The sequence below is a fragment of the Vombatus ursinus genome, unplaced genomic scaffold (assembly GCF_900497805.2).
Source record: "Vombatus ursinus unplaced genomic scaffold, bare-nosed wombat genome assembly UNPS02014789.1, whole genome shotgun sequence".
Lineage (NCBI taxonomy): Eukaryota > Metazoa > Chordata > Mammalia > Diprotodontia > Vombatidae > Vombatus > Vombatus ursinus.
This window is the reverse complement of record NW_020954567.1, coordinates 7,479,203-7,551,291: the sequence shown is the minus strand read 5'-3', so window position 1 is coordinate 7,551,291 and position 72,089 is coordinate 7,479,203. Positions and strand designations below refer to the sequence as shown.

At 38.6% G+C, this 72,089-nt stretch overlaps 2 protein-coding genes across 3 annotated transcripts; both read right to left on the bottom strand.

Moving 5' to 3' along the window:
• Positions 1 to 16,588: 16,588 nt before the first annotated feature.
• Positions 16,589 to 22,219, bottom strand: LOC114047549 (lymphotactin-like). Of its 2 annotated transcripts, none has more exons than XM_027868374.1 (3): positions 22,146 to 22,219; positions 18,133 to 18,244; positions 16,589 to 16,842 (listed from the first exon to the last, which is right to left on the bottom strand). In XM_027868374.1, exons 1-3 carry the CDS (start codon positions 22,204 to 22,206, stop codon positions 16,668 to 16,670), a joined length of 348 nt encoding a protein of 115 aa, XP_027724175.1. In that variant the 5' UTR covers positions 22,207 to 22,219; the 3' UTR covers positions 16,589 to 16,667. The 2 variants fall into 2 exon arrangements, with proteins under 2 accessions (XP_027724175.1, XP_027724176.1); XM_027868375.1 differs by lacking the exon at positions 22,146 to 22,219 and adding an exon at positions 20,013 to 20,048.
• A 5,387-nt stretch (positions 22,220 to 27,606) lies between these two features.
• On the bottom strand, positions 27,607 to 32,842 carry LOC114047648 (cytokine SCM-1 beta-like). Its single transcript, XM_027868540.1, has 3 exons — positions 32,587 to 32,842; positions 29,512 to 29,626; positions 27,607 to 28,257 (listed from the first exon to the last, which is right to left on the bottom strand). Exons 1-3 carry the CDS (start codon positions 32,645 to 32,647, stop codon positions 28,077 to 28,079), a joined length of 357 nt encoding a protein of 118 aa, XP_027724341.1. The 5' UTR covers positions 32,648 to 32,842; the 3' UTR covers positions 27,607 to 28,076.
• Positions 32,843 to 72,089: the final 39,247 nt, after the last annotated feature.

Sequence of the window (72,089 nt, the reverse complement as noted above, 5' to 3'; positions counted from 1 at the left end):
ATGGATTGTCAACCAATGGGATTCTGTATTTTGTGAAGACCCTCCTGGAGGACCAAGGGCAAGATCTATCAACCAATAAAATTCTGTATTTTTGGTCTGCACCACCTCAATTGATGAAGCACTATAAAAGTAAGGCCCTTGGGGAAGGGGGTATCTCAGATCATGAGAAAGATCTGAGGTTCACTTCATGAGACAGGGCCATGGACTCTTCAATTAAATGCTATTGGCTCAGAGCTCTGCCTCAGTGGTTTTTCTTGTGGATTGAACAGGAATACCTACAACCTTGTCTATATAATCAAGCTTAATATTTTTTCCTTAATTGAATTGAATCCAGAAACCTTCCTTTTAGAGGAACAGGGGAAAGGACAAAATTTCAGCAGGTTCACAAGCACTGAAACTAAGGTTGAATCATCCTCCAGGCCAAGAGCCTAGGTGAGTACTCACTGACATAGCAAGAGTCCAGAGAGAAGGAAGGAGTTGTTACAAGGTCAGAGCTCCCATGTGAAGATTAAAGGGAATGAGTTAGGTTCTTAGCTACCTAGCAGACTTGCCAAATCGAATCTGTATCAGCTAGAAGCAGAGGACTGGATCTGGCATCCAGCCCAGACAGAATGGGACTGGCTAAATCCAGATAAGATGTAGAGATCGGTCAGCCAAGCAAAGGTAGTTCCTTGTACACTCTCATAGGTGATACAGGTTTAATGTGTGCAATTAAAACTTTCCATTTGCTTATTTTAACCTCATGAGTAAGTTCCCCTATACCACTTGGTAGGAAAATCTTTCAAAAAGTCTAAGGAGAACTGTGCATTGTTTTGAGATAACAGGGTGAGGGGTGGGGAAGGAGAAGCCTATATTATTATTACATTAGCAAAGAAACCAGGCAGAGGATGTGTGGTGCCTATGGGAATCCTGAAGGTGACTCCTGGGATGCCTGTTTCAGGGCTTGCATAGCCAAGGGAACGAACGTGGAGCTCATGGGCATGGCCAGCCACTGACACCAAAGCCAAACGTGGTCTTTCTACCACAAATATCCCCTTGTGCCACCCTAGCTGTAAAGGGAGTTTGGCAAAGCCCGACCACTTGGTTTTGTTAAAAGGAAAGGAGAATCAAATGTCCTTACAGAGATTATCCAGCATGCCCAAGCTCCCACAAGTTGTTACTGTTTGATGGACAAAGCCAAATCCACTGACTTTACAGTCACTAGTGTGATCCCAAAGGGTGACTATCTCAGTGCTTTGTTCTCAGCTCTGTTGTGCACTGACTAAGCTTCATTTGCCTCAAAAGATTTTGCCAGTCTTACTGTTCAAGTCATTTTTGTTAATGAGACCAAAGGCATAGATTCAGTCCCTAGAAGGGCCAGTTAGCTTCCTGGAGATAAAAGCGCTCTAGATTCCCTGCCGATAAAGGGGTCAAGAAGTCTATTTTAATAGACCACAGGCTGCCCATTTTGATGGTGGTGATTTGCATTGTACAATCTAGTTTCTTAGCCTAATTTATATATAAAGATATATAGATAGATATATATATGTATGTATGTATGTATGTATGTATATACATACACATATATGTATATATACATGTATATGTATACATGTATATATATATATATATAAAGAGAGAGAGAGAGAATGTAGCTAATCATTAATTCAAGGAATTTTAGGGGTAAAAGGGGCCTTGAAGGTCATCTGACCTAATCCCTTCATTTTGTAGGCAAGGAAACTGAAGTCTCAAGCTTCAGTTTTCTCATCTGTAACCCAAAGACCTGATTTAGAGGTTTCCATCTCAAAATTGATGCTGCTATATACCACTGCTTAACTTGCCCAAGGCTATACAGTTAGTTAGTGGATACAATTAAACTAGAACCAAATCTTCTATCTGGCGTCCTTTCCCCTGTCCTATTCTTCCCCTTCTAATATACAACCATAGCCCCTGGTGGGGATTGGTCAATGCAACAGAAGGGCTATGGTGATAGGTCACATTATGTGGCCCTGGGCAACTCATGTAACCTCTTCCATTCTCAGTTTCTTCATCTGTAAAATGGAGCTAGTACACTCATTGCCTACTTCACCTTGGAGGAAAGCTCTTTGGAATCCTTCAATCAATACAGAAATATGAACTGTTATTCTTGCTGTTCATTCATCATGCTTGGACATTCATCAGCTATCTCTGATAAACTGAAGCTGAATTTTTTCTACCACTGGTTTACCCAGATCCCTGCCTTTACCCAAGCACCCCTCCCACCTTTCTAATCTTTCTCCCTACCACATAGTCTGCAATCCAGTGACATAGACTTCCTTGCTCTTCTTCCATCCTCAGCTCCATCTCCTGGTTTCCGTGGCTTCCTTCACATTAAAGAGAAAAATCCCACTATCTGCAAGATGTCTTTTGCACTCCTTTTTTTTGTTGTTTTGGTTAGACAATGGAGTTAAGTGACTTGCCCAGAGTCACACAGCTAGTAAATGTTATGTGTCTGAGGCTGGATTTGAACTCTCATCTTCCTGAATCCAGGGCCGATGCTCTATCCACTGCACCACCTAGCTGCCCCTGTCCTTCTTAATCTTAGTGTCTTTTCTCTGAGTTGGTCAAAACTTACTCTAGCTATAGTAGTAGGCATGTTGTTTCCCCAGTTAAACTGTGAACTCCTTGAGAGCAGGGACTGTCTTTTGCTTTTCTTTGTAACCCCAGTGCTTCACATAATGCCTGGCACATAGTGGGCACTTAATAGTTGTTGGTTAATATTGTCCTTCGTTGTCCAAGAGGACCGAAATGACATCACTGCGTTGGAGTCAAGGTAGAGTGTGTCCAACTGTGGCTGATCAGACCCGTCCAAGCTCTGCCACAAGTTGGGCACACATAGTCCATTCAAACATTTGAACTGGAATATAATAAATAAAGTATTGAATAAATGTTTGTTGACTGTTAACCACAGACCTCTTTTTTTCTGCTAGAATAACTTTTTACAGGCTATTCTGAATAAATAAGAGGATTCCTAATCCTTATTAATCATAATTCTAAGATGTGCATAGATAACCTAAAAAATGAAATCACAGATTGTCTTCTGACTCATACAGTCCTCGCTGAAAGGTGAGTGCAATCTAATTAGCCCCTGTAAATGCAATTACTTTGTTTCTTTTGAAAGCCAACAGGAGAGACAAGGTATAAGGGATATTTGCATAGCACTTTTAGATTTGTAAAGCACTTAACTGACATTGTCTCTTTTGATCATCACAATAACCCTATGAGGTAAATGCTACCATTATTATTTGACAGATGAGGAAACTGAGACAGATAGAGGTTAATGAACATAACGGTCACAGAACCAGTAAGAATGTGAGGCAAGATATGAACCCCAGTCCAGTACTCTATCCATATCACTAGAATTCTAGGTAGATGGTGGCTACCCAAACATGACCATGGCCCTGTTGGTAGTTGGCTGTGATCTTGCTGGCTTAGTCCTGAGAGAAATTATTCTTAGGAGGCAATCAGGGTTAAGTGACTTGCCTGGGTCACATAGCTACTAAATGTCAAGTGTCTGAGGCTGGATTTGAACTCAGGTCCTCCTGACTCCAGGGCTGGTGCTCTATCCACTGTGTCACTAGCTGCCCCTAGAGAAATGATGATTAAATAACAAATTGTTAATATTGGGGAAATCCAAGTTTTTTCCTTTCCTATTTCCTCATTTGGAGCTTAGTTTTGTAAAGGGCAGGGCTGATGATGAGATGAAATCTTGGGCAAGACTTACCCAAGATCTGATCAAAAGGTAAAGAGATTCTAATCTAGGTGAATTCTGGCCCATTGTTTTCTAGTCAGACAGGTCTGAGTGGAGTCTCTGTGTGCAAACCTGAGTGATCAGAATCATGTCCCTCAGCCTCTCATTAGAATAAAGCCACCTCTCATTATAATATTCATTCTCTCATTAATTGTTAACCAATCAGTGTTAATTACCACCTGTTGGGAACACTCACTCTTCCAAGGGCATATAAGCATCAAGAGGTTTCCAAGAAGGGTCTTTGGTTTATGAGAGAAGGCCATCTATTTTTTTTAATTAATTACTCATTAGCCATAAATAATAGAATGATTGATTACCCAGAAATTATATCTCCCAAACTTTTCATATGTCACAGTCCAGCACGTTTCTCCTCGTTTGGGTCTTCTGTCCACAGAACTAATGATGTCTTTTACTCACTTGGCCTCAGGATTAGCACAAATTTTCTTTCCCTGGCAGTTGGTAAGACTGGGGAAAGAGAAGATAGTGAAGTGGTTAGTTATCTCATTCTGTTAGGCCAAGGGCTTTGATCAGGATGGCCACAAGGAGTTTCTTACAGATTTGTTCTGGGGAAGAACTGGCCAATGGCATTATGGGTTAGATACCTGAGATTCAGAGAAGTAAAAGGACTTGCTCACGTTGTTGACTTAAAAGACTGACAGGGTTGGATTTTGAACCTAGACCTTCCAAACCCAAGTTGAGTGTGTCTTTCACCACATCACACTGTCTGTCTTGTTGGCAGGCCATAAAATGCATGAGAGCAGCAACCAAGCTCAGTTTTTTTGGTATATCTGGTAGTTTTTAGAATTTTTCCTAAGAATCAAATTATCATCTAACAAGTATGGATTCTACCTTTTTCCCTAATTGGGATAACTCAGGAACACAAATCTAGAGCAGTGAGGGACTTAAGAGGATATGTAGTTCAACCCTACCCCATTACACAGGTGAGAAAACTGAAGTTCAGGAGGTTAAATGATTAGCCCAAAGTCATAGAAGTAGTACGTATATGAAGCAGGATTTGAACCTAGCTGTACTACCTCCTATGAGGGAGTATATGGCATAGTATATAAAGCCAGCCTGAAGCAAAGGAATGCTATGTTCACACCCTGCATTTGGCACACTGTTTCTATGGAACTATGAGCAAATCATTTAACTTTTCAGCACTCTAGACAGCCCTCTAAGACTTAGAGTCTTATAAGTCTTAGAGCATGGATTGACCTGAATCAGTGAAGGAAGTTTCCTAATTTGGAAGTCCTGTATACCAATCATACCACAGGTATAGACCCTATCCCTACCCTACAGTGTCTTGCCTATAACAAGTTCTCAATGAATATTTCTGAAATAAATGAATGAATGTTAGGTCAAGTCCTAAAAATCTTTAATGCTTCTGTCAACCTAACATATTCTGTGTTACTTCTCAATGCCTAAGTTTCAACCTCTTGATCAAATTTGGTCAGGGGCCAACCCTCATCTAACTTTCTAGTGAACATATGTGTATATATATATATATATAAAAATATATATAGATATATAGATATATACAGAGAGAGAGAGAGAGAGATGTGTGTGTGTTGCAAAATTTGATGCCTGTGTAGATGAAAAAAAGGATTGATTGACAGTATGGATATTACAGGTAATATCAAGGCATATTTCCCAAAAAATAACTATGCCAGAAAGTCCAAGCCATAACACATTTCCTTGTACCAAGAGTTCTCACTTAAACTGAACAATGTGCTTAAATTCTGACCAGGGCCTCTCACCTATGAGTCTCATCCTGAGCATAGAATCACAGGGTCACAAATTTTAAATAAGAAGACACCTTAGAGATCAACTAATCTAACCCCCATCATTTTACAAGTCAGGAAACTGAGTCCCAAATAGGGGAAGTGACTTGGTCAAAGACTGAAAGTAGTCAAAGACATGTAACTGGTAAATCCCAGAGCTCAGTAATCTTTCCCACACACTACATTGGTGACATTATTAGATCTCTAATCCACTTTCTTGACTGATCTCATTACAAATGATAATACATCTATTAAACAGCTAAAGTCTGAGGATTTTATAGCTTATATATTTTCTCAACGCTGACAGTGGGAACATGGTTGATATGAACCAGTGAGGATAAATTCCTGTGTCTAACTACAGAGAGATTGGCATAGTGGTGAGGCAAGGAGTTTATCAAGATAAGGGGTTCATTTCTGAGGACCCATTTCTCCTGAGGGGGGCAGCATTTCTTCATCTGGCCAGAAGCTTGTGGTTGCATTAACTCACATCACTGGATCCTCTTTTTGGCTAACTTGACTGCTAGGGACCAGCTTCTCAGGCTCACACAAAAGCTCTTCTTCGTGACTTCACTTCCCACACCTAGTTTCAAAAGGAAAAAGAAATTCTGAATCTCCTATAATTAACTTATCAAAATAGAAGGAATGACTATCACTTGAATTGATGCCAATGGGGTCAAACAATTAATCAAAAAACATTAGGTACCTATTATGTGCCCAGAAATGGGGTGGGAACTACAGATACAAAAACAAAAATGAAATAAGTCCAGCTTTCAAAGAATTTACATTCTATATAGTGGAGGATTAATATTAGGGATAAAAACATGCTCATTTCCATCACCATGACTGCTAAGGAGAAAATAATTGCTTCTGGGTCATTCTGACTCAAAGTTCAAGTATCCACCCAGGACCTGACTTCTGACTGTAAATAGAGTGTGCTATCCACAACACCATACTGCCTGTCTACTAAATCTCAATCCCCTTGAAAGTGAGGTCTATGTCTAGTCTCTCTTATATAGGTTCCATAGTATTTACAAAGTGGAAACTAACTCTTAGGCTCATAAAATTAGAAGTGGATGGGATATTCTAGTCTAATCTTTTCATTTTTAAGAGAAGGAAACTGAGGTCCAGAGGGGTTTGGTGAGTTGCCTAAAATCAAACAGGTATTTACCTGTGGTGCCTATAGTACAGCTGAAAATTGGACCCAGGCTATCTGACTCCAAATCCAGTATTCTTTATTCCATAAGAGAGGAGAGACACATTTTCAATGATACAATATGAGAGGACCTAGGCAAGAAAAGAAATGATCAAGGAGAACTTAGGTTGAAGGTCGATGTGTTTCACTTAGAGATCAAGCTTACTCTGTTGAAAGAGATTTAGGGACATAAGAATAGTGTGGTCTAAACCAAACCTGATCAATGTTAGGAGCTGCCTTATTCCTTTCATGCCAGAGGCACCCACCTTTGGCCTTGAAATGATAAAACCAGTTACAAAATGAATTAATTTGTCACTATGGCTAATGATGGCATGATTGGTATAAGTATCACTGATATTGGAAGGCAATTCATTTATACCATGAGTTCTTAACCTTTGTGTTTTTGTGTATACATATGTGTGTATTTTTTTTAAAGTTCTCAAAAGAATTGTAAAATACTCACAACCACATGAAAATGTGCTCCAAATCACTAATAATAAGAGAAATACAAATCAAAACAACCTTGAGGTTTCAGCTCACACCTTGCAAACTGGCAAAAATAACCCAAAAAGCCAACATCCAATGTTGGAGGGAAGTGGAAGGTTAGGCACACTGATGCATTCTTGGTGGAGCTATGAAATGGTTTAAATATTCTGGAAAACAATTTGGAATTATGCAAATAAAATAACTAAAATGTCCATAACTTTTGAATCAGAGACTCCATTACTAGGCTTATACCACAAGGAAGCCTCCTTAAGAAAAAAGTCCCTGTATACCCCAAAATTGTAGCAGTGCTTTTTGTGATAGCTAAGAATTGGAAACAATCAATTGGGACTATTACTGGATCAGTTGCTGCTCTGGGATGAATTTTAACACATTTACTGATTGTGGAATGTCTCTTAATCCTATACATATTTATGAGTTGATCTTGGATACCAATCCTTACATTTTGATTAAAAACATTCTGAGAAGAGATCTCTTGCCTTCACCAACTGCTTAAGAGGTCCATGACACATACAAACACAGAGAAAAAAGTGCTTTCTAGTTGATGCCCAGATCTGAATTATTCTTTGGGACTCCAGGGAGGCAGGAAATAATGTTCATTTCTCAGTCTTTATTAGCACCTATCTCCTAGGGCTGTTGTGTGGATAAAATGAGATAATATGTGTAAACACCTTGCTAAACAGGTCAGATCCACCCAACTCCACTGCTCAGTTCCTGAATGACTAGCAGCATGCTGTCCCTCCTTATTGAGCCTCAGTTTTTTCCACCTATAAAATGGGGGAGACAATCACTGCCATCTTATTTTACTCCCAGGGAGATTATGATATTAGGATATTGTCTGGACTCCTAGTTCCACTGTCACTGAGAATAGAATGCACTTCCATCTTGTGATCAGAGAGACCAAATGTAATGTTACATGCCAACCACTCTATAGCAGGAGCTCTTGAGGTGCAGATGCATGTCTATGGGAGCATTACATACCTATCTCCATGTACAACTTTGTTTCTAGAAATCTATGCATTAGAACATAAAGGACCAACATGTTTAATAGAACTTATCATAAGCACAAGCATTTTAAGAATTCCCAGAGTCTATCCATTCATAATGCCATTTCAATACTTTAAAAGAGCCATATTTCCATCTGCATGAGAACTCCTTCTTTAGATGCAAATCACAAGTCCTCCAAGCCTTACTAGATGGAGACATTAGGGGACGTGACCCCAAAATTCTTGTCACCTAATGGTCAAACATTCAGCGAGAGCTAGGGTGCCATGGAAAGAGCTCAAGACATGGAGTCATGAGAGACCTAAGTTCCTTCCGGACAATGACCACATCTTCCTCCTCTCTGCATCCCTAGAGTCCAGCATAAAGCCTTGCACATAGTAGGCACTTAACAGATGCTAGTCCAGGTGAGTTGAACTCATATTCCACTTCTGATGTGTGACTATAGGCAAATCACTTAACCTGTCTGAACCTCATAGCCTCACTTCTAAAGATAGACATATTGATGCCTATGTAGATATATAGATTATATATATATATATATACATATATATATTATATATATATGTATATATATTACCTACCACAGGATTGTTAAGACATGCAGAAGTTTAAGTGATTTTCCCAGTCACACTGCTAATAAGCTAGGCAATATTTGAACTCACAACTTCCTGACCCCAAGTCCCACATTCACCTAGTTATCTAGGGAATAAACGTGAAATTGTTTTTTCCAGCAGTACAGATGAATTGACAGCAATCTGTCTATGCTCTCTAGCTTAGTCTCCTCATTTGTGACTAGTACTGACATCTGTAAGAAGTGACGTATGTTGCTAGTTCCTTAATGACTCTTTCCATTGTACCTAGCCCCCTGTGGGTAAGGGTTATTATTCCCATTTCATAAACTGGGGACTTGAGATATTATACGTAAGTTCCTTAGAATAAGTGATTTATCTCTAACAAGTCAGATCACACCTAGATGATATTACTGTTTTCCTGCCTCCCTTTATGTGATCCCATCCTTCAAACCCTAGCAATTAATCTTACAACTTTCTTTCACCAGTATATGCAATGAGGCCAGAAGAACAGAAAAAGGCTAACAGGAGTATCATGGCTGCTCTTGAGCTGAGGGTATTTGGGGGAAAGAATGAAGAGTGAAGACACCTTTGAGACAATGGTCAGTGAATGTCACAAAATAGGGCTTTCAAGGTTAGAAAGAAAATCTTAGCAGGAGCTACTAATTAATAATTTTTTTAAAATTTCTTTTCAGTTGCTCATATCTTCCTGACCCCATATCCTGTGACCATACCCCTACATTGTTAGTGGTTTATGCTTCTATGAAATAAATGTGTGTTTTAAAAGGCTGAAGCTTTTTCATCTCTAGACTCTAGAGTCTAAAAATAATGCCACAACCACAGTTCGAAAAGAGATGTCAGTATCTTTGATGAGGGCAGCATTTCCCAGCACCCATCTGATAAGGGAGGATGGAATCAGATTGATGAGTAGTGAATGGGAAATAGAAACAGGATGCATGGTTATTCTACCTCAGAAGGCAGCCCTCACTACTAGAACTAGAAACATGCTCCCTATGTGATCAAGGCTTTCTGTCAATTTCACAAGGTATCATCAGGTTTTTAAAAAAGGGATTGGGATCCCACACTCCCTGAGAACAAGTTACCATTGGTGACATAGGACAGAGACTTCCTAAGAAGAGAAAAGAAAGTTGCATGAGAGCTTCTTTAATTCTGTGAAACTAAAATCTATGGAGGGTGAGTGACTTGACACAGACACATAACTAGTTAATGGCAAAGGTAAGATTCTGATAAAGATTCTGATTCTCTTTAATTTTAGTCCCGTGCATTCTATCATGGGAAGATCACTGGACATAAACCTAGGAAATTTGACTTTGAATCCCATTTCTGACACTTCCTAGCTGTGAAAAGACAAAGTAAATCATTTAATCCCCCTCACTTTCCTTGTCTGTAAAAAGGGGATAATAAAAATTCATATTCATATAGAGCCTCTCATAGTATGTTACCATGGCATGGTGAATAGAGAGCTAGATGAAAAGCCAGGGAAAATTGAATTCAATTCCCATCTCTGATATATACTAGTCATGTGACTCTGACCTCTCAATGCTCTAGGTAAATCTCTAAAACTAAGTTTCAAAGAAGATGCAGACCTTCACTGGGAGGAGTTTCCTCTCCTAAGAGTACCCTGTACCATTGAAATCATAGGTCCAGTTCCAATGCCATTCGCATAATACTGACAGGTTTCCAAAAGTTTTTCTTCACAACTCCCTCCTAGGTACATAAGACAGAACTAAATAACCCATGTGTGTGTCCCCTACCTCTCATGAGGTAAGTGCATAAAACTGAGAGTGTTATATACATGTGAGTTGCTGTTAATCCCAGCAATGAGAAAACTGAGACTCAGGAGAACCTTGGCTTGGGATCGTTGGATTTACAGCTGGATAGGGCCTCAAGGATCATATATCTCAAGCCCTTATTTTGCAAATGAGGAAAAGAATCAGGAGATTTCTCACGATCACCTAGAAAATAGCAAAGCTAGAATTCAAACAAGTGTCTTCTCATGTCATTTCTGATGTACTTCTGCCACATTGCTTCTCTGCATTTCAGTAAGATTTTAGATTTAGAGTTTGGGACTGCAAAGGTCATCGAATTAAAGAATTCCTTTAACATACCAGACAAGTGGCCCATCCAGCCTCTGTTTGAGGACTCCCAAAGAAGTAGAACTCACTGCCTCTTGAACCAGTCCATTCTCCTTCAGCACAATTCCAATTGTTAGTTGTTGTTATTATTGTTTCTCTCAACATCAGGACTAAATGTTTCTCTTTGCAACTTCAACCCATAGCTATTTATTTTATTATCTGTGGCTAAATAGAGGTTAAATCCTTATTCTTATGTAATAGTCCTTCATGTACCCCAGGTGAAGTAGTCACTTTGTTAGAATCAGTACCAGGTCCTTTAATTAATGCTTATGTATTATAGACTCCAGGCCCATCACCATCTTGGTAGCTGTCTTTGGGATGCTCTCCAGTATATTTAATGTCTTTCCCTTAACATGATACCCAGAAGTGAATGCAGTACTCCAGGTTTGTCCTTCAGTTGTTTCAGTTGTGTCCAATTTTTCATGATGCCATTTGGGTTCTGTTTGTTTTTTTGGCAAAGATACTGGAATGTCTTGCCCTTTTCTTCTCCAGATCATTTTACAGATGAGGAACTGAGGCAGAGATGTAGTGACTTGCCCAGGGTCACACAGCTAATAAGTGTCTGAGTCCCAACTGAAACTCAGGAAGATGAGTCTTTCTGACTCCAGTCCCAGCACTCTATCCACTGTGCCATGTAGCTGCCCATATATTCAGGAGAGGGAGAGAGAGAGAGAGAGAGAGAGAGAGAGAGAGAGAGAGAGAGAGAGCCTATTATGTACTATTGTACTATGCATTGTGCTAAGTGCTAGATACAAAAAAGACAAAAGAAAGTCTCTGCCTTCAAAGATCTTATAATCTAATGAGGGAAGCAACATGCAAACAAATATATATGAAGTAAGCTATATACAGGAAAAATAATTATACTGTATAACAGGAAATAATTAACAGAGTGAAGGCACTGGGATTAAGAGGGGTTGGAGTGGCTTCCTTTAGGTAGTGGGATTTTAGTTGGAGGAAAAATAACATTCCAGGCATGGAGGACAGCCAGAGAGATTGCCCAGAACCAAGAGATGGAGCATCTTGTTCATGAAACAGCCAGGAAGCCAGTGTCACTGGTTTAAAGAGTATATGTTGGGGAGTAAGCCATAAGAAAACCAGAAAGGTAGGAGGTGGCTAGGTTGTGAAGGTCTTTAAATGCCAAACAGAACATTTTGTATTTTCTCATGAAGGTAACAGGAAGCCGCTGGAATTTACAGTAGGGGGTAAAATGATCAGACTTGTGTTTTAGGAAAATCACTACTGGATGAATGGAGAATGTATTGAAATAAGGAAAGACCTGAGGCAGCCAAATTCACCAGCAGGCTCTTGGATTAATTGAGGCATGAAGTAATGAAGACCCGCACTAAAGTAGTGGCATCATCAGAGGAAAGGAGTATATTCCAGAGATGTTGCAAAGATGTATATACAGAGAGAAAGCTATATCTATATAGACATATATATTACACGTGTTAAATACAATATTTCATATGTACATGCATGCGTATATACATACACATACATGCATATATATATATATATCATCCTTATCCTGATTCCTTTAGATTACAAACTACTAGAGAACAGGAATGATATCCTGTTTTCTCTTTGCATCTCTAGCATTGGCCATTGTAGTATGGTAGCTAGCATGATAAATTGTAGTCAAGGAGACTTGGGTTTGAATGACACCTCTGACACTTTGTAGCTCTGTGACCTTGGTCAAGTCATTTAATCTTCTAAGCCTTAGGTTTCTCAACTGAAAATGATAGTAATTAATACCCTACTAAAGGAGTTTACATTTTTTTCTGTGTCCTGGGCCCATTTGGCAATCTAGAGCCCTTCTCAGAATAATTTTTAAAGTAATTGAAGGAAATGTTCAATTTCAAATACAGGTTAGTGAAAAGTAAATGTCATTTTTTCCTATCCAAGTTCACAGGCCTCCTGAAATCTATCCACTACCTTATGGAGATCTTTGAAGGCTAGAATTACTTATGACTTGTATGAGGTAATTTACATAAAGGACTATAATTTACATTAAAGTGCCATCTAAAGTAAGTTACTATCAAATAAAAGGCACTTAATAAACATATATTACATTGACTTGTGTTCCCATGTCCAATATGTCAAGAGTTCTTCCTAAGAACAATAAAATAAATGTGCAACAAAATATCTTTGCATAGGTGTATACACTACTCAGTTCACCTTGATGACCTTTGCCCAAGCGATCAACATTGACACACATTAAATATGTGTGCACTCATATCTATAAGCACATCTAGATGTATGTGCCCACCATATTTGATCCTCTCTGAAAGTGAATGCAGCTCACATTGGCTTGTTTATGGAATGGAAGACTAGAATCAGTTCTTAAGAAGAGAGAGACCATTTGTCCTTGACATAAGGGAAGAAAAAGAAGTAAGAAGACTAGAAAACAAAGGGAAGGTGACACATCTTTCCCTTTTCCTTCTACAGGCAGCTATGAGCATTGTGATTCACTTGAAAATCATTTCATTACTCCCTCTCTAACATATCATAAGTGCCGCAGCCCCGAGTCTTTTTTTTCCTACACACTTATTGTAGTGATGATGCTAATACATGAGAGGCACTGTGGGGTAGTGAATAGAGGGCGAACATTAATCTTAAGAAGCCCTGGGTTTGAGCCCTGTCAATGACAAGTACTAGCAGTTCACATCAATTTACATTCCATTCTAATGAGGGGGTCATTGTCCTAGATGATCTTTCAAGTCCTTCCCAAATATGAAACCCATAATCACAAATTGGGAGATCAAAAAGAACAAAATATCACCTCCCTCCCCAGCCTCAAGAATATCTATTCTTATCTAAAATCTCAACTGGAAAAAGAAAAGAAAGGGAGAACTCTAAGAACTATATCCTAGCTTTCAGACCACAGAAAATAGGTGGGGAAGTTCTCCTTCTTTAGCTGTTGACCCTTATTCAGAGTTTCCAGCTCAGCAGCAGACCACCTGTTGTTCAGAACAAGCCTGGTATCCTGCAACTAAAAACTCGAAACAAAATGGATGCCTATTAATTGGGTAATGGCTGATTGGGAAAATCGCTGTGATATATAAAGATGGTAGAAAATTATTGTTACATGAGAAATGGACATGAGGAATTCAGAGAAACATGGGAAGACTTTCATAAACGGATACAGAATGAAGTAAGCAGAACCAGGGAAACAATAAACACAACCACTACAATAAAAACAACCAACCCTGATCACCAAAGAATAGAAGATGAAGTACCCCTTCCTCCTTTTGGATTAGAGGGAGAGAACCATGGGTGCAGAATGTCATATACATTGTCAGAGGCAGTCATTTTGACAGTTGTTTTGTTTAACTTTATATTTATTGCAATGAACAACTCATAGGATGAGCAATGAGCATTGGGGTAGGAATGAGGTATGTCTAGTAAAAACTATAAGGTTAGAAAAATTATATAAATAAAATCTAATCTTTAAAAAAAATCACATACCTATTACTACTGAAAAAAACAGCAGGTAATTCTATACATGTCAAAGTAATGACATGGCACCTTTTAATACTTATACAAGCTCTTTATCAAAAACTTTTTCTGCATCTAATGCCATAATCAAGTGATTTTTATGGTTTTGTTATTAATGTAGTCTATTATGCTCCTAATTTTCCCAAAACTGAACCAACCTTACATCCCTGGTATATGTTATACCTGGTAATAGTGTATAGTCTTTAGATGTGCTGCTGCACTCTGCTAATATTATATTTTAAATGTTTGCATCTATATTCATTAGGAGTATTAAGCTATAATGTTCTTTCTCTGATACGTCTCTCCTTGGTTTAGATCTCAAGATCATATTTGAATGACAAAAAGAATTAGATAGACAATCTTCTTTTCCTATGTGAACAATTTGCATAATATTGGAATTAATAGTTTTCAAATAATGGAATTCACTTGTAAATCTTGTCAGGTCCCCTGATGATAAGGGTTAGTCAGACTATTTTAACAGTCAACAGGCAGCATATTTTGGTGATAGCTAATTACATTGCATAAACTAGTTTCTTATCTTTGAAAAAATAATGAGGCTAATCATAGATTCATGGAATTGTAGAGCTGAAGAAGACCTTAAAGATAATCTGGTCTAATCCCTATTATAGAGGTGAAGAAATTGAAACCCTGAGCTTCATTTTCCCATTCTGTAAAATGAGACGTTGGATTACATGACTTTAACGTTTTCCATCTAAAAGTCTATGATCCTATGTGATATAGATTAACTTGTTGGAGGTCATACCCCTAGATAGTGATTGACTTTGCACCCCTCTTCCCCTTTCTGCAGGAAGCTTGGACACTGTCCGTGAGATGCTCTAATCTCATAGACGAGTTTTGCCTTTTCTCACCCCCAAACCAGGCATCCAGGTCTCTTTCAGGCTACCTCCACAAAATGAACTGACCTGTGGCCAACCCCCTTCTCTAACCACCTTTTTGTGTCTTTTTCTCCCATCAGAATATAAGTCCCTTGCTTGGAAAGACTTCCTTACTTCTTGTTAATGTATCCTCAGTGCTTAGCACGGGGTCTTGCATATAGCAAGTGTTTAATAAATTCACTTTCTATATGGTTACATAGCTATCTTAGACTAGAACCAGCTCTCCTGACTTTTAGTTCAATGTTCTTTCCCCTCTTACTCTTTCATTTCCAATATGCAGCCATAGACATGAGCAGGGATTTGTTTGTATAGCATATGAACAAGATCTGTAGATATTGCTATGGAGCCCTGAGCAACTTGTTTAACCTCACCCATTCCATTTCCTAACCTGGAAAATGGGACTAATGCTTGCATTACCTATCTGATTAAAGAGGGATAAAGAAAACTCATTGTAAACCTTAAAGCAGTGTAGAAATGTGAGCTGATAGCCTTGCTTCTCATTTATCATATTATGAAACTGATTTGTGATATAATGAACAGCAGCCTCCTTTTTTTTCTGCCACTGGTTCAACCAGTTTCTTGTTTTCTCTTCAAGATAAACCTCTTTTTCTGACAGCATAAACTTGTCCAGGTTATTCTGAATAAACAAAAAGATTATTCTGAATAATAAATATTTTCTAACCAAAATTCTAAGATAAACATCAATAACCTGAAAAATCTGAGTAGAGTGTCTTCAGGGTCATAGAAAGGTGAATACAATCTGATAAGTTTGTATGAATACAGACACTTTATTTCCTTTGAGGGCCAGCAGGAGACACAAGATGCTAGTAAGAATCACTGATATTTTTATAGCATTTTTAGGTTTGCAAAGCGCTTAACATACATTCTCTCTTTTGGTTTTTGTAATAATCCTACGAGATAAATTCTATAGATATTATTCCCATTTGCCAGATGAGAAAACAGAGGCTTAGCAAAGTTAAGTGACCTGACCAGGGTTAAACAGTTAATAGGATTCTGAGGCAAAATTTGAACCCAGATCTTTCTCACTCCAAGTCAATCATGCTATTGGATCCAGGGGTGGGGAACCTATGGCCTCGAGGCCACATGTGGCCTTCTAGGTCCTTGGATATGTCCTTTTGACTGAGTCCAAGTTTTATAGAACAAATCCTTTTATTAAGGGAATTTGTTCTGTGAAGTTTGATTCAGTCAAAGGGCTGTCCCTGAGGACTTAGTGGGTCACATGTGGCCTCAAGGATGCGGGTTCTCCACCCCTGCTTGAATCCAATCCATCACACACCTAGAAAGATGGTGTCAGCCCAAACTTGAGAATGGCCTTGTTAGTAGGTGGTTGTGAGGCTGTTGGCCTGGTTGCTTTCCTTGTGGTGGTTCTTCTGTCCACAGAATTCATGACATTTTTTACCCAATTGGCCTCAGGATCAGCACAGATTTTAAACCCCTTGCAGGTGATAAAACTGAAATGGAAGGAAAAGAAAGAAATTGCTGGTCTTCTTGTCATTCTATCAGGACAAGGGCTCAGCTCAGAATGGACCCAAGGAGCTTCTCTTGGATTACTTTTGAGGAAGAATGGACCAACCTTCCCTGGGGGTGGGGGGGGGTGGAGGACCTGAGGTTCAGAGAGGTCACAGAACTTACTCACCTTGTTGAGTTTAACGGGTGGCCAAGTTGGATGTTGAACCTAAATCTTCTAAGTCAAAGACTAGTGTGCCTTCCACTATACCACACTGCCTCTCATGGGGGCAGGTCATAAGATGCATGAGTATAGGGGCCAAGTTGATGTGTAATATATATGTATATGTGTATCACATGTAATATATATTACATATATGTAATATGTACTTTTGTTTACCCTTAAATGCTTTGCCCATAATAGGTTCTTAATAAGTATTTATAGAATGGATAAATAGTAAAGTGTTAAGAACCATGAATGAGTTGCTGTGTAGCCACCTAACAATCTTTGCCTTACTTTTCAATGTCTATAAGGATTTATACTTCATTCTTTGATGAAGGGAGAGTTCCTTCATCTAACTCTTAATCCCAGTTAAAATGACTATTAGAAATACCTATTGGTCAATATGATACCTTTGAACATGAGAAAAGGATTATTTGGCAATAAGTGCATTAAAGATAATATCGAAGTACATTGCCTCACTAGATCTGCCAACATCCAAAGGCCTCACATAAAAAGGGCCATGTACTTGAATTGCGGTGTGGGACTCCCAGCCCTGAGTTCATTCCTGAGCTCTAAGGTTCACAGGGTCACTGATTTGAAATCAGGAGGTAACTTAGCGACAAGCTTGTCAAACCCTCATCATTTTACAAATCAGAAAACTAAGAACCAAAAAAGGGGAAGAGATTTGCTCAAGGCCTGGGTTTGCAGGGCATTAAACTGGGATGTGGGAATTGAATTCAAATGGTCAGACTGAAAGTCCAGCAACCATTTCCTCGTGCTATGTTGCTAACTTTATAAGCTATAAAGGGCATTTTCTTAGCTGAGCTGATTAGAGAAGTTAGTACAATATTCCTATCAGGCAGCAAACCTGAGAATCTCTTAAAGTTTTCATAGTTGTTTTTTTTTTTTTTTATCTCTCTACAGTAAGGATACAGTTAGTTAACATGAACCAAGAAGGACAAATTCCCACTATGCACTTGGAGGGAGATTGATTTAAGGAATGGAAGAAAGGGACCATTCAAAATAAGGCATTTTGTGGACTCACTACAAACAGATACTTATATAAACTCACATCACTGCTGTCATGGGGCCCTCATCAATGGCGTAGCTCTTCACCCTCTTGCTTTGTAGGGGCTGGCTCCAGCTCACACAAAAACTCTTTTTTATGACTTCACTTCCTACACCTAGAAAAAAAAAGGTTATTTTTAAAAGGGGAAAAAAATCAAATCTCCTATAATTAGCTAATGAAAAGGAAATTTTATCCATTGAGTTGATGTCATTGGGCTCATTGGATCATCAGCAAGCATTTATTAAGCAACTACTATATACCAAGCAATGTGGTAGACACCGGAAATACAAAGACAAAAATGAAACAGGAATTAATCTTTCACATTGCAGAAAAATTGATATTGGGGATAAGGATAAGCTTACTTCCATCTCCATGACTACTATGGATAAAATAGTAGCTTCTGGAATATTCTGTAATATTCCCAAGCAAAGCGTACAATCCCCTCCATGATGCTGCCTCTGCATTAGCTTGTAATCTCCTTGAAAGTAGGGTCTTCATCTTCTCTCTCTTATTTACCTCCCATTGCATTTACACAGTTGAGACTGGCCTTCGGGCGAATAGAATTAGACCTGGACAGGTTTTAAAGACTCCCTAGTCCTACCTCCTCATTTAACAGATAAGGAAACTGAGGTTTCCTGAGCTTCAGTTTCCAGAGTTAATGGATGAGTTGTGCAAGGTCATAGCCAAGGTCCTGGGGCATCCTTGAACTTTGCTTCAGAATGTTTCAGAAGCAACTATTTTGTTCTTAGCAGTCATGGAGATGGGAATGTGCCAATGTCAATTTTCCTGCTATGTGAAAGACAAACTCCTTACACGAGATAAATTCATTTTTTCTTTGTATCCCTGGTGACTACCACATTGCCCGGATATAGTAGTTGCTTAAGAAATGCTTACTGATGGTCTGATGACATCAGTTCAACAGACATTAATTTAAATTAATTTAATACTTGTATCTGTGGCACTTTTAGCAAAGTTGGGATTTGAACCCAGATCCTGTGATTTCAAATCTAGTATTCTGCCCACAAGGGAAACCCATTTTTAATGATTAACGTAAGATAATAATCTGGACAAAGGTCACTGTACTTAAAGATCCTTTTGTTGTTGTTGTTGTTCAGTCCTTCCAATTGTTTCCAACTCTTCATGACACTATTTGGGGTTTTTGCGACAAAGATACTGGAGGGGTTTGCCATTTCCTTCTCCAGCTCATTTTACAGATGAGGAAACTGAGGCAAACAGGGTTAAGGGACTTACCCAGGGTCGTGCAGTTAGTAAGTGTCTGAGGCTAGATTTGAACTCAGGAAGATGAGTCTTTCTGACTCTGAGCCTGGCACTCTATCCACTGCACCCACCCAGCCACGCTTAGAAATACTCAAAGAGAATTTAAAATGAAGATCAGCATATTTCCCTTAGAGATCAAGATTATGCTGCAGAAATGGGAAGAGATTTAAGAATAGTGGGACTTAAACCAAATTATTCAGTGTTAATACCTATTGTTCTCTTCTCCTGTCATAGGCATTCACCATGATTTCAAAGTGGCAGAACCATTTAGTTTGTAACAGTGGTTAATGATGATCCAGCACTTGGTGGAAAGTGTTGCTAATTCTGGAAGGCTGTTCTGTAAGACAGAGCTAAACATAAAGCATCCTCATCCTACCTCCCCATCTCTTTCTACCCTCTCCTTTCAACATTCACCATACCCCTCCTGAATTTTCTCTTTTTTCATCTCTATTTATTTTGAATCTGAACTCTTTCTGAACCCAATGAAAGGAAAATCTGACCTTTCATCTCTGTGTTGCTTTAGAAGAATTTTCTTTTCTTACTCTCCCCAGTGAAGTCACCTATTGCTCCTCCTAAGACCCTCAGAATTGAACAGAGGTACATACCCATACTGCCTTTCCCCCTGAAGTCCTTCTGGCCTTTCAGCCCTTTCAACCTACTTAAATAGCATAAGTTCCCTGAGAGTTCAATCACAGCAGGAAATGGCTTCCCCAACTGGGAAACTGAAACCCAGAGAGGAGAAGAAGCATGTTGCCAGTCATTCAGAAAGTGAGCAGCAGAAATAGATGGACCCAATTGGGTCTATTAAAAACAAACATGAGCACTATTTCCTGCCTTTGTGGAGATTTATTGAACAATCCAGATCTGGACGTCAACCAGAGTTCTTTGTGCAAAATTTCTGCGTAGGATAACTAGCTGTTGTTGGATATGGGATATTGGTCAGACTCCTAACCACATCATCACTGAGAGCAGGACATACTTCCATCCCAGAATCAGAGGTCAAGTAGAATACATATCAACCACTCTGAAGCAAGAGATCTTGAGGTATATGTGTGTGCATGTGTGTGTCTTTGTGTCTCTGAGGGCCTTACATATCTATCTCCATGTACAATTAGAATTTTAGGAATCTGGATATAAAGTACCAATGCATCTATTAGAATTCATCATAAGTATAACCTTTTCAAAAATTCCCAGTCTATCTCTAATAATAAAATGTTTTCATTACTTCCAAAGATCCATGTTTCTATCTGTTTGTGTTCGCCTTGTTCTGATACAGATGGCCTAAATAGATGAGAATACTAGTTGATGTGACCAAAAAAAAAATCTTTTGGCCTGGTGGTCAACTTTCATTATGGTATGGTGATGTCATGGAAAGAGATCGAGACAGAGTCAGGAGAGAGCAAGGCTCCTTGAGGTTAGTGGCCATGTCATACCTCTGTCCATCCCTAGAGCCATAAAACGTAAAACTTTGCACATGATAGTTACTTAATGGATGTCAAAGTGAATTTAATTCAAACTCTACCTCTGATATGATATGTATTAGTTGTATGACCATAGGAAAATCACATAGTTTCTCCCAGCCTTATAGCTTCATTTCTGAAGATGGACATATTAAAGCTTACATATAGCACCAACCTCAAAGGATTATTATAAGGATTAATTGTGATGGCATTTGCAAATAAATTTATAAACCTTAAAGTACTATGCCAATGTCTGCCATTACTACCGCTGATCCATCTTTCCTAGGCAGGACCTTATATGTTGGACACATTGGCCCATACTTGCAGTCTTGACAGCTCAGTAAGACCTGATAAGGTTTCAGCACCATGTTGTAGCCTTCAGGTTCAGAGGGCTACACAGTGAGGCATCAGCATCAGACCTTACTGGCAGATTCATCAACAATAATGATAAGATAGAAGAGGATAAACAGGAAAGAAAGAGGAAAAATGATCTGCCATTGGAAAAACTAACAGTGCTCATTTGACTGCAAGACCTCTGAGACAAGAGCATCAAAATAATTATAGTAATAATAGCTAATATTAATATAGGATGAGGATGCTTTCATATATGTGGGTGAGTATATGTGTATATATGTATAAGCATACATATATGTATGTTTACATATATTTATATAAATATATATAATATATAAATAAATAATATTTTATTTTATCCTCAACACTTATCTTGGAGGTAGGAGATAGTATTATACCAATTTTACAGATGGGGAAATTGAGACATATTGAAGTGACTTACCCAGGCTCACACAGCTAGTAAGTTAGGAAGGATTTTAACTTGGGTCTTCATGACTCTGATGGGTCAAGCTCATTATCCCCAATATCACCTAGTTGGCTAGCATATGAACATGAAATTATTTTTCCAGAAGTTAAGATAGATTGGCAGTAATTCATCTATGCTCTCTAGTGTGATTTCCTCCTTTATAACCAGGACAGACATCTGTAAGAAGTGATCTATGTTGCTAGTTCTTTAATGCCTTTCTTTCCATTGTATCCATCATCTCATGAATTGTCACCAAGATCCCAGCAGGTAAGAACCATCATTCCCATTTCATAGAATGGGGAACCTGAGATATCATCCCTAAGTGCCTTAGAATAAGGGTTTTATTCCTAGCAAGTCTGGCCAGAGTTAGATGGGCATACTGCATTCCTGCTTCCCAGCTCCATGCTTCCCATAATTCCATCTTTCATCAAGCCTGAGAAATTAATTTCTCAACTTACCTTCCACCACGCATGCTGTGGGGCTATAGAAACAGATAAGAGCCAAGAGGAAGAGCTTCATGACTGCTGTTGGACTGAGGGTATTTGGGGAAAAGAACACAGAGTAAAGACCCCTTAAAGCTTTTATGCCCTGACTATAGTCAGTGGATTTCCTGTCATGAGACCAGATTATTGAGGTAGAAGGGAGGATGCTGCAAAGTCTTAGCTGAAGCTACTAATTTTTTACTTAAAAAAAAACTTTTACTTTGTCCAATTCTTCCTAACCACATACTCTGTGGCCTTCCCCCTCATTTTGTCAGTGGTTAATGGATCTGTGAAACAAAATAGGTGCTTAAAAAAGTATATATCTCTTTCATCTCCAGCCTCTTCTGTCTAAAGCTCATGCCCCAACCACAGGCTGAGCAGATACCAACAGAGAGCAGATAGCCCAGCACCTATTTGTTAAGAATGAAACCAAAATGGCTATAGAGAGTGAACAGTGGAAACAGAATGCATGGTTATGCTACCTCATAGGGCACCCTTCACATTTAAAACTAGAAAAGTAAACTCCATGTGATTGAAGCCTCCTGTTAATTTCACAGAGTGGTATCAAATTGAAGAAAGTAAAACAGGGCTGCTTAAGATGCAAACCCAGAAGGAGAGAATGACTCTAAACATCTACCAAAAAAGCTTTAAAGAAAACAAAGTCTGGGCATATACAATTCAAATACAATTCCTGGAAGGAATGAAGCAAAACTTCACTTTTAAGAGTTTTAAAATGATTTTATAAATAAAATGAGAGTATAGAGGAAATAATTGGGGAAAATGAGAGCTATGAAGGAAATACTTGGAAAGATAATTAATAACGTAGCACAAAAATAATCTTACCCAAGCAACAGATTCCTTGAAAACTGGAATGGGTTAGATGGAATTGACTGACAACAAGAAATATTAAAACAAATTCAAAAGATTGAAAATATAAGTATCTAATATAAAAAACCACTCATTGAGAAGTTAGAACAATGAAAAATAGTTTAAGAATGACAGAATTACATGAAAGTCAGGACCTTCCCCTCCAAAAAAGAAGAAATTAGTCATCATATTTCAAGAAATCATATATGAAAACTGACCAGATCTCTTAAAACTAGAGGGCAAAGTAAAAATGGAAAAAACCCTACCCATTACTTCTGAAAGAAACCCCAAAATGAAAACTAATGGGAAGATTATAGCCAAAATCCAGAACTTCAAGGTCAAAAAAGAATAATACAAGCAGCTAGAAAACAAGACTTGACAGTCAGGAAAAGACAAGACTTAGCAGCCACTACTTTAAAGTAGTGGAAAATTTGTAAAATATTATTTCAAAAGGGAAATATAATGGCTTACAACCAAGAATAACTTACTCAGCAATATTGAATATAATCTTACAACAGAAAAAATGGAACTTTAATGATATAGAAGATTTATAAACATTCTTGATGACAAGACTGAAAGTGAGTAGAATGTGTGAAATACAAACATAAGAGTAAAGAGAAATATATAAAGGTATATACAGTTAAACAATCATAAGAAACTAAGCAATGATGTAGTATTTATATTCTAATAGGGGAATGGAAGACTCATATGCCCTCAGAACCTCTCATCTGATGTCATTGAGGAAGTCTAACAAAACAGAGAACCTGAAAATAATTTTGATGTCTTTTACTGATCATTAAAAAATACAGAAAAGGGAGTATTAAAAAAACACAACAGGAAGGAAAGGAAAGTCAGACTACAGAGAAGAAGGTTGAGGTGAATGGGAAATACTTGAACTTCACTTTTCCTCTGAACTGGTAAGAGGAGGGAAGAATGTATACACATAGAACTGGGTACTGAAATACATTTCATTCGAAAGGTGAAAAGGAAAGAAAAAAGAGGTAGAGAAGAAGAAATGAAAGAAAAGGTAGATTAAGGGAGAAATTAGTCATAACCAAAACAAACTCTACAGATGGTGAATTTTGAAAAATGTTTAAAGGGAAGAGGGGGAGGATAAAATTTGTGATTAGAATCTGGGCAAGGGAAAGACAATGAGCAGAAGCATCAAACTGATGCTAAGCACACTCCTTGTTTTCTTCTCTTCTTTATACAGAGGGGGAGGGAAATAAAGAAAAGGAAATATATAAGATGGAAGGAAATTCAAAATTAATTATCATAACCATGAGTATGCAAGTGATGAAGTCACTCATAAAATAGGAGAGGAGGGCATAATAGATTAGAAAGAAGAATCCAACTATATATTGTTTACATGAAGCGCACTTAAAACACAAAGATTCGCCCACAGTCAAAACAAGGAGCTTGAGCATATGTCCCACCCAAAAGAGGTAAGAATTGCAATCATGATCTCAAAGAAGGCAACAGCAGAAATCAACTTCATTGGAAGACACAAATAGGGAAACTACATTTTGCTAAAAGGTACCATAAATAACAAACTGATATCAATACAATACATAAATTTGCTGAATGGCATAGCAATTACATATTTTAAAAAATGTTAAATGAGTCACAAGGAAAAACAGAAATTAAAATCATAATAGTGGGACACCTCGATGTATCCATTTCAGTACTAGATAAATCCAATCAAAAAATAAACCACAAAGAAATTAATGACTTGAATAGAATTTTAGAAAAGTTATATATGATAAACTTTGAGCAGTTAGGAATAGAAGAGAGCATATGTGTTTTTTCTGTTGTGCATCACACTTTTTAAAAACTGACCATGTAGTAGGGCATAAAATCCTCACAAATGCACAAAAGCAGAAAGATAAACACATCTTTTATGAATCTACGTCCAATGTTTCTGTCATGTTTGACAAATCTCAGATTCAGGAATTCGAGGAGACCTTTGAGATTGACAAAGAGGATCTCCATGACATGTTGGCCTTCCTTGGGAAGAACCCCACGGATGAATACCTGAAAGAAATGATGAATGAGGTCCCTAGGTCCATCAGTTTTACCATGTTCCTGACCATGTTTGGAGAGAAGCTGAATGGGACAGACTCCAAGGATGTTATCCAAAATGCCTTCACCTGCTTTGATGAGGAGGCCTCAGGTGTCATCCAAGAGGATCACCTTCAGGAACTGCTCACCATCATGGATGACTGATTCACATATAAGGAGGTATATGAGACATGCCAAAAGGCACCCATTGACAATAAAGGCAACTTCAACTATGCAGAATTCACCTAGATCCTGAAGCTTGGGGCCAAGGACAAGGATTACTAATCATAAGATTCTTCCCACCCCACTCCCACCTTCCATGCTCCTCATGCCCTTTGCATTCCACACAACTGCCATGTATCAGGAAGGTTGATGAGTTCTTGCCTGGTCCAAGACCCAACATGTTTGCAAAACAAGAAGGCTGAGAGTCTCTGGGCTTTGGGGATGGGTTTCCCTTGGCTCCCTCAGGCCTCTACCTTGCCTAAGGGGATATTCAGAAGAAAGTAGATCTCTTCTTTGGCAAGTATCAACCCTAGGCTCCAGGTAACACTTTCTTCACAGCTTATCCACCCCATAGTATAGCCCAAGGCCCCACACAAAGGAGGGACCAGTCCAGGTCATCTGGCCAAGATGAGCACCTGCCCCTTTTCCATTGGCCTACAGGGACCAACCTTCCCTCAGACCTGGTCCCTTACCACTGCCTCATCTGGTTATTGTGGGAGAAGGGCCTGTTTCCCAGTGACACATTCCTTGTTCTTATATGGGATTCTAAAGCATTCCTCCTTCTCAATTATATCCCCTGCACATACCTTGCCCCTTCAACATCATTCACCTGCTTCATAGAAAGTATTCAAAAGAAAGGAGCATGGCACAAATACCCCATCCAGCTTCCAGACAGGGGTATGAGTGGATGTGTAAGGAAGCATATCATATTGGGTGTTCACCCATGCATGTTAGAGCAAATGTATGGCTTGTGTGAATCCATGTGTATCTGTGATTATATGTTTATGTTCATATACAAATGTGTAATTTAACGTGTTCTAGTGCATGTGTTTCCAAGGCTTACGGCTGACTTTAGATTTTGGGAAGAAAGGGAAAAAAAGGATTACCAAAAATGGAAGAAATTAACCTCTCCTTCTTCCCCCTCCCAAAAAAAAAAAGAAGAAAGAAAATGACACCAAAGGCAGATATTACTAATGTAATCTTGTGATTACATTAATGGGGAATCAAAAGGCCATAAGGAGATAAGCCAGCCCAAGTTCCTACAAGAACGTTGTTTGATAGACAAAGAAACAAAACTACTGGATTTATAGGCATGAGTGGCTCCAGAAAGTGATTATCTCATTGCTTGTTTCTTATAGCTCTGCCATTTACCAACTAATCTTTATGCCCCTTAAACCTAGACTAGACATACTATTAGTTGCTTATGGTAATGGGGTCAATGGCATAGATTCAGTACCCAGCAGGGCCAATTAGCTTACCATGGATAAAAATACTCTAGTTGCCCCATTGATAGAGGGCAACAAAGGGTATTTTAACAATATTCGGGTAACTAATTTTGATCATGGTGATTTGCATTGCATAATCCAACTCATCCTAAAAAAAAAAGTCTATAATAGACCTAATCATGGACTAATGGAATTTTAGAGTTACTAGGAAACTTAAAGATAATCTGATCTAACCTCTTCATTTTATGGGTAAGGAAACTGAGAGTCCCCTATCTATAAAATGAGAGGTTGGAGTAGTTGATTTTAAAGCTCCTTCCAGCTCCCAATCTCTGGCCCTTCAGAGTGAGCTTGCATTCCAACTATTGTCTCCTTCCCACTTCAAATGGAACCTTAGACTCTGTCACTGTGATGCCAGGCTATCATATGTGAACTCCTGATGTATCCACATCACCTCCAAGTTACCTCCTTGTGTGTTGTTCTCCCCCATCAGAATGAAACTCAACTTCCTGATTGCAGGGATTGTCTAGGTAATTTATATTTCTATCTCTATGGTTAGCACAATGCCTTGACCATAGTGTGCACTCAGTAAATGCTTTACCTATCTATCAACTTACCTATCTATCCATCTCTTTTGGATTAGAATAGCTCTCCTGACTCTTAGTCCAACTCTTTTTCCTGTCTCTCACTCTTTCCCTTCTGATGCCCAGTCATAGACACTGGCAGAGATGTTTTTTTCGTGTGACATATGGACTAGAGCTATAAGTAATGTGAAGCCCCAGGCAACTTGTCTAACTGCATTCATTTTGTTTCCTTATCTGTAAAATGGAGCTAATATTTGCATTACCTATCTAGCAGGAGTGGTATGAGGAAAACTCATTGTAAACCTTAAAGCAGTACAGAAATGTGAACTGATACCATTGCTGTTCATGTGTTATATTATAAAATTAATTAGCATTGTGATAAATACTGATTCAATCATTTTTTTTCATCACTGGTTTATAATAAACCAGTTTTTTCTGATAGGATAAACTTTTCCAAATTATTCAGAATAAACAAAAGGATTGTTCAAAATAATAAATATTTTAATCACAATTCTAAGATGAATACAAAGAAAATGAACATGAAACATGAAAGTACAGAGTGTCTTCTGGCCCATACAGCCCTTTCTGAAAGGTGAATATAATCTGATCTGTCCATGTGGACAGTCACTTTGTTTTCTTTGAAAGGCAGCAGGAGAGACAAGGTGCTAGCAATAATTTATTGAGATAGAGATTGAGATTTATGCAGTACTTTTAGGTACACAAAGCACTCAAAATACATTCTCTCTTGGTCTTCACAGCAGCCCTGTGAAATAGATTTTAAAGCTATTATTATCCCCATTCTACAAGTGAGGAAACTGAGATAGGTTAAGTGACTTACTAATTAGGTCACTTGCTAGGTTAGGTCACAGAGCTAGTAAAAGTCTGAGGCAGAATCTGAACCCAGATCTTCTTGACTCCAAGTACAGCACTGTCTCCATCCCACCACACTCCTAGGTGGATGATGGCTTCCCAGACATGGTCATGGTCCTGTCAGTTGGTAGCTGTGATCCCGTTGGCTTAGTCTGGATCATATTTCTCCTTTTGTGTCTGCTGTCCACAGCTCTGATGATGCCTCTGGCCCAGTTGATGTCAGGATCAGCACAGATTTTAATCCCTCTGCGGGTGACAAAACTGTAATGGAAGGAAAAGATAGAGGAATGGTCAATCATTGCTCTGTCAGGCCAAGGGCTTAACTTAAACTGGACACAAGTAGCTGCTCTTGGATTACTTCTAGAGAAGACTTAATGAATGCTAAGTCAAGAACTAATAATAATGATTGTTTTCCTGTGCTCACTTAGCAGTCTTCATCTCATTTTTCACTGTCTAAGATTAATATCTCATTCTTTAATCAAGGGAGAGTTCCCTCATTTTACTATCTTAGTTTGAAAAAAATACTAGAAATACATATTGGCCAATAGGATGACTGTGGAAATAAGAAAAGCATTACCTGGCACTGAGCATATTGAAGACAATTTCTGAGGCAGCTGGTGGCCCATTGAATAAAGGGCCAGGAATGAAATCAAGAAGAATTGAATTCAAATCTAGTCTCAGACACTTATTAGCTGTGTTATACTAAGCAAGTTATTTAATTTCTGTTTGTCTCAGTTTCTTCAACTGTAAAAATGTGGATCATAATAGCACCAACCTTGCAGGGTTGTTGTAAGGATCAAATGAGATAATATTTGTTTAAAACAACAATTGGCATATAGCAGGTGATATATGAATGCTTATCCCTTTCCTTTCCTTCTTTTTCCTTCAAGGTACATTTCCTTAATATAGCTCTGCCAGTATCCAAAGACCTCACATCAAGTGGACCATGTGCTTGAATTATGATGGAGGCTCCCATCCATGAGCCTATTCCTGAGCACCTGGAATCATGGAGTCACTGGCTTGAAATCAGGAGACACCTTAGGGATAAGTTAGCCAAACACCCCTGCATTTTATAGGGGAGGAAACTAAAGACCAAAGAAGGGAACTGATTGGCTCAAAGCTTCATGGATCATAATTAGCAGTCGGGTTTTTGAGCCCAAGTTGTCAAGCTGAGAATTCAGTAACCATTGCCTGACACTATGTTGTTAACATTATTAGATTTGCAGTTTATTTTCTTGGGAGAGCTTGTTAGAGATACTAGTACAACATTCCCTGTTAGGCAGCAAGGACTAAAAATCTCTTTAAACTTCTGCAGTTTTTCAATTCTTGATACTAGAGACACAGTTATTTAATATGAATGAGTGAGAATTATTTTCCACTATACACCTGAAAAGAAATTGGGCAAAAGGGTGAGAGACAGATATCCATTCAAGGTAAAGGCTTTATTCCTAAGGACTTTTTTAGGAGGGAAGGATTTCATCGTCTGTCTGAAAGATTGTGCTTGTATAAACTTACATCACTGCTCTCATCGGGCCCTCTTCGATGAGGTAGCTCTTGACTGAATAAACAGGTAGGGGCTTGCTTGTCAGGCTCACACAAAAACTCCTTTTCATGACTTCACTTCCCACACCTAGTCAAAAAAAAAGACGGAGAAAAAAGAAATAAATTCATCCTATAATTAACTCATTAAAATAGAGGGAAACTACAATGTCCAATGGGATAGCCAATCAATCGACAATCATTTATTAAACACCTCCTATGTGCCAGGCAATGTATTAGGAACTAGGGTTACATCCACAAAAATGGAACAGTTCCAGCCTTCAAGCAGAATGCCTTTTGTGTTAAGCTCATTTCCATCTCCATGACCACCAAGGATAAAATGGTTGCTTCTGAATCATCTTGAAGCAAGGAGCAAGAATACCCTAGGATCCTAGCCTCTGACTCTGTAACCAAATCCTAGGAATGTAGCATAGATCCTAGCCATGGTGCCTCTGAAAGTGGGTCTTTGTCTTCTCTCTCTTATATAACGCCCATTGAATTTATATAGCTGAAACCATCCCATAAACTCATAGAATTAGGGTTGGATGGGACCCAAGATCCACTTGTCCTTCTCCCTCATTTAACAGATAAAGTCATACAGGAAATACCAGTAGCAGAGCTTAGATTTGAACCCAAGCCCTCTGATTCTAAATCCTGAATTCTTCATATAATAACACGGAAGAGATTTGTTTTTTTATAAAACACTGGGAGATATCCTGGTCAAAGGAGGTCACTGTGTAATCATACTTAGAAATTATCAAAGAGAATTCAGATTGAAGGTGACTGTGTTTTACTTAGAGACCAGGCTTACCCTGCAAAAAGGAAAGGAGACTTAGGGACAAAAGAATAGTGTACCATAAGCAAAACTTAATCGATATTAGTAGCTGCTGTTTTTCTTTTCTGCCATAGACGCTTGCCTTAGCCTCAAATTTGCACAACCGGATACGAAAGCGTTTAATTTGTGATATTAATGATCAGTTCATGATGACCCAATACTTTATGAAAAGTCTCGCTATTGCTAGAAGGCAATTCCTTTAGATGGATCTAAAGAAATATAATCCCCTCCTACCTCCCCATCTCTTTCCGCTTTCTGCTTTCAACACTCACCATACCCCCTTCAAACATTTCCCTTTTTCATCTCTGACAATTTATTTTGAAGCTGATGCTCTCTGAACCCAGTGTAAGAGAGAAACCTGACCTCTTCCTCTGAATAACTTTAAAAGAATTCTCTTTTCTTGTGCTATCCAGTGAAGTCACTTACTTCTCCTCCTTCAAGGAATCATACATAAACACAGTCTTTTCTCCAAGGGACTTCAGGCTTTCCATCTCTATTAACCTATGTAAATATCATAATGTCCCTAAGAGTCAAATTAGAGGGCAGAGATGGTTTTCCCTATTTTATAAGTGGGAAGACACAGGGAATAGCATGGTGCTAATCAGTCAGAATCAGATGGCCCCAGCCTGGCTTTGATAAGGAATTGGATATGGTTCCTATTTTGTGCCCCCCTGGGGTCTCATCCAAATCTGAGCATCAACCAGATAATACCTTCTACACTGCGCAAAATTTCAACCTAGAGCAAGAACTGGTCCCAATAAGCAGTCCATGAACATTAGCTATTGCCCATACTCTTAACTACACCACCCTGGGTGGTGTAGAATGCACTTCTGTCTTGGAACCAGATAGGCCAAATGAAATACATGCCAACCACATAGAAGCAGGAGCTCTTGAAGGGCATTTGGTTGTCCATGGTGAAAGACAGGTTGGTGGGGAGGAAGGAGATGAAGACCTGGTGTCAGGAGAAGCCAGTGCTCCAACAGGATAACAGCTATGTTATCCCTCAAGTCTAGCATAAAGCCTTGCACATAGTAGGTAATTTAATAAACGCTTGTTTAAGTGAATTATATTCAAATCCTATCTCTGATATGTATTAGTGATGTGACCATAAGTAAATCATTTAGCTGCTCTGATCCTGATATTCTTCCCTCTAAAAATGAGGATAATACTTATAGTACTTTTGTCATTTACTCATTTCAGTCACGTCTGACTCTCTGTCACCCTATTTTAAGGTTTTCCTGGCAAAGATACTGGAGTGGTTTGGCATTTCCTTCTCCAGCTTATTTTACAGGTGAGGAAACTGAGGCAAGCTGAGGGTTAAGTGACTTGCCCAGGTCACACAGCTAGTAAGTGTCTAGGGCTACATTTGAAGTCAGGAAGATGCTTTTCATGATTCCAGGGCTGGCACAGTACCTACTCTGCCACTTAGTACCCCTATTAAGTAGCCTTACTGGGTACTTATATGACTTACCTCACTAAATAGCCATGAGAGTTAAAATATATGCAAAGAATTTTGTAAAACTTGCATCACTCTGTCACTGTTAGCTATTATAATGGTGACCCATCTCTCCATACACGGCAGACATACAGGCTGTTAGCAGAACACACTCACAGCCTTGCCAGCTTGGTATGACCTACCCAAACTTGGGCTCCAGTGGCCCAGTCTCCCATATCTTAGGGCTACCCCCCCTCACAGTGAGACATCAGAATAGGACTCTAGTAGCAAATTCATCAAGAATGAAGATGGAGAAGAAAGAAGAAGAAGAAAAGGATAGGAAAAATAATCTGTCTTCCAAAGAACCAATGCCAATAACTTGTCCTCACCACCATCACTAATCAGTTTGTCATTAATTTGGAATTCTCTTTCTAATAGTTACAATGGGTTGACAATGATCTATCTGGGCAGTATCTCATGGTCTCTTCCTTTGTGATCAATACAGGTATCTGCAAGAGCTAATCTATATTGCTATTTCTATGATGACTTTCTTTGTGTCTCTTCTCTCATGATCTGTCACCAAATCTTCTGGATGTAGGGCATAGTCTCTTCCATTTCCCAAACTGCGAACCTAAAGCACTGTCCCTAAGTGTCATAGGAAAAGTGACATATCTCTAGTAAGTCTTGCCAGAGCCAAATAAGAGTATTGCTTTCCTGTCTCCCAGCTCCATGCTTTCTGTAATCCTACAATCACATTTTAGCAATTCATCTCCCAGCTTACCTTCCACAGTGAACAGTGTGAAGCCACAGAAACAGAAGAGAATCGATAAGAGGAGTTTCATGGCTGCTGTTAAGTTGAGGGTGTCTGGAGGAGAGAATGAAGAGTGAGGACTTCTTTGAGTTTTTATGCCCTGATAATGGTCAGTTAACTTCCTGTGCCTTGAAAGGGAGTTTCAAGGTGGGAGGAAGGTTTATCGGAAAGTCTTAGCAGCATCTGTTAATTTCTCTTTTAAAAAAAAAGTTTCTTTTCCTTCTCCTGATTCTTACTAACCCCACACTCTGTGACCTTCCTTCCACCTCATCTGTGGTTAATGTGTCTATGAAACATAATAGGTATTTAAAAGAGAATACAACTCTTTCATCTCCAGCCTCTAAAGTCTACAACTAATGCCCCAACCACAGAATGAACAGATGTCAACGTCAGTACTTTGAGCAAGACTGCCCAACATGTGTCTCAAAAAGGAAAATCCAACCAAAGTTGGTGTAGTGAGTGGACAGTGGAAACAAGATGCATGATTATTCTAACTCACAGTGGGCCCTCATGATTGGAACCTTAATAATTACTCCAATGTGATTAAAGCCTTCTTTAAAAATGATTCCATGATCCTTATGAATAGTGTAAGAATGTCCTTGTCATATGTCATTGACAAAAGAGACATAACACCGCAGGCATGGTCTAATGAGAGCAGAGCACAGTAGTAATATCACTTCCCTTGCCTTATTCACTCTGCCCTTCCTGAGGTAGCTTAAGACACTATTAACTTTATTGACTCTTATATCATACTCCTGACCCCATTTGGGGTTTTCTTGGCAAAGATACTGGAGTGGTTTGCCCTTTCCTTCTCTAGCTCACGTACACAACTACTTCACAAAGGCCTAGAAAAACACCATGCTGATGCATAACTTTACCCAAGGAATAGATTCCTTGAAAAGTAAAATAGAAGTGATTGACTCTATGATATAAGAAATATAAAAACAAAACAAAATTGAAAGACTTAAAATATTAGAAAATGTAAGATGTCTCATATTAAAAACAACTAGCCTGGAAAACAGATCAAAGAGAGATTATTTAACAATCACTATACTAGCTGAAAGCCATGACCAAAAAGAAAAAAACTGAATATCATATTTCAATAAATCATAAAAGAAAATTGCCTGGATCTTTTAGAACTAAAGGGGAAAGTGAAAATAGAAAGAATTCATTAGTCACATCCTGAAAAAAAATCTCAAAATAAAAATTCCTAGGAATGTGCTCAGAGACAAAATCTTAAACTTCCTGGTCAAAAAACAAATGCTGCAAACAAGCTAAAAAGAAAGAATTCAAGTACCAAGGAAGCAAAGTCATGATTATATATGATTTAGCAGCCATGATTCTAAAGAAATAGAAAGTTTAGAATATAATATTCCAAAAGGCAAAAAATAGAGGCTTACAACCAAAAAAAATTTATCCAAAAAAAAAACTGAATACAATCCTATAAAGGAAAAAAAATGGATCTTCAATGAAATAGAGGATTTGCAAATATTCCTGATGAAAAGACTAGAGCTGAGTTGATATTTTGAAACATAAGCATAGGAGTCAAGAGAAACATAAAAACATAAATATTAATGATCAATTAGAAGGGGCTAAATAAGGATCAATGTTTGATCCTTCCAGAGGGAAATAACAATATAAGTGTCCCCTCAGAACCATAATAACCTCAGGGGTCATAGATGAGTTAAATAATATTGAGGATTTGGGAGTGTTTTTATTGTGTTTTGATTATATTAAAAGAAAGGAAGGGAAGAAAAAAGGAATACACTAAAGTGAAAAGCAAGAAGAAGAAAAATTATCTCACATAACTGATGTACCGAATTAGAAGACTGTATAAACAAAGAGGAAAGGGTTTGAAGGGAGCCAGCAACACTTCAACCTCACTTTTATCTAAACTGGTCAAAGAAGGCCATAATACACACAGAGAGTGTGTGCAGAAGTGCATTTCACTTAAATTATAGAGAAGGAAATGGGCAAAAGAGACTGAGAAGATAATAGATGAGGATGGATTCAGGAAGGAATTAGTCCAAGCAAAACAAACTCTAACCACAAAGAATGGTTCATGAAGAGGAGTTTAATAGGAAAGAAATGAAGGATAGGAATTTGTATCTGGAGTTTGGGGAAGGGGAAGAGAAGAGGGGTAAGGGAGTAGAAGCAGATTATATCAAGCATAGATCCCAAGTCCTGAGCCTACATCTCTTCTCTCTCAAGATAAGCCACAAGTAGAGAAACCCATAAAATGGAAACAGAGAGTGGAATGGATTAGAAAGTAGAACCCTACAACATCTTATTTACATAAAACACACTTGAGACATAAAGAGTTGCACAGAGTTAAAATAAGGTGCTGTTACAAAATCTATAATGCTTCAGCTGAAGTGAAAAGGCAGTGGTACTAATCATGATGTCAGAAAAGCAACCACCAAAATAGACTTGATAAAAAGAGATAAGCAGGGAAACTTCATTTTTCTGAAAGATACCATAGAGAATTAATTTTGACACTTAATAGATAATGTTCCAAATGCCGTACCATCTAAATTCTTAAAGGAGAAGCTAAATGAGTTACAAGGAGAAATAAATAGTAAAACTATAATACTAGAAGACCTCAGTGTACCCCCTTGGAAACCTAGACAAATTTATCCAAAAAAATAAACAAGAAAGAAGTCATGAACCTAAATAAAATGTTAGAAATGTTAGATATGATAGACCCCTGGAAATTATTGAATGAAAATAGAAAAGGGTATATACACACACACACAAACACACACATATAAATGTAATACACACACATATACATATGCATATACACATACATATATGTATGTGTGTATATGTATATATATATATTTCTCAGATGAACATATAATCTCCCAAAGAAATGCAAAAAAGCCAAAAATGTTGAACACCTCTTTTACTGACCAGATTACAATAAAAATTATATTAATTAAAGGGATATTGAAGAAATAAGTAAATAAAGATGGTCTTTGATGAGATGTTTATAGCAGCATTTTGGGAGTAGGAAAGAAGCAAGGTAGATGTCCATTGATTGGGAAGTGGCTAAACAAATTGAGGTACATAAGTAGAATGTAATATTACTGTACTATAAGAAATTACAAAATTACAAAATGAATGCAGAGATAAGCAGAGCAATGAAAACAACATATACAGTGAATAAAGTTATATAAATGGAAAGGACAACCATAAAAGAATCAAAAATGAATGCTGCAATATTACAAAGAATAAGTATGACTCCAAAGAAGAGATATGAGAAGTTACCACCACCCCAATCCACTGCAAAAATGGAAGGTCCATAGGTGTGGTACATACATTTTCAGACTTTTATGTATTTATTGATTTTGCTGATTTTCTTGCATCTTATTCTTCTTTTTATTATTTTTTTTTAATTATTTGTTATATAAGATGGCTTTCTCGGAGATGGAAGGGAGAGATACTGATAGAAATGCTGGTGATATAAAAAAATAAAAAACATCAATAAAATGTATAAAATTAATTGAAGAATGTAAATAACCCAGTTTCAGAAAAAGAAATTGAATAAACCATAAATGATCTCCCAAAGTAAAAAAGAAAAAAATAGAACCAGATGGATTTACAAGTGAATTCTATCAAACATTTAAAGAAAATTTCATTCCAATTTTACAAAGTTGTTTGAAAAAAAATAAAAAACAAAGGGATCCTAAGAAATTCCTTCTGTGAAACAAATGCAACCTTGATGCCTAAACAAGGATGAGTCAAAACAGAAAAAAAAATCTATAGACCAATAAATATAGAGCAATAAAAACAACAACTAGAATTTACGTAGCACTTCAAGGTCTGCAAAGCCTTTTACAATTATTATTTAATTTTATCCTTACAACAACCCTGAGAAATAGGTACTATCATTATCCCCATTTTATAGATGAGAATATTGAGGCAAATAGAGATTAAGTATTCCCTTAAATATTGTTCACTTAGAGGATATGATCAGAGTCCATCTAACTTTAGATCGCTTTTTCATTTGGGGGAAAAAGGGGAACCCCAGGCTCTAAACCCCATGCTTGACTCCTTTCCCACCTAATATCAGTTCCACAATGAATGTAGATAGAGAATTAGGGGGAAAACATTTATACAAATCATAGCAAAACAGAAATTAGAGAAGGTATACATAGGAGGCTAGATATCAGACAACACAGAGTAAAGAAGCTTTCCCGCTGAGAGCAAAATATCTGAGCTCAACCAAGAAAGAGCATGCTGGATCTCACTCTGGGAAAAACTCCTCAAGTTTCTACAGTAGCAAGCTGGAAATAGGGACCTGATGAAGACTGCCAGCCCCTCTCATGTCTTCCTCATGTCTTTATGTCTTTTCGTTCAGTAACCATTGGCCTCTTCTACCTGCTTTCTCTTGAAAATGTAAGTCAACTGGTCACTACACTAGAAGAAGACTTTTGCTTGTAGAGTTCCCGAGAGGGACTCGCATTTGAAGATTCCCCCAAAAAGGGACTGGCTGAGAACTGAAGCTCTGCCCTATTCCTCACGCACGGCAGAGCTTTCATCTCCACCAGTAAAGAAGAATCCCATATCAATGGGCTTTGGCACAGGGATTGCACGCACTCAGCATATTCCCCACTTTCTCATACTTATTTGAATATGTCTCATCCTCTCCCACTTTCGATTGTAAATTCTGTGAAAACAGAGATTGTGCCCTACTTCATTTATATAAACTCAGCATCTATCATAGCCTGATGTAATAGCTAGATACTATCAGGGGTTGGTGAATCCATCTCTAACTGGCTTGTGAGAGCCCTTTATTAACTTTTCACTGTATGTATTTACACCTCAGAAATCAATAACAAATCAGGCTTCCATTTGTTATTTTGTTAATTTGGCTAGACTTCAGAGAGCATTAATAATTCAGATTAAACTTGAAAAAGAGTGTGCCTATATTTGTTAATATTACCAGCACACCCCTGTATTGCCCTATAAGCATGGGTAGAGCTCAACATGAATGCAGCAGAAAGCTAGGGAAATGAAGTCATCACCATACTAGAGATAACTAGATGGCACAGTAGATAGAATGCTGAACCTACCTGGAGTAAGGGAAACCTGAGTTAAAATCCAGCCTCAGACATTTACCACTTGTGTGACCATGGGAAAGTCATTTAACCTATGTCTGTCTCAGTTTCAGCGACTGATTTTAATCAAGATAATAATAGCACTTAACTCCCAGCTTTAGTTTCCTCACCTATAAATTGGGGATAATAAAGTTGTACTGACTTTCTCATAGGGTGGTTAGGAGGAAAACTCTTTGAAAATTAAGTCATACTATACTTCTGCCCATGAGTTGGATGAATGAAGTTGGGGAAGGTGGGGAAGAATGAAATACCCAATCTTAGGAGAAGCCATGAAATCACCATATTAACTTCTCCCTTTTCCATCTATTGGTAAAGTCAGTCACACCTATCAACTATTCCAATAGCTTTGGAACAGATACATACAAAGGAACATTATCAACCCAATTTGCAAGCCTGCAAACAGAGGCAGAGATAGAGCCAATCTAAGGAGCTACAGCACCACTATGCCAGTGATTCACTTTTAGTGTGCTGGGATTCCCCACAGAGCTAACCAGGGTTCAGGAAGATGAATCTAATAATAGCAAACTTTTTACTTTGCAAGTCTCTAAAATTCCATAGATATTTCAATCATTTATTCACATATTAATTTTGGCTAAACCAAACCCATAAGTAAATCCACCATGTTAAATGGGAGTATCATTACTTTTCCTTGACAAATCTGTCCCCCATGACAAAATACCCTGCCACAGTGACACACAGGTTGAGATTATGGAGGTTCCACATACAGAAATTTTGAAAGAGATCTACGGTTATCAAAAGGTTAAAAGTACCCCATTTAAACCACACAGACCTTGTAACTCAGTGCCTAACAACCCACAACAGCAGCGTGGAGGACTGAGGTCACACCAGAGGAAATGCTATACATTGGCTATGTTCTCAAAGTCATTTACACATGAAAATGAGATTACAAATTACAAATGCCGATAACTCACACTTCTCTAGTATTTGATGGTTTACAGAGCACTGTCCTCATTACGACATTGTTAGGAAAGCAGTGTCCATTTTACAGATAAGGAAACTGAGGCTCTAAGAAATTCAGTGATTTGCCCATGATGATGGTCAGTGATGGAACTAAGACTCAAACTCAGGTCTTCTGACTCCAAGGCCAGACTCCTAAATATGATTGGTTCCACTACTCCACATTTGACCATACAACCATCTATAGAACAGAAAACTAAGTCATAAAAACCATGTCTCCCTTGAAGAACTTTCTGTTCTCAGGTCTCAAGACTTGTTAGTAAATTCATTATTGCTGAATGCTTCAATATTTTCAAAATGCTATGATTTCTTCGGTGTGGGTTCTCTTTCCCATGAATAAATTCCACCTTCACCAACCCTATGTCTTCGTAAGTTGTAATGGCCAAAAATATCATCAACTAGTGACCAGTCTTGAAAATGAGCTTCTCCAAGCTTAGCTAGGCTGTCCCTTGGATGATAGGAACAGCCTTCTTTGAAAAGCCCTCAAAGTCTCCCCAATTTATTAGGACCTGCTACCACCTGCCTTCCATTGACATTAGTCTTCAAGAACCCAGAGTGACCTCCATGCCATGAGAAGGCATCTGAGGATGCCATTAGCAGAGTTTGCCACACGCCCTAAATCTAAAACAAACCCTGAAAAATTTCCAGTTTCAAAATTCCATGAATTACTTTGACTTTATATTTGTGCATCTAATGTGTCAGCCTCAGTCTGGCACTATGAGAAATTTTTCAGGAACAAAACCTGAAACAAATTTATTTGTAACTTACAGCCTTGCTAAAAACCAGAAACTGAAGCTAGAGAAAGAAACTGAAAATCGTTCATTTCAGACACAATAGTAGCAAACACAAAAACAACTCTGTCAACATAAGCTGAATCTACTGCTTTGCATGAAGACAGAGCGTCAGGTTGCCTGTTAGGGCTTTTTGGCCACTGTTATACCACTTGATTAGACATTTTTTAAAAAGTCACTGCTTCCTTTGCCTCAGTTCTAGAGGCCCCAAGAAAATTTGGTTAATCACTAAATGCAGATGCCTTTTCTTAGCACTCATCTTTCTCTCCTCCTAGATACTTGCTCTTCTCTGGTTTTCATAACTGAGAAGCTTTTCTGCAATAGATACCACCACTTCCTCTCTTCTCACTTTCTTCTTAACTCTCTGCAGTATGTCTCCTGACCTCATCAATCAAATAAAACTGGTCTCTCCAAAGTTACCAATCTTAATCGACAAATCTAATGGTGTTTTCTCAATCCTCAACCCAATTAACCTCTTTGTTGTCTGACACTGTCAATCACAGTCTTCTCCTGGATATTCTCTCTAGGGTTTTGTGACACTGAACTCTCCCAATTCTCTCCTACTTGTCTGACCTCTCCTCTGTCTTCTTTCCTAGATACTCATCTTCATCATACCCTCTAGGAATGGAGGTTTCTCCCAAGGCTGTGTACCAGGTCTTCTTGTCTTATCCCTCTATACTACTTCAATTGATCTTACCAGCTGTCATGGATTCAACTCTATGCATGTGATTCTCAGATTTATTCATCCACTGCAAACCTCTCATGATCTCTAGTCTCATATTTCAAAATGGCTATAAGACATCTCTAGCTTCATGCCTCATCAAAGCTTAAACTCAACATGTCTAAAACTGAACTAATCACTTTCCCCCAGAACCCTCTCCACTTTCTAACTTCCTTATTACTGTGAAAGATATGATCATTTCCCCAGTCAGCCAGGAACATCCTCAACTCCACATTCTCTTTTGCCCCCTATATCCAATTAGTTGCCAGTTCCGGTCATTTCTGCCTTTGTATTACCTCTTGTATACGTGCCCTCTTCTCCTCTGATACTACCACCATTCTGATGTAAGCCCTCATCTTCTCACACCTGGACTATTGTAATAGACTGCTGGATGGTCTCCCTGACTCAAATCACACTGAACTCCAGTCCATTCTCTCCTCAGCTGTCAAAATGGTCTTCCTCAAGCATGGGTTTGACCATATCAACCCCCTATACAATAAACTCCAATGGTTCCTTCTTGTCTTCAGGACCAAATGCAAAATCCTTTGTTAGGCTTTTAAAGCCCTTTATAGCCCTTCCTACCTTTTTAGTCTTCTTACACTTTTCTGCCCTCTGCATATTCTTCCTATCATTCTGGTCCCCTTGCTATTCCTCACACAAGACACTCTATCTCTAAACTCTTGTGTTTTCACTAGCTGTCCCCCATGACTAGAATTCCCTCTCTCCTCACCTCCAACATCCTGGCTTCTTTCAAAGTCTAGCTAAAATATCACCTTTTGCAAGAAGCCTTTCCTATTCCTTCTTATTCTTAGTGCCTTCTTTCTGAGATTATCTGCAATCTAGCCTGTGTATATCTTATTTGTACCTAATAGTTAGCATGTTATCGCTCTCATTAGATTGTGAGCTCCTTGCGGGCAAGGACTGTTTTTGCCTTTCTTTGCCTCCTCCAGTGCTTAGCTCCGTGTCTGGCATATAATAGGTGTTTAGTTAATGCTTGTTGAATTGTCGACTTAGCTAATGAAAGACAGTAAGCTCCTGGTGTGTAATTCTAGGCATAAAGTTGTGTCTTGCTAGGTATTCGATAAGGGCTAAATGTTTTCAATCAGCAGCACCTTAAAACTCTACTCAAGAATGTGAGCTATGTCACACAAATGTCATGCCACAGTACTTACAGAATCTGTATCCTTGGTAATGGAAAAACTTTTGAGTAAGGGGCCAAAACTTATCATGGTCAAATGTCCTAATTTTCAAAAAGGTCATTTCCATACAATATAGACTAAGGAGTTTAATGTTGATGCTGGCAAAATTCTAAACCATAGTATTAAGTTGATGGTTTGTGATTACTTGGGGGGAGGGGGAATGGTGATCCCTGGGATAAAACATGAGTTTACTATCCCAAGTCATTATAGACTAACTTCACTTTCTTTTTGACTAAGGAATACCGCAAAAAGCATATCATCTGGCATTTGAGGATCATTTGAAAGATCTGGAAATGAAAAAAAAAACTATTTAGCAGTGACATTATAGTTTAAGTATTCAAAACACTGTCACTTAGAAGAATGATTAGATTTGTTCCACTTAGCACCAGAGGACAGAATAGGATCATTTGGTGAAAGCAGTAGAAAGACAAATTTAGGTTTGAAAATTTCCTAACAATTGGAATTTTCTAACTGTGGATAGGGCTACCTCAGAAGATGGTGTGGATTCCTCCTTTCCTGAGTTCATCAAGCCACACATAAATCCCCAGTTGCATATGTGATGTAGTAGAGACTCTTGTTCAAAAACGAGTTGAATTTTGTGGTTTCTGAGGTCCCTCTCAACTTCGAGATTCTAACTTTTGAAATGGCTACCTTGGGAAAAGGTAGTTTTGTGTTTTCCACGGGATCTGCCCAGTAATAAGGGGAGAAACTCCAGAGATTAGTTTGAAGGAATCTGATTCCTGCAAAAAATAATTAAGGCTCGCAGTTGTTCAGTCTTGTGTCACTCTTCATGGACCCATTTGGGTTTTCTTGACAAAGGTACTGGAGTGATTTGCCACTTGCCAGAAGTTTCTTCTGTTCTTGCTATATATATCCTTGTGTAACAGATAATTAATGATAATTGATTAAATGAAACTGGGGTGCTAATCACTGGGAAGAACACAGAAGAATGAGGAATTAAGTGGAGAACATTAGGGAAGAAACCTACATCTCTAAGGAGTAACAAGACCCTGAGAGGGGAGATGTAACTTGCTCTGATTCAGTGTAAGTGGGAATTAGGATAAGGACCCTAGAGTCCAGAGATGTCTAAATACATCATTATATAAGCTATCCCCATTTGGAAAGCTTTTAAGAGATGATTCTACCAGTGAACCAGAATGTGGCAAGTATGAGTAGGAGCTGGATCACCTCCATGTGTAGGTCTCCTTGCTTTGTAGGGAAACGAAGAATTTAATATTTGCCTTCCTATAGGAGGTTTAGTGGGAGAATGTCCATTGCAGAACATGGATCATCCCTTCTCCTGGACTTAGCTCCTTTCCCTACCCCTAAGGGTATATCTACACTTGATCTAGAAAATGTGTGTAAGCAATACATACTGCATTGTTTACATCTGCTTATAAAGTTTCTTGTTTATAGAAACGTTCTTGGCTAGGAGTATGATGTCAATATAAAGTTTAGTATATGCTAAAAAAAAAAAGCATATCATCAATCACTAAATCAAGGAACATTTACTAAATTATTATTATTTTCCAGGAACTTATACTATGCACAAAAAAAAAGTCAACAACCATCCCTGCCCCTAAAGAGTTTGCATTCTAATGAAGAGAGAAATATAAATTTATATATATATATGTATGTATGTATATGTTTGTTTATGTTTATGTTTATGTATATGTATACACACACAGAGTAGATGGAAGAATATAGCAGGTTAGAGGATCAGGAAAAGTCTCCTATGGCTTACGAATCTTAAAGGAATCCAGGGATTCTAAGAGACAGAAGTGAAGAGGAAAAGTATTACAGGCATGGGGGTGGAGACGGTGCAAAGGTAAAGAAATGGGAAACAGAGTGTCAGATGTGAGGAACAGCAAGGGGGCCAGTGTAGCTGTATCATAGAGAAGACAGAAAGGAAGAAAGTGTAAGAGGAAGGGAATAGGCATTTACATAGTGCACACCACGTGCCAGCCACTGTGCTAAGCATTTTACAGATACTATTTCATTTGATCCTTATGACAACCCTGTAAATTAGATCCTGTTATTATCTCCACTTTACAATTGAGGAAACTAAGGCTGAACAAGACGAAAATGACTTGCCCAGGGTCACGTAGTAAGTGTCTGAGGAAGTATTTGAACTTAGGTTTTCCTGACTCTAGAGTCAGTCCTCTATCCGCTATATTACCTAGTTGCTTCAAGATCAGCAATGTAGGAAGAGACCAGGTTATGAAGAGCCATGAATGGCAAAGTAACATAATTGAACTTGGAAGTAATAGGGAACCAATGGAAATTATTAAGTACAGCTAAGACCTACCCTTTAGAAGAACCACTTTGGCAACTGTGTAGGGGATGGATTGGAATGGGGAAGGAATTCAGCAAGGCATTAGAAAAAGATCTAGAACATCCTTGTGGATAAGATGATTAAGTTTGATATATTGGAAAATACAGCTAAGATTTACAAACATGTTTACAGACACAAAAAACTAATAATATGAAATTAGTGATAAATGTAAAAGCATATATTTAGGTTGAAAAACTTATTTATATTTACACAAGATGAGAAAGATACAGCTAGCAAAAAAGACCCATGGGTTTTAGTTGCCTGGAAGCTCAATATGTATGATGTGGCTGTCCCAAAAGCTAATGAAACCTTAGAATGTATTAATAGCTATGCAGTATTCAGATCAAGGGAGGCCCACTAAACTTGGGAGCTGGCATTCAGAGAAAGCCATTTAGTTCTGGGCATCAAGTTTTATGAGAGATATTGTGTTGGAATAATGTTGACCAATTATTGCAAAAGAGGGATAAGAACATATTGATAACACTTTATGTTCCTAAAAATGTTTATTATGGTCATCATTATAATATATACTTTTTAACAGAAAAGAGAAGTCCAAAGTGTGTTTGAGACAGGGGTAGGGGGTGTTAGTTATTTATGGTCCTACTATGGGAGGGGATTAAATCTCTGACTAGTAAAAGGTGTCCAGTCTCTATTAGCCATTGATGTGTCTTTCACATCAACTCACCAGAGTGAGGAAATAGAGAACAGGTGAAACTATGAACTGGTTGTAGACTTAGAAAGCCTAGGTTCCAATTTTGCCATTGCTACTTATCAGTTGTGCAACTCACAAGTCATTTGTTCCCTTCAAGGACTTTGTTTTATCTTCCAGAAAATGGGGAAGGAAAATGTGAAGATCTGACCTATCTATTTATGGGAAATCATAGGTACAAATAGGAATACTATGCAAATATGAGATATTATTTCTGGAATTTTGTGTGGAGGGCAAAATAGCAGGTTACTAATTTTGACCTCAATGCAAAATGTGCATGAATTACATCAATCCATGGAGAAAATAATTGACCCTTTACATTTCCTCCATTTGTTCCGACTTCTTGGTACACTTCCTTAGCATGTTTCACTGCTACATTTATCACTATTGAATCACTGAAGATGCAGACTCTTGGGTCTAGAGGCCCAGTCTGCTCTCTTTAAAGTAGACATCTTTTCTACAGTAGAGTAAAAGACTTCTATGCAAGGATTGAAAAAGTGACCAGAAAGAAAGTTGGAGGAAATCACCCAGAGAGAGGAGGTAGGTGGATTAGGGTGGGTAGGGCACACCTAAGTGATCTAATCTTCACTTCTGTAATCTAGGGACTTTAATATAAGAGTCTATTTCTTCTTTACAACATGACTAATGTGAAAATAGGTTAATTTGAATGTATATGTTGAGCCTGTATCAATTTGCACACTGTCTTGGGGCTGGGGGGAGGGGACAGATGGGGAGAAAATTTGGAACTCAAAATCTTATGGAAGTGAATGTTGAAAACTAAAAATAAATAAATAAATTTATTTTTTTAAATGAGACTTGACTGCCATACATACATACATACATATATATACATATAAATATATATAATATGAGTCTATTTTTACCCAGAGTCCACGAACTTTTTAAAAACATGCAAATAACTATTTCAACATGTTTGATTTCCTTTGTAATCTTTTCTATTTTATTCTACACATTTCAAAAACTATTCTGAAAAGAGGTCCTAAGGCTTTACCAGACTGCCATTAAAAAAAGGTTAAGTACCCCTGTTTCACACACATCCCCACTCCTTTATCCAAACCTGATTATCAACTAGCTGAGCGGGAAAAAATTAAACTATACTATTCATTCTAAGTAGATGGTGATTGATGGGTGGTTGCTCAGAGAGTTTAATCAAGAGCAATACTTGAATATAAAGGAATAGAGCTGTAACTGTGGTGTGTCAGGCACCAGGAAGAGGTAAGGGAGACATTTGGGGACAGATTGTCCCTTCCTGAATTCCTCAAGTCACATCACTGGGGATGCTAGGGACTTTGCCTAAAAGGTCAGTGCTGCTTGTTAATAACAAACATTCCAGAGTCCCCTGAACTATCTTCAATGTGTCTAAAACTGGATTCTTAGCTTTTCCATCAAACATGCTCTTAATTCTGTGAAACTTTGACACTAGATTATAAGCTTCACGTGGCCAAGAACCATCTCCTAGCTTTCCCATGACTATTAATGGTATTACCATTCTCCTAGTTACCCAAGCTCAAAACGTCATCCTTATAAATGTTTTCTCCCTTTTGTGAAGGAATCAACATTGAAATGAATAGCCACCTAAAGAGGACTTTAACAGTAACAACAACAAAAAAAGTCCCAGAATCATTTTTTGCAAAATCATACAACCTCCACAAAGCAAATATTGCCTAGTATCTTAACAAAATCTCAGGAAGGATCAAAATGCCAAAAAACCCAGTACAAGGAAACATAAAGCTCAGAAGAAAGAAAAACAAGCCATTTTTAATCGAGGGGAGATACTTACAAAACTAAAGACGGTAGAAGACAAAGATGAAAACCTATCTACTGAGTCCCTGTGGAGAACTGGGTAGTCTACTAGGATTGCAGAGAGAATGGGCACCCTCGCCCCAACCAGTAAAGTCTCATGTTTTAATAGGATTCTTATTTGAGACTAGGAGAAGCAGGCATTGGCAGAAGGGAGAGAAGAGTCTGGACTTGGGCACCGATTCATGCTAGTAGGGGAAGGAAAGATTCCTGGAGAGCTGGAGACTAGTTGATATTTAAACTCTCTACCTGTGGGAAAGGAGCTTTGGGCTGTTATTGTTGCTGTTGCTACTTTGACAGGGTGACTTAACTTCTCTAAGTTGGGGTGGGGAGGCTTCAGTATTTCTTACATTTGGTCATTAGGGTTATTTCCAATAGTGACAAATAGGACACTTCTAGTCCCTGTTATGATGGCTCAGATGAAGAGAGAGCAGCCTGGCTTACTGGATGGGATGCTGCACCTACAGTCGAGAAGACGGGTTCAAATCCCACCTCATAAAGTTTCTATGTGACCCTAGACCAATCTCTCTGAGTCTCAGTCTCCTCATATGTATTATAAGGAATATAGAGAGATATTAATATCTCTAGCTCTTGGCTCATAGGACTGTTGTATCAAATAAGATAAAATGCTTCACAAATTTGAAAGTGCTATATTCATAGTAATAATAATAACTAATATTTATGAAGTGCTTACTATTTGCCAAGCATTATGTTAAGCAATTTACAATTTTTATTTCACTTAATCCTCACAACAATTCTGGGATTTAGTTGCTATTATTATCCCCATTTTACAGAGGAAGAAACTGAGGCAAAGAGATGTGAAGTGACTTACCCAGGGTCAAATTGCTAGTATGTGAAGCCAAATTTGAACTCAGTCTTCCTGAGAACAGGCCCAGCAGTGTCCACTGCACCACCTATATTAGTGGCAATTGTCTTTGTCATAATGACCCTATGGCTAGCATAGCTTTTGGGGTATAGGCTTACCCTGCCTTTATATTAAATCTTGAGAGGAGAGGTGCTTCCCCAGCAGTGCCTCTGTACCTTGAACTCCTCAGGCAAGCACTAGATGGCCAGTCCTGTCTTTTTCCTCTCCTCTGTCTCCGGTTTTTATTCAAATCTACAAAAGGTAAGGTACAAAACACGGGAAGCTTCCAAAATAATAGCTGACATTAGTATCACATTTGTCTCAGTTTTCAAAGTACTTTCCTCCCAAGAAACTTCCTAGGTAAGTAGTATATCATTAACATATCAGCTAGGCAGATGGCTGGCACAGTGGATGGAGTGTTGGACAGAGAGACAAGAAGACCTGAATTCAAATCCCAGCCTCAAGCTCTTTCTAGCTGTATAATCTTGAGCAAGTCATTTAGACTCTATTTATCTGTTTCCTCATCTGTAAAATGGAAATAATAACATCTATCTCCCAGGGCTGTTGTAAGGATCAAATGAGATCATATTGATAAAGTGCTTTATAAACCTTAAAGTGCTATAAAAGCTATTATTATTATCTCCATTATTATTAGCTATTATTATTATCTCCATTTTACAGATGACAAAATTGAGGCTCAGTGAATGACTTGCCTATAGCCACAGAGCTTATGTCAGATCTGAGATTGAACCTAGATATTAGAATGTGAATTTCTTGAGAAAAATTTTTTGCCTTTCTTTGTATCTCCAGCCCTTAGTATACAGTAAATGTTTACTAAATGTGTGTTGGTGATGATTTTTTATGTCAATCTTTGGACTTTAAGTCTAGTCTCTGGACTCTTGTACTAATCACACTGACCAGGCTTTAATCACGTGGTATTCTTTTTTCTGGTACAGGTTAGGACCACAGGGTGGCTAGAACCCCAAACTCTCTCTTACTCTGCTCAGGGCTCGGTCCTTAAAGGGGAACGTTGAGCTTGTCACTCACTAGGCCGTGCAAAATGTTTGTGGTTGACCCTCTTGAAGTACAGGGGTGGGCAGGAAGGCAGAGTAGGGAGGAAACTTTCAATTCTGAAACCAATTTTAGGCTGCAAAAGGAGCCCCCAAAGTTGGGTGGGGAATATGACTGATTCTCCCCTGCCCCCAGGGTTCTCAGCCATTTGTATCTATGAATCAAAATTGAACACTCACTGTAATTTTTTTTTTTGGAAGAACCCTGGTGGTCTCTGATAATGTACTTAACCCCAACTCTCAAGAGAAACTAAGTTAGGGAATTCCCCTGAAGGGTGGGGTCCCACCATCAGAAGTTGTTCCAACCAGCAAGCTGGTAATAGTGGCCAGTTCTACTCGGGTGGGAACTGAAAGGGAAGTCAGCAGTGCAATTGGCCTAGTGCTCACTATACTGAATGGAAAACCTGATAGCTGTTCCAATCATCATCAAATATGGTTCATAGTGAAGTTTTTTTTATGACATCTTTTCATGGCATGAAGTTTCAGCACATGGCCTCAGCTTCTGTATTTTTTACCCCTTTCCATCAGATCATAGATACAGAGCTTGAAGGCACCTGAAAGATTATTAAATACAAGCCCTTTATTTTACAAACGAAAAAAAAAAACCAACTGAAACTCCCAAAAAAGTAATTTGATAAGGCCCAATTCACACAAGTAATAAGTAGAAAAGCTGGGATACCAGCTCAGTCCTCTGACTTCTAAGCCTGGACTCCTGGTAGAGTCCATGGTGTACATGTGGCAAAGGGAGGCCTTTTGAGTTCCAATACATCTCCCTGTTATAATATTACCATCATCACTGTCATTGTCCTTCTTTGTATAATCCTTATCCTGCCCTTCCATTCAGTGCTTGGGAAGGATAAGTTCATTTTTCAAAGGACACATTCAATCCTCTCAGAAAAGACTCACTGTGAGCTCCTCAAGCTGCCTTGAGAAGTAATGGGTTCCCTCTCCTTGGGTGTCTTCAAGTGGAGGCTGGATAATCATTTGTTGGGTATGTATTGGTAGGATTTCTTTTTTATGAATTGGTCTATATGGCCTCTGAAATCGCTTTCAGCTCTCAAATACTATAGTTCCTTCCACAGATGTGCCCGTAACGGCAAATACCCTAATGAGAATGATAATAATAACCTAGTGCTTCATGAGGGTATAGAGATAACCTTGGGGTCTCAAAGAAAATACAAAAGGAAGCTTGAGTCCTAGAAGATCTTACCAAACTAGAATGAATTCCTGGATCTGTTTCTTAATTGCTGTGTAACTGTGGACAAATCCCCTTATTTCTTTGGACCTCAGTTCCCTTCTATAATAATGAGGGATGTCTTAGGCCAACTCTAGACTTTGTTCTCATCTGATGAGATGAAATGCTTAAAGCTTGAGAATACCATCAAACCATGACTTTACTTAAGTTACAGATTAGTGAGTGCAAGGAGAGGTTTTCCACATGTGAGCAGAAGTTCCATCAGGTCTAAGAAGCCTGTGTAGAATAAGTAGGGCCTCCCCTACATAATATTCCCCCTCTGGACGGCCACCCATCTGAGGATTCTTTGTTAATTTTGTTGTTGAGTCCTGTCCAACTCTTCGTGACCATATTTGGGGTTTTCTTAACAAAGACACTGGAGTGGTTTGTCATTTTCTCCTCCAGCTCATTTTTACAGGTAAGGAAACTGAGGCAAACAAAGTTAAGAGACTTGTTCAGGGTCACCCAGCTAGTAAGTGTCTGAGGCCAGATTTGAACCCAGGAAGATGAGTATTGCTGCCTCCAGGCCCAACACTCTATCCACTGTCCCAGCTAGCTGCCCTCTAAGGATTCTTGCCTGAGTCATAGATCATACACTTGGGAAAAAGTGCCCTCACCGGTTTTGCCAACTGAGCAGTGTTTAACTCAGGCTTACTATTAGGGAGCTGGACCAGATGATTTCCCAGGTCCTTTCCAGCTGAAAAGATGTAATCCTATCATCCTATAAGTTTGGAGAGATCCTGTCATCCTGTAAGTTTGTTTGTTTGGGGGTTTTTTTGGAGGCAATTGGGGTTGAGTGACTTGCCTTATCCTGTAAGTTTGGAGAGGTTCATCACCAGATAACTAATATTTTTGACCTTGAAAACTTCCAAAAACTATCAACCTAAGCTTGGAGAGCATGCAACTTGTGGAAGAGGATGAGAGAATGCATAAATTCTTCAAATATTAAAATTGAAATATTAAAAGTATTAGAAAAATGAACTTAAAAGACTATGGAGGAAACTTCAATTTTTTCTGACCCTCAGCAGTGGGATTTGGGAAAACGTGTTCACAAGCACCAACTGGGATGGCATTTCTATAGCCTAAGTGACTATAAGAATATATGTAAGTAAAATGGTTCTGATTCTTCTGATTTTAAATTGTTTTCTTCTTCCTTGCCATATAGAATCACCTCCATGCTATGATAAAACATTGGAGTAGGAGTTCAGTGGAAGACATGTTAAACAGCAGCAACAATAAGATGTATGGTGATAAAACTGTGCTTTTTGCAGAACGGATGATTTCACTAAATGTGGAAGACATAATCCATCCTTAAGAAAAATATGTTAAAATACATTCCCTACCCATATGCTGAAATGGCTTATCTTAAAAAGAAATATTATTGATTTGCTAAAATTGCATCATGGTACTTAAAAAAAAAGCCTAGCACATTTGTGATATCCCAAATAGGTAGGAACTTACAACTCTCCCATGTCAGCATCTAGCCCATTAGTTCATCAATCTTCATAACATCCTTGTATGGGAAGCCAGACAGGAGCATAGTTTCAAAGTGAGAGGGGATTTTAAAGATCAGTTTATCCAATTCCCTCATTATACAAGTGAAGAAAATGGGACCCAGAGAAGTTTAGTGATTTGTCTTAAGGCCACACAGGTAGTAAATGGCAGTCAGGATCTGAACCCAGACCAGACTCATACATTGATAACATTGTCTCCATTAATAGAATGTAAACTCCTTGAGGGCAAGAACCATTTCATTTTTGTCTTAGATTCACAGTGACTAGCCAGTGCCTTACATAGAGTAGGTCCTTAATAAATGCTTGTTGATTAACTCCAAATCAAATACTTTCTACCATACGATTTCGTATTTATTTGTTTATCATCCATTTTTACAAGTACTTATCTCTCCTTAACAATATCTCCCCCAGATTGAATAATAAAAGAAGAAGAAAATCCTCATAATAAATATACAGACTTCAAAAAAAAACCTTTGGTTTCCAGTCTTACTTATTATGAAAAGAGCTGCTGAGAATATTTTTGTACTTATGAGTCTTTTTCTTTGATCTCCTTAAGGAATACAACTTGGAGTGGTACATCTAATTCAAAGGGGATGTATAGTTTTGTTTTGTTTTTTAATTTAGGTGCATAGTTCCAAATTGCTTTCAAGAATGACATGACCAGTTCACAGCTCCGTATTTCTAGGGATTATTATTTTAGTCTTTATAAATGTTGGCATCTATATTTATGGCTATTGTGACTTACTATTATTATTGCAATTAACTTCAGGTCATTGGCCACAATCATGATGTACTTGGGGCAGCTAGGTGGCACATCAGGTAGAGTGCTGGGGCTGGAATCAAGAAGACTCATTTTCCTGGATTCAAATCTGGCCTCAGACACTTAGTAGCTGTGTGACCCTGGTCAAGTTACTTTACCCTGTTGCTTACTATGTCCTGAGCAAAGTACCAGATGCTAGGCACATAAAGACAAAACAAAGACAAAACATTCCCTGCTTTAAGGAGTTTACATACATTTGGAGGGAAACAACAGATACACTTATCGGAAAAGTCTCTCTCTCTCTCTCTCTCTCTCTGTATGGATATAAATACACATATACATATATTTATATATACATATATGCACACATACATACATATGAGGGAGCAGAAATACTGTAAATATATGTGTGCATTTATTATACATATATACATCTATACATCTACATATATGTGTTTATGTGTGTAAATTTACAGAGGGAGGGGGCATAGATGCAAGACAAAGGACAGTTTGTTAATAATAGAACACATATTCCAGAGTAATATATGGAACTTTAGGGAACAGTGGAATCAGAACATGAAAGATATAGGACTGATATAGATGAGTATGAAGGCACAAAAGTGGTAGTTAGAGCTTCAGCTAAGGCAGTCTGCAACTCAGAATCTCTGGAATTCTGAAAAGGGTCATAGAGTAGTTGATTACCCAACTTTAACAACGGGACGGCTAAGTGGTGTAACAGATAGCGTGCTGGGTCTGGCATCAGGAAGACTTGAGTTCAAATGTGCTCTCAGATATTTACTAGCTATGTGACCCTGGGCAAGTCACTTAACCTCTGTTTGCCTCAGTGTCAAATGAGAATAATAATAGCACTTACCTCTTAGGTCTGGTGTGAGAATCACAAGAGGTAATGATTTCAAAGTGCTTAGCACAGAGCCTAGCCCTAGAACATAGTAGGTGCTAGATAAATGTTAGCTACTGTTATTATTAGCAAATGGGAAAAGTTAATGTTGATTTGATTTAATGTAGATAATATAACCACAAATAACAAAGGCCTCAATATGTATTACAGTGTATTTGTTGCTTTACTTCCATAGAAAGCATTAGACTTCAAGCCAGAAAGCCTGGTGTCAGGTCCTGACTATTAACTGGGTGACCTGCTGCATGTTACTTTCTCTCTCTGAAACCTGTTTTCTCATTGGTTAAAAGGGCATTAACAGTAAATGCACTATATGCCACCAAAATTTATCATGGGAACCAAATCTGATTATGTGCAGCTCTTTGTAACCATAAAAAGCTTTCAAAAAAGATACTTTTATATCTGGTATAATAACAACAAAAGGAATAATTTCCCAGGACCATATTCCCTTGGACTGGGAAGCCTATATAAGATGCTAGATTGGGCACTGGAAGAGACCTTAGAATTCATGCAGTCTCAAGGTCTTCCCTCTCTCTAAAGCACAGGTTCAATCATACCATACCCTGTTCTATAAACTCGAATGGTTCCCTGTTGTCTCTATTATCAACCACAATTGCCTCTGGACCTAAAAGTTCTTCACAACCTAGCTCTGACCCATCTTTTCCAGGCTTATTACAAATTACTCTGCATTCTCTGTTTTCCAGCCAAGCTGGCTTTCTTGCTGTCCCTCTCATATAACATCTCATCTCCTTTATCCTTACTTGAATCCTTACTCTATCTCACCTGCGCCTCTTACTCTCCTTCCTTCCTTCAAAGTCAAGGTCAGGTTCTAACTCCTGCACAAGGCATTTCCAGATCCCCCCTCAGCAAGTGCCTACCCCCCAAAAAAATAAAATTGGAAGGTACTTATATTCATTCATATTGTTTCCCCTTATAGAATGGGAGCATTGTGAGGGCAGGCACTGCTTCGTTTGGTCTTACACATAAATGCTCCAACACTCCAGCATATAGTAAGCACTAAATAAATGCTCAAGCATACAGTAAGCACTAAATAAGTGCTTATTAATTAATAGCTCAAACCTCTGATTTTACAGATGAGGAAACTGAGGCCTTGAAAAATGAAGCTATTTTCCCAAGGCCCAACAGAAGGTAATTGGCAGGGCCAGGATATGAATCCAGACCTCCTAACTCCAGAGCCAATGTTCTTTCAATTGTACCACCTGCCTCCCTTAGGTGAGACAGAGAGGTCCAAAAATCTGAGGAAAGGAGAAAACAAAATTCCAAAAAGCCCTCACAACAATAGCCCTTTCCCTTGGGAAGCATCATCTTTTGGACCGGAATGCTGTCTAAGCCTATTTGTGAGCCATCTGGGAAAACAGGAGCTGCCAGACACAGAAATGGCCTGAGATTGATTATTTATTCTCCAAAGATCCTTAGGCAAAAATTGCATCCGGCTTCAATGTAATTTTGCTCAGTATTTGGTGTGGGAGTATATATGAAAGTGAAGTTGCACCAACTCCAGCTCCTTTGCACTTAGCTCAGAAAAAGAGATGTTGTTCAGTTGTTTTTCAGCCGTGTCTGACTCTTCTGACCCCATTTGAGTTTTCTTGCCAAAGATACTGGAGAGGTTTGTCTTTTCCTTCTCCAGTTCATTTTACAGATGAGGAAACTGAGGCAAACAGGGTTAGGTGACTTGCTCGGGGTCATACAGCTAGTAAGGGTCTGAGGTCAGACTTGAACTCAGGAAGATGAGACTTCTTGACTCCAGGTCTGGCACTCTATCCACTGCACCACCTAGCCACCCCCCAGAAATGGAATAGGGCACAGCAATCTGATCAAATCGATGATTACTACCAGAAGATATTGGAGCTTTTCAGATTTCATTGACATGATATTAATCCACTAGGGCTACCCATATTTCCTTCCTCCAGTTGGTTAGTTGTACCCTGTGAAACAGGCAGTACCCCCTTCCTTTCTCTGTTCTGTCGCTTTTTACGGGAATTTCTCTGATTTCTAGTAGGAAGATTTATAAAATCATTCCTAAACTGAGTCTACACAAAATGATATAAGCAAGGGAAGTCTTTATCCTAATGTACCTATGACTCAATGCCCTGAGCTCTGGACCTAAGCAGACTTGGTTCAGCTTTGGGACAATCTGGCTTCTGGCCCCTTGTCATTCAACTGAAACTGCTCTCTCCTGTTGCCAGGCTCCTAATTGCCAAGTTTAACGGCCTTTTTCCAGTCCTCAGCCTTCTTGACCTCTCTGCACTCAAATCTATCACACTCTTGATTACCCATTCCTCCTGAGACACTGCTCTCCCTCCGTTTATCTCCTAGCTGTCTGACCACAGTCTCCATTGATGGTTTCTCATCAACTTATTCAGTGGATGTCCTAGTTTTTTTTTTTTCTTTTTCTTTCCTTCAATGCTGTCTCACTTGGTCATCTCCTCAGCTCCCATTGGGAAGGGCAATGAAGATAACAAGCCTACAAGTAACAAGTGCCTACAATTTGCCAGGCACTGTGCTAAGCACTTTACAATTATTATCTCTTTTGATCCTCACAATAACCCTGGAAGATAAATGTATTTCCCCCATTTTACAGATGAGGAAACCTATGCAATCAGAAGTTAAGTGGCTTGCCTAGGGTCATACAACTATGTCTGAGGCAGGATTTGAACTCAAATCTTCCTGACACCAGGCCCACTGCACCACCTAGAGACCAACTGGTTCAATTATCATCTCCATAATAATGATTTTTGTTGTTGTTTTTCAGTCATTTTTCAGTTGTATCTGACTCTTCGTGATCCCATTTGAGGTTTTCTTGGCAAACATACTAGAGTGGTTTGCCATTTCCTTCTCTAGTTCATCTTACAGATGAAGAAACTGAGGCTATCAGGGTTAAGTGACTTGCTCAGAGTCACACAGCTAGTAAGTATCCGAGTCCATATTTGAAATCATGAAGATGAGTCTTCCTGACTCCAGGTCTGGCATTCTAATCACTGTATCACCTAGCTGCCCTATAATAATGATTCCCAGGTCTATATATCTGGGCCTAGTCTCTCAAATTCAATATATCTAAAATATAAATAATTATCTTCCCCCTCCAAAAAAATCTCTCTTGTGAATTTGCTTATCACCGTAAAGGACACGACCATCCTCCCAGTTGTCCATGCTGATAACTTTGGCATCATCCTCCCAGAAAACCTGGTTTCCTTCAGTTCAAATGCCACCTTGTACAGGAGAGATTTCCCAGTCCTCCCATCAACCTTCCTTTCTAAAGCTACCTTCTATCTACTCTGTATATACCTTGTAGGTACCATATACATATGTGGACACATACATACATATACATGTGTGTATACATGTATCTATACATGTGTGTATATGTTTTTTGTATATATGTTTGTATGTGTGTTGTTTTCCCACTAGAATATGTTTCTTGAGAGCAGGTCCTCTTCTTGTTTTTTCCTTGTATCCCCAACACAGTGCAGTGCCTGGCACGAAGAGATTAATAAATGCTTATTGATTGGTTGATCACAAATAATGTATTTACATATCAAGTTTACATAATACTTATATTGCCTCATTTGTCAATTAATGTCAAACATTAGCCAGTTAGGTGCTAGAAGGAGTACCTAGCTCAGAAGAGGGAAAAATTATCCAACTATAGTTAAGCTGTTTCAATTGAGTTAAATTCCATTTTTGACAAAACTTTTTATTGTCTTAAATGGTAAAGTCACCACTCATTTTTTCCACTCTCAAAATATTTGGGGGGTAATCATGTAACCACAGTCTGGGAACCCACTTCTAAGAGCTTCCCTATCTGGACAAAAGGTCTTCTGTCAATCTGCTTCTTCTGTCTTCCATCCCACATTACACTCTAGGTCTATCTGAACCTCCAGAGATGTCTCATCAGATTTAAAAGAGAGTGGAGAAAGGAAGCCAGACTGGTTGCATATTGTTTAATCTGGAGAAATAAGAAAATCAAGTTATTATCAATAAGCACCATCCCTTGAAGCAATTCTGTTGGAAAGTAACAAGAGTCCTAAGGCTAGCCCACCTACTAGCTATGCGACAATGTGAGGCTCCATTTCCCCCTCTTCAAGGTGGCAATAATCCCACCTTGTAGTATCTCATAGGACTGTTTTGAGGAAGCTTTGAAAACTTTGAAGCATTACATAAATGTCAACTTCTCATTAGCATCATCATCATCATCATTGTACAGTATTGGTTAAGTCATTATACCTCTCTAGAGTTCATTTCTCTCTATGTAAAATGAGGTGAGTGACCTTGCAGACAAATGGTTAGGGTCATACTTGGGCCAAGGACCTCAGTTTTGATATTTACCTCTATACCATCTCTAAGGAATCTTCCAGTTCTAACATTCTACAATTCGGTAGGTAGATGTGTGGGGTGTGACCCTTGTTCAAATCTCATATACATATATATATATATATAGAGAGAGAGAGAGAGAGAGAGAGAAAGAGAGAGAGGTGCTTTATAAGCTTAAGAGTTATATGAATATAAGCTATTATTACTGTTAGATTCTAGGTAGCTAGGTGGTGCAGTGGATAGAGCAACAGGCCTACAGTCAGGAAAACTTGATTTCAAATCTGGCCTCAGACACTTAATAGCTGTGTGACCCTGAGCAAGTTACTTAATGCTGTTGGCCTCAGTTTTCTTATCTGTAAAAATGAACTGGAGAATAAAATGGCAAACCACTTCAGTATCTTTGCCAAGAAGAACCCAAATGGAGTCATGAAGAGTCAGACACAACTGAAACAACTCAACCCAACAATGACAACATTGTAGTCTATCCACAGACCTGCCTTAAAGAGAAGCAGAACAGTGTGATGGGAAAAGCCATGGAACTGAAGTCAAGAGACACTTGGCTGCATGCCCCGAGTTGACAGTCACTAGCTTTTACAATGACCAAGTAACTTGACCTTCTCTGTTAACTTCAGTCGCTTCATTATAATAGAATGAAAGGACTAGATTAAATGACCTCTAAGATCCCTTCCAGCTCTGGCTTTCTATTTACTTTATTAGATTTTTACAACTGGACTTGTGATAACACTTGGGCTTATGGTGAGAGTCACATGAGAACATGGATGTCAAAGATCATGTGTGTAAATAACTCTGCCAAATTTGAATCTATTTGTGAGTATCTACTCATTATAATCAAAGACTGCCTTTTACCTTTAGAACTTCTCCTTAAATGGACCAGGAAGTAGATGAGGGGGAGGTAGGGCAGAATGATGTGACATTTATAATAAAAATGGAAGAAATTTGGGTGGGGAGAGCCCACCTCACTACAGTTCCCCTTGATCACACACACACACACACACACACACATACACTGCATTCACTCCCCTTGCCTCCACCCACACCCATAAGCAGGAACTTTAACTGCACCCCCACTGAAAAGCAGAGAACAGCTCTGAGCTGAGAAGGGAAGAGTAGGAGGAGCTGTTATCTGGGAGGTGGCAGTTGGGATGGGGGAGAAACCATGCAAGCCTTCCAAATAGCGAAGGAAAGGTCCAGAAGGGGCCACAGAATGAAGGACGTTTGTTATTGTCATTTTGTTATTGTTACTGCTGTTGTTATTGTTTGTTGCTTTCAAGAGCCCCTGAGCCATGTAAAGATTTGAATTGTTCTCTCTTCAGTTTCAACCTGCCCCTTCTCCATTATTATAACTATTTTGCTGACATTTAAAGCCCATGATAACGTGGCCTCAACCTACCTTTGCAGCTCTATTCCACATTACTCCCCTCCTTGAACACTGCAGTTCAACAGAGCTGGCTTCTTATTGCTCCCTATACATGACTGTCCTTCTCCTGTCTCCCTGCCTTAGCTACCCCTGCCTAAAATTCATTTTGTCTTCACCTCTACCTCTCACAATCCCTAGTTTCTTTCAAGGTTCAGCTCAATTGCCACCTTCTATATGAAGTGTTTTCTGACTCTCTCCCCTCCTCCGCCATCCATCCATCATCATCACCATCACCAACGCCATCATCATCATCATCATCATCATCATCGCCTATCCTTTGCCATAGCCCTGCTCTTGCTTTATCTCCACCATCTACTTCCTCTGTTCCTACTCACTTGCAACTGAACAGAAGTGGAAGTTGAACATTGCTAACACGTGGTGCTTCGCCCACAGATCCTCAACATATGCTGTTTGAATGGTGAATAGACATAGTAAACATGTTATAAGTACTTATTGGTTGATTGATTGATTATCCACAAGAGCGCCTCCCAAGTGTTCAGAGAGATTGTGTCTGAGTAGCAGAAAGCGAAACTGCCTAGAAACAGGAAGTAACACCCAGCTGTCTCATGGTTACGGCTGAGCAGGGATAACATTGGCCTGTTTGAGGTTTACACTTCCTCAATAGGAAGGAGACTTCTGGGGTTGATGCATCAAGAGGAAAGTATGGTCAGAGTAAAATATAAATTAATGACATGTACTGAGTCCCTTGCCGTTAGACGTGGACAAGCAGAAGCCAGAGACGTTGGAAACCACGGGGGAAAGTCGTGTCAGGGAGCCACGCTTTAGGCAAAGGTTAGACTTCAGAGTACTGAAGATGTGACTCCACGATTCTAAGAAAATTATAACTCCCTCAAGTATCAGAAAATCCCAAAGACTAGCCTGACTTCCCAAGAGTACATTATTATAGATAACATCTCATTTGATCCTCATAATTCATTGTTAGGTGTCATTGTCCTCATTTTATAGATGAGGAAATAGTCATAAAGTTATAGTATATAATATATAGTATAGTATGGTATTATATAGTACAGTATAGACTATATGTACTATATAATATGTACTTCATGTACAGACACAATATATATCTTATACTATAGTATATATAATATATATTATAGTAATATATTATGTACTAACATATCACATGCTGTATACTATAGTAATATATTATATCATATACTATATAATGCTAATATAGTATACATAATATATATTATATAATATATATGCTATAGCATAGTATCCATAGTATATTATATAACACAGTGTATGCTATATATATAATGCCCTTTATTTACAGTATATAGTACATATAACAAATGTTAATTTAGTGGTGAATTGATAGACATAGTAGGCATGTAATAAATGTTTTTTGGTTGATTTGACTATACCCAAGGACACCTCCCAAGTGGTCAGAACTACTGAGTCTGAGAAACAGAAAATAAAACTGACAAAACAAGAAAGAATATACAGCCATCTCATGGTTACAGCTGAACAGGAATATGTTGGTCTGTTTGAGGTTTGCAGTCCCTCAGATATACATAGTATGTGTGTTTATGTTCATTATGTGTGTATGTGCATGTACTATGTGTAGTATATATAGCATATTGTATATATGTAGCATATACTATGAGTTATGTAATATATAGTATCCTATATGCTTTTATGTATTTTATGTACATGTATGTATTTTATGTACATTATGTACATTAAATAGCTCATAATATAGACCACATATACTATATAGTATAACATTTAATAACATATTACATAGTATATAGTATATATAATAAAATATTATATGTAGCATATACTGTACTATATAGTATATTATTATATGATATATATGCTGTATATACTATAGTATATAGTATATATGACTTATGGTATGTCTGTGTATATATTATACATAGTATGTACTATAATTCTATGACTCCATTTCATTTCCCCATCTGTAAAATGGAGATAACATCTAATTTAGACAATAGATAGATGGATAGATAGATAGATAGATAGATAGATAGATAGATAGATAGATAGATAGATAGATAGATAGATAGATGGGTATGTATAGGGGTGGGTGTGTATACACTAATTACATACACACACACACACACACACATTGTGTAGTTTGTCCTTAGTTCTCAAAGAAGACCATGACATCAGGAAAATGATGCCATGACTTGTAAGTGAATTGGATTTAAGTGAGGGAGGACTGTGCAAAGTCACCAATCTCATTTTCTCCTCTGGAATCATCTGAATTCAGTGGCCAGATATAGATCAAGACAACTTGAGATGGCCCAGCACACACATACACACACACACACACACACACACAGAGGCGGGGGGGGGGGGGGGGGGGGGCGGGGAGAGAGAATATAGAATCCAGTAGATAATTAGAGCTGTAAATGACTTGAAGAGTCATCAAGTTCAATTCTGCCATTTTTCAGATGAGGAAACTGAGGTTCAGAGAAATGAAATTACTTGTTCAAGGTCAAATAGCTAATTAATGGCTAGCAGCAGAGCTATATCATATAGATAAATCTGTGTCTTGTATATTCTATATATGTGCATTATAGGATATACTATATCTAGTATATACTAGGCAACTAGATATATAGAGTATACTAGCCCAGTATATACTAGATATAGTATATCCTATACATAGGATATACATATATGTATGTGTGTACATATATGTGTATATATGTATATATATACATACATAGATATATGTGTATGTCTGTGTGTGAGTATAAAAATTTGGTCTCCTGATTCCTGGTCTCAAGTCGGTCCCACCCTGCCATACTGACTTTCAAGCTCCACCCCACGGCATATGCCATCTCTCTCCACTCTTCTGTCACATTTCCCTACCCCCAAGTCTCAGTTTAAAAGGTGAGAAACATGGTCCCTCTAAGGGAAATACCAAGAGGAGGAGGGGGTGGAGGAGTAAGCACACGTACACACACTCCTCATGCCTTTCATTTCAGCTTCTCGTTCCACTACATTTAAGCAACTCCCCCTTCTCTTGTGGTCACACAAGAGCACAAGCAGTAGCGGCAAGGCTGAGATTTCCATTCAGAATCCACACTTACAAGAGTTAGTTATTTAAAGACACTGGTTTTTAACCAACCCTTTCTTTGGTTTCAAAACCTCAGGGAACCCAGACCTCTAAAAAAAATGTTATACTCATTTCACTAGGATCATAAAAGAACCCAAATCTCTAACCATTTTTCAGTGTGGGAAGAAGAATCACTGAAAGATCTGGCCAGTTATCCTGACAAAAGGAATATTAGAAGTTGTTCAGACAGCAGCTGAATAACCACTTGTCAGGGGTGCACCATAGGGATACCTGTCCAGGTATATTAGATTAGATGGTCTTTGAGTTCCCTTCCAATCCCAAGAGTCTATGAATCAATTGTTTTGAATGATTTCACTATTTGAGAGTAATTAGGCAAGTATAATTAGTCTGAATGAATGAATGAGCTAATATTTCAAAGGAAAATCTATGCCATTACTTTTAAATACATGACATAACAAACTAAAGATGAACCCAATGTTGTTGAATTAATGTGTGCCAGGTTGATCTAATTAATAGATTAGAGCCATTTGTAATCAACACATTAATAATTACAATAATGGCTGAAATTTCTTTAGCACTTAGAAGTTTACAATGCAATTTATACACGTTTTTTTTTTATTTAGACCAGATAACAGCCCCACGAGCTAGGTTCTAATAGTGTTGGTATCCCTGTCGTATATACTAAGGATAAAGGAAACTGAGAAAAAAGTTTAAGTGACTCACCTGTGATCATATACCCCATTTGCAGGTAGATAATGCTATTAACATACTTCAAAATCTTATTCTCCAAATTAGGTTAAACTTTCACTCACCGATCTTATAATATAGTAACCTTTTGCTTAATGAGATATTAGGTAGATACATTTCATAGAACTGCATTTCTGCAGCCATGTAGTCCAATCAAGATCCCTAAAGGAATCATCATTATGACATGCCCAACAAGTGGTTGGTCATCTAACCTCTCCTCAGAGAGCTCCAGTGAAGGAAAGCCTATTACCTCCAGAGGTAACCCCTTCCATTTCCGGTTAGTGTTCATCGCTTCTCATAGCTCTCCAATCTGGGCTTCTGCACTGGTTATTCCCTATGCCTGGAATGTTCTCCCTTCCTACCTCCATCTCTCAGAATTGCTAACTTCCTTGAAGACCTAATTCAAATGCCACCTTCTAATTGTTGACTTTCTCGATTCCTCCCAGCTCTAACATACTCCTTCCCCAAATTACCTTGTATTTGTTTTGTATACATATATCACAGGATCATACATTTAGACCCAAGGGGTACCTTAAAAGGTCATTGAATCTAAACTTATCATTTTACACTCAAGTAAACTGAGGCTGAGAGTGGCTGAGGCAAAAATCTTCATGATTCTAGATCCAGTACTCTACCCATTATACCACCTAACTTCCTCAAAGTATTCCATGTGTCAGAAGTAAAACTGTCTCCTCCATTAGAACATAAGCTCTTTAAGGTCAGGGGCTGTTTAATTTTTGTATTTGAATCTCCAGGTCTTTGTATCACAGCTCCTGGTACATAGTAGGTGCTTACTAAATGTCTACTGTCTGATCGATTTATAATGTCCAACCATTGCTCCTAATTCTTCCCTCTGAGACCAAATAAAATAAAATATGGACTCAAGAAAAATATAAAATCCCTCTTCCACATGCTATCCATATTTGAACATAACTATTATGTCTCCCCTGAGACTTCTCCAGAGTAAACATCTCTAATTCCTTTCATTGATCTTCAAACCCCATGTGACCTTGGGCAAGTCGATTCAACTCCAAGGGCCTTAGTTTCCTCATCAATATCAATATGATGAGAGATTGGACTAAACACATTTGAGATCCTTTACCAACTCAAAATATATATTTTGTTGCCAGCCATAGAGGCTTCCATATTACTATAACCAGACGCAACAGGAGAAATGGAAGAAAAGACCTGCTGAAAAAAGGCCTGCTTGGGTCAGTCCCCTGACAGTTAAAGCACTGAGTATTTATTTAATTAAGCACTTAGTATGCGGCAGGCACTATGCTAAGTGCTGGATATGCAAATATAAGCAAAATGACAGACGTTGTCTTACAGGAGCTTACATTCTAATGGATGAAAACAAGGTGCAAAAGGAAGCTGAAAAGCCAGATTTGGAGATGGTAAGGGAAGAGTAAGTAAAGGAATGGTACTGAAGTCCAGAAAGTCATAAGCAGAACCAGGAGAATAAAGGTTGGCCGGCTTGGGATCCTCCATAAAAAGGAAGGCCTCAGGAAGAACTCAGCAGTGTGAGAAGACCACCAGCACGATGGAGGGATGTTCTGGGATGTTTCTGGGGAAGAAGGCCACAGGGAAGGATAGCTGTTCCAGGGTGAAGAGGCCGCAGGCATTGGGGGAAATCCCAGGGTGAAACAGCAGCTGAGCCATGATGGCAAAGTCCGAAATGTCAGAAGTAGAGCCAGGAGGGGAATAATATTTTAGGTCCAATATTGGAATGAAATGAGACACTCCTAGGTCATTCAAAAGTTAGCCAAATAGTTACTAATTCTTAACATAGAAAATATAGTAATAGTTTTCATTTTTTATGGTGCTTTAAGGTTTACAAAGAGCTTTACATATGTTGTCATATTTAATCCTCATAACCCTGTGAAGAAGGTGCTATTATCATTCTCACTTATTGCCCAAAGTCACACAGCTAATAAATGTCTAAGACAGGATTTGAACTTGTCTTCCTGACTCCAGTTCCCATACCCTACATAGGTACCACCTTGTTGCCAAGATGCTCAACAAGGACAGGTCACTGAGCTGTACTAGGTGAATCCCCCCTTATCTCTCCACTGAAACATCTGGTCAGTGGGGTGGAATATGTTGACTCCCATGCAGCCGTGAGATATCAGCCAAGGCTGAAGGGTCCCAACTCCTTGTGAGGGGTTTTTACGCCTTTTAGTGACCAGGAACTCACATAAACTGCCAGATCTAAGCCAATCAAATCTTGAGAACCATTTCAATCTCTTTTAAGAAGGAAATGGTCAGGGGACAGGTAGGTGATGCAGTGGATAGAGCACTGGCCCTAGAGTCAGGAGGACCTGAGCTCAAATCCAACCTCAGACTCTTGACACTTACTAGCTGTGTGACCCTGGGCAAGTCACTTAACCCCATTGCCTAGCCAAAAAAAAAAAAAAAAAAGAATAAGGAATTGGTCTAACCTGCGTGGGGCAGGGTCCAAGGAAAAACTAGTCTATCTCCAGTGGCAAGGGACTCCAGTAGCTTATATTTTTGCTACATTACTAAGCAAGGCTGCCAAGAGGAAATCCAACTTCCATGTGAGGGTTTTATTATTTATTCCCAATAAGTTCTCAATCTGTTGGGTTCATTGAGAACAACAGGTCCAATTTATGAGATCAGTTACTTAGGATCATAGGTCATGGGCTAGAAAGGACATTGAAGGCCATTGAATCTAACCCCCTCATTTCATAGATAAGGAAACTGAGGCCTAGGAAAGTGAAATGACTTGCCCGAGGTGATGCAGGTGGTAAGCATCAGGCCGGATTTCAGTGCCTCAGGTTCACCACTACGACACCATGCGGCACTAAAAGAAAAGGAGCAAAGAGTGGTAATTGATTCCGGCTTAACAGGGAGACTTTGGGAACATAGCGAACTGACCTTTTCTTGTTATGTGCCCAGGACAGGACGGTCCTCTCCATTATTTACAAGTCCTCAGGGACAAGTACTCCATCACAAATATCACCACCATGCTAGCTGGCAGCCACCTGCCTCTTTGTTCACTGTTCCAGGGACAAGAATGGAATCTGCAACCGGCTGCCAACCTCCGGTTTCATACCATGACAGAGTCTCACTAAGTCAGGGTCAAGGGGAACATAGTTAAGAACAGCTGGATTGAACACGAAGCAGATACTGCCAAGAGTGTACCTGTAGGGAAGAAAACTGATCAATCCTGGGGCCTGAGCAAGCAGCCTTCTTTTTTTTAACACCAAAGAGCAGACCACAGAATGTTTCCTAACCTTACAGTCAATAAAAAACTATTTAACTTAAGAAGAAAAAACCCCTAACACATGCAACAAAGCTGCTCAGACCAAAGTGTGACAAGAAATGTAATGTGCACAGGTAGTTCTTTGCTTTCAGTGACTCTGAAATCCATTAACATGCTTGTGTATGCAACCACAGACCCACCCGTTTGCCAACACCTTTCAACAGGTGTTTCAGAATAGTTGACTTGTACTGTATGTTCCTTCTTTTGACAGCAACAATGTGGAAAGCTTATACCAGTCAGAGGCAACAGGGAGGGATATCCGGCATTAAATTGTAAAATTAGAGGAGAAACTAGAGTGGAGTGGCTGGCACTTTGTATCAGAGCAAAGAATTTAGAGGGTGCTGAATTTAAAAGGCACTGGCAGTCACTTCAACAGCACAGAAAGAGCAGGGCTTAGTAATTAATTAGCAAAAATGGTTAACTAAAATAGGAAGTTGCCAGGTGATGAACTAGGCTAGGGAAGAGTACCTCCCCCAACCCACTCCACCCCATTCACCTTATTCTTATGTAGCAACCTTCCCAGGAATGGCTTCATTCCTGGATCCCAGGATGTCTCTCTCCCCACCACCTTGAGGTGACTTCCTACTCCAAGTCACCCTCAGGTGAGGACCCACTTTGTATCATTTGTCCTTGGAACAAAAAAGTAAATATAAAGAGCTATAGAGTTACAATCCTCTATCCTTTGCTTATGTACCCTTAGCCATATGGCAGGGGTGGAAAAGGGTTAATGGTGGGAAGAAGTGTTCTGTCAAATTCCCAAACAGCAAATGGACCTTTGCAGGTATAAGGAGTACTGTCTGCTAACGGTTGTATAGTGATAAAAAAAAAATCATGGAGAATAAGGAAAAGAGCTTTAGGATCAGGCAATGGCAAATCTGCTAATTTTAAAAGGAGAGAGAAGCAGATTGATAGAGTTTGAGAACCTTGGTCCAGTAACCTTGAAATCCAATCCTGGAAAAAAAATTCTAGAGCACTTTATTAAAGGGATAGATGATGAGCACTTTTAAAAAGGAGTGGTGGTCATTCTGCACCAGGATGACTTTGTTAAAGACAGAACATGTCACTGCATCCTTATTTCTTTCTTTGACAGGGTTACTATACCGGGAGAATATAGGGGTATGTGGACATAATAGTCCTAGGTTTCGTCAAACATTTGACAAATTTCTCATGCCATCTTTATGGTCAAGATGAAGAGATATAGGTCAGATGATAACATAATGATATGAATTCGAGACTGGATCCAAATGAATGATGGATCCAAAGAGAATCCAGAAAGAGTCATAATGGGCAAATGTTAGCTTCAAGAGAGGTCTCCAGTGAAAAGGCTCAGAAATCTGTCCTGGGCCCTAAATCATTCAACATTTTAATTAGTGATTGATTAATTTATCTACCTAACAGCCCTCGGACATAGCTACTCTCATTATCCCCACTTTATAGATAAGAAAATTCAGCTTTAAAGAAGTGAAACAGGTACTTTATTAATAAAGCACCTAAATTAGGATTTTAACACACATTCTTCTGATGTCAAATTCACTATGGTGAATGACAGAGGCAGGATCCAAAATGATCACAGAATGCTAGAATAATGAGCCATATGTGATGAGGTAAAGGTGGTGGTGATGATGATGATGAGAGCTAGTATTTATATAATGCTTTAATTTAATGTTTATAAAGTACTTTATATTGTCTCATTTTAGCCTCACAATACTCCTGGGAGGTAGGGGCTATTATTATCCCCATTTTACAGTTGAGGAAACTGAGGCAAATACAGGTTAAGTGTTGATGCGAATGGCATGTTGTCTGGGGAGTGAAAGGGCGCATCAAGCTATCTCTTGGGTAAGAAGGTCAGGTGACTGCTGACAGTAGCTTTTCACTATACACGTGTGTATGCATACACCCTTTGTCTATGCTATGCATCATTTTCCTTATTTTGAAACACTTCAACTGTTCAGCAGAGCACTATGTACATAATGGTTGCTCAATAACTGGGGAATTGAACTGAAATGATTATTAGTACTCTAGTAGAAAGCCCCATCGCCCAGCCAGCAAGACCAACAAAATTACAAGAGGGATCTTACATAATGAAATGAAAACAGGTTCCTAGAAATAACTCCATTAAAGAGATGTCCTAATAAGGCAGTCATAGATGCAGTGAATAGAGTCATGGATCTGGGGGCAGCTAGGTGGCTCAGTGGATAGAGCACCGGCCCTGGATTCAGGAGGACCTGAGTTCAAATTTGACCTCAGACACATAACATTTAACTAGCTATGTGACCATGGGCAAGTCACTTAACCCCATTGCCTAACGACAAAAAAAAAAAAATCATGGATCTGGAGTCAGGAAGATCTGAGTTCAAATCTACCTCAAGATACTTATTATCTGTGTGCCCTTGGTCAAGTCACTTCACCTCTGTCTGCCTTAGTTTCCTTCATCTGTATACAAAACATGGATAATAATAATAACTCCCACCTCCCAGGGTTGTTGTAAGGTTCCAATGAGATTATATTTGTGAAGTGCTTTGTAAACAAATATACATGTGTATATGTGTGTTTATATATAAACATACTATGTATATATATTTATGTATATATAAATGCTAGTCATAATTATTACTTATGGGGAACTTATCAGGAACATTGTTGAGGAAAATTCTGCACCGCACATAGTTGAACCAAATAAATATTGAGATATATCACTATTACTATTATTGTTGTAATTCTCTAATATTGTCAGTCAATAAACAAGCATTTATTAAGTACCTACTTTGTGCCAGATACTGTGCTAAGTGCTGAGGATAGAAAGACAAAAATAAAACACATGTAGCTTTCAAGGACCTTGTATTCTGTTGGGAGAGATAAATAGGTACATAAATAAAGATATATAGATAGAGATCTATAATATACATGAGTATATTAATAAAAACAGGCTTATGGGGGAATGGAAACTGTAAAGAATTAAGCAGGATTTGGTTTGGTTTTTAAGTGAAAGTTTGTTTGTTTGTTTTTTAAAAGAAACAAACCTCTCATATTCTGAGGTTGAACCTGACCCATCAGGCTATGAATCTTTTACACACAGGGCAGGTACTTTCACAGTTCTTATGACACTGAAACCAGAAAAAAGAAAGAATAAAGTATCATCTATCCCCAACACAGAGGTCAGATAAAGAGAAAAAAGCTTGCTGGTCTAATAGGTCATTTCCATCTCTTGACCTATGCTTCTCTGTTTCTTACTAACCACATAAGAAGAAAAAGGTGAACTTCCATTAGTCATGGAAATGTCTTTAGTTGTAAGGAAGCAAGTAGCCTGAAGGCAGCTGAACCACGAAGGAACAAGTGGGCTTACGCTCCTGAGGCTGATTTTTTTAATCTTAAAGATAAATAGCCCCTCAAATTCACTGGCAGGTGTAGTCAGGGATCACTAGAAGTAAGTACAGCATCTCATGTGACATGAATTCAGTTCATCTCCAATAATAATAGCCAGCATTTGTATAGTGCTTTGAGATTTTCAAATTGCTTCATAAATATAATCTCATTTGATCTTCACAACTACCCTGGGATACAGGTGCTATCATTACCCCCATTTTACAGATGAGGAAACTGAGGCAGGTTAAGTGACTTGTGCAGGGTCCCACAGTTAATGTCTGAGGCAGATTTTGAACTTCAGGTCTTCCTGACTTCTGACCCACCAATCTATCCACTCCATCACCTAGATGTCTAGAAAAACAATATCATCAGGATGGAAGCGCTACAATAGAGGAAAGCATTCATAGAGTACTTTTAAAAACTCGTTCCTCACAAAAAGTCTTTGAGGTACACAACGTAGCTATTAGCAAATCCATTTTATAGATGAGGAAACTGAGATTTAGATAGTCTAAATAATTTTAACAAGGTCACTAGTCAAATCAATGACTGAGCCAGACTCATACCCAGTTATTTGATTAAAATTCTAGTAATCATTCCTTTAAGTGCCTGGATGTATAACTGGAGAATATTCTCTGTGAATAGTCTTTTTTAGCCTTCCCATCTTTCAAGCAATGTGCCCCGGTCAAATGTATCTCTAATATATTTTGTTCCTCTCTTGAGATTACTCCTTTTCTTATTTCCTCATCTTTTCCTCTTCCCCTATCTTTTCACTCCTTTCCTTTTCTCTTTCTTCCTTCCTTCTTGCCTTCCCTTCTTCCTTCTTGTCTTCTTTCTTTTCTTCTTGCCTTCCCTTCTTCCTTCTTGCCTTCCATTCTTCTTGCCTTCCATTATTCCTTCCTTCTTGCCTACCCTCCTTCACCTCTCTCCCTCTCTTTGCTTTATTCTTTCCCCTTTCTCCTGCCCTAGTCAATAATTGATTTCTACTTCCCTCTCCTTTTTTTTTTTCTCAATGACTCAGAAAGTACTATCCAGGACACAAAGACAAAAAGCAAACATCCTCTGCCCTCAAGAGCTTACATTCTAATGGGGGTGGGGAGTATGCTGGGAGCAAGGAGGAAAGTGGACAACGCAGCTTACATGAAGCACTCTGCTGGGCATAATGCAAGGTACAGGGTGATTAGAACAAAGGAGTGAGATAGACAAAGTACTCTTAATATTTCAGGAAGGAGAAGGTGCTGAACTTGGGAAATCTATGAATACTTAGAGAAATTCTCTGGAAGGCAGAGATAAGGAAAGTATATATTCTAGGTATGGGGGACAGCTTGTCCAAATGCTATAGTTTCTGTCTCTAACCCCTCCTGTTCTTCCTCAGATAGACTCAGTTCTAGTTTGTGAATGTCCTTCCTAAAATGTGGTGGCCAGAAATGTAGTTTTTGCCCACATCTACAGAGCAAAAACAGAGATCTTCCATTCTTCTCTGACATGAAAGGAGTTCTCAGCCATCAAAGGAGTCTCTCATGGAAGGGAGAGAGATGACAATAGCAAGAAGATAGAAAAAAAGACTAACAAAAATGACTCCCTGTATTATAGCAGCAATCCGTCTCTCAAAGGGAACAACTAAAAGACCCCACATATGGAAAAGACATTTGACTATATAAATGCATTCATGTATGAATTCATAGGATTCCATGAAAGGGATTTTGAAGGTCAGCTAGTCCAACCCACTCACTTTACAGATTAGGAAACTGAGTCCCAGAGAGATGAATTTGGTCAGTCACCAAGCACTTAGTATTTATTATGTGCCAGGCATGGTACCTAGTGCTGGGAATAAAAATGAAAAGCAGAAACATAGTCCCTGCTCCCAGGGAGCAGACATTCTAATGAAGGAAAGAACATGAAAATAACTGTGTACGTACAAGATATAGATACATAACTGGAAATGGAAGGCAATATGAGAGAAGGCATTAGCAAAGGAGGGAGAGGGTAAAGGGAGAGAAAGAAGGGAGTACTTGAGCCTTCATACCATGCCATGCTTCTCTAGCCACACTGTGGGCCCCATCCAAACACAAAAAGGCCACAAGGTAAGTCTGGAACCAGTTTTCTAAAACTGCTGGTTGCCTCAGACATCTACCTCTACGTCTAATCCCCGTCCCAGATGTTCTTTGGTTCACTTCCTGATCATCTTCTCTCTGGCCTCATCATCTGCCCTTCCCTTAGCTCCCACTTTCCAGTTCTTGAACTATAATGAAATCTACTCTGTCATTGTTCCTGAAAGCGTGTCATTCTATTCCCCTATGGCTCTAATCACTATCCCTATAACTTTCCAAACTAAAATTCCCCTCCAAGGCCACCATTTCCACATATGTATGTATGTATGTATGTATGTATATATGTATGTATGTATGTATATATATGTATATATGTATGTGTGTGTTGTTGTAGTTGTTCAGTTGTTTCAGTCATATCTGACTCTTCATGATCCCATTTGGGGTTTTCTTTGCAAAAATACTGGAGTGGTTTGCCATTTCCCTCTCTAGCACATTTTACAGATGAGAAACTAAGGGGTAAGTGACTTTCCCAGGGTCTCACAGCTAATAAGTATCTGAGTCCAGATTTGAACTCAGAAAGATGTCTCCCTGACTTCTGGCCCTGCATTCTATCCACTGTGCCACATAGCTGCCCCTCATATGCCCATATTAAAATATAAGGTGGTTGAGGGCAAAGATTATCTTCACTTTTGTATTTGTGCCCAACGATTGGCACATTTCATGCATAGAAAGCACTTAATAAATGTGTTTCATTTCATTCAATCATCGTCTTCCTGTATCTTTCATAGCCAGGATTTTTTTTTTCCTTATGACTAGACTTATCCACTCAGCAAAAATTTAGAAGAGATACTTCTTATGTTCCCAACAGGTGAACAGACAGCACGTTGATAACCAGTTGGTGCGAGAGAGCTGAGTCCCACTCTTTAAGAAGCTTACATGGTTATTTCAATCAATCAGTCAAGAAGCATTTATGAAATAATTATAATATGTCAGGCATTGTGTTAAAGGATACCAAGAAAGACAAAAATTAAATTGAAGGCATATCTTATTTACTTGCATATTTATATATACATATATAATGTACATTTATATATACATCTATTTACTGATGCCATAATAAGAATAATAGATACAAAAT

What these genes read in the sequence shown, in the direction of transcription:
- LOC114047549 (XM_027868374.1), bottom strand. Translation starts at nt 22,206, where the DNA reads ATGAAGCTCTTCCTCTTGGCTCTTATCTGTTTCTATAGCCCCACAGCA. An exon ending in CACAGCATGCGTGGTGGAAG is followed by an intron (nt 18,245 to 22,145) that starts GTAAGTTGAGAA and finishes TTTTTTTTCTAG; the next exon opens with GTGTAGGAAGTGAAGTCATA. An exon ending in GGCCCCATGACAGCAGTGAT is followed by an intron (nt 16,843 to 18,132) that starts GTGAGTTTATAT and finishes CTTCCATTTCAG; the next exon opens with TTTTATCACCTGCAAGGGGT.
- LOC114047648 (XM_027868540.1), bottom strand. Translation starts at nt 32,647, where the DNA reads ATGAAACTCCTCTTATCGATTCTCTTCTGTTTCTGTGGCTTCACACTG. An exon ending in CACACTGTTCACTGTGGAAG is followed by an intron (nt 29,627 to 32,586) that starts GTAAGCTGGGAG and finishes TTTTTTGACTAG; the next exon opens with GTGTGGGAAGTGAAGTCATG. An exon ending in GGCCCGATGAGAGCAGTGAT is followed by an intron (nt 28,258 to 29,511) that starts GTAAGTTTATAC and finishes CTTCCATTACAG; the next exon opens with TTTTGTCACCCGCAGAGGGA.